Source organism: Culex quinquefasciatus, chromosome 1 (assembly GCF_015732765.1).
Source record: "Culex quinquefasciatus strain JHB chromosome 1, VPISU_Cqui_1.0_pri_paternal, whole genome shotgun sequence".
NCBI lineage: Eukaryota > Metazoa > Arthropoda > Insecta > Diptera > Culicidae > Culex > Culex quinquefasciatus.
Window position 1 is genome coordinate 63,816,533 of NC_051861.1, and position 72,089 is coordinate 63,888,621.

At 36.1% G+C, this 72,089-nt stretch overlaps 2 protein-coding genes and 2 long non-coding RNA genes across 4 annotated transcripts; 1 reads left to right on the forward strand and 3 right to left on the reverse strand.

Moving 5' to 3' along the window:
• The first annotated feature begins 27,397 nt into the window (after positions 1–27,397).
• On the forward strand, positions 27,398–27,706 carry LOC119766891. The gene is made up of 3 exons (XR_005277195.1): positions 27,398–27,449; positions 27,505–27,574; positions 27,634–27,706. It is a non-coding gene; the product is annotated as an uncharacterized LOC119766891 (long non-coding RNA).
• A 2,447-nt stretch (positions 27,707–30,153) lies between these two features.
• On the reverse strand, positions 30,154–30,462 carry LOC119766889. Its single transcript, XR_005277194.1, has 3 exons — positions 30,411–30,462; positions 30,286–30,355; positions 30,154–30,226 (listed from the first exon to the last, which is right to left on the reverse strand). It is a non-coding gene; the product is annotated as an uncharacterized LOC119766889 (long non-coding RNA).
• Positions 30,463–30,875: 413 nt separating this feature from the next.
• Positions 30,876–33,447, reverse strand: LOC119770042. Its single transcript, XM_038264171.1, has 2 exons — positions 31,168–33,447; positions 30,876–31,037 (listed from the first exon to the last, which is right to left on the reverse strand). The coding sequence occupies exons 1-2, from the start codon at positions 33,445–33,447 to the stop codon at positions 30,876–30,878; spliced, it is 2,442 nt and encodes an 813-aa protein (XP_038120099.1).
• A 19,173-nt stretch (positions 33,448–52,620) lies between these two features.
• LOC119766871 lies at positions 52,621–53,143 on the reverse strand. Its single transcript, XM_038253151.1, has 2 exons — positions 52,892–53,143; positions 52,621–52,835 (listed from the first exon to the last, which is right to left on the reverse strand). Exons 1-2 carry the CDS (start codon positions 53,127–53,129, stop codon positions 52,654–52,656), a joined length of 420 nt encoding a protein of 139 aa, XP_038109079.1. The 5' UTR covers positions 53,130–53,143; the 3' UTR covers positions 52,621–52,653.
• Between the last annotated feature and the right edge of the window lie 18,946 nt (positions 53,144–72,089).

Sequence of the window (72,089 nt, forward strand, 5' to 3'; positions counted from 1 at the left end):
TGCGTATTTTGGCCGTGGGAATGTGCGTTCGTTGGTGTCGTTTTATGTGAGAGTTGCGAAATGTTGTTATTTATGTGAAAGTTGATGTTTTTGTGGCTCGTTGGAGAAGAAAAAGTTACGTTAGCGGGCCGCAGTTCGAAGAATCGAAATCCTCCTGCCTGCATGTCGCTGGTCATCACTCCTCCTCCTCCTCCAGCAGGTGCTATCAAGACGCGGATCAACGTCGGAATGATTTTGGCGAATTTGACAGTTCTCGGTGGAGGAAAACAGCAGTTTCGATTTGTTTTGGTTTTTTGTCGTCGCGTTATCAGAATCGCGATTTGTGGAGGAAACGTATTTGGTCCGTGTGTTTTCGCGAGTGTGCGTGTGATTGTTTACGTTTCTGAACCTTCCTCTTGTGATTCCGGAGGAGATGATTAAATTGTGTGGCTCGCAAGCAGTTTCACGGAGGAAGATGAGTCCACCTGAAGTGGCTATAGATGTTGGTTCTACTAGTCAACCGACAAATATTTTTCGATGATTTTAAAACTCAGATAAGTATTGCTTGTTTTCTTTTCTTTGTTTACTTTTGATTTTTAATAATTCCATAAATTTTGTTTGAGAATTGATGCTTTGTGTTTTATTTTCTCTTACAGATCTACCAACGGGCATTTTCTGGACATTCGGCTTCTAGAATTTTGTTTACTTTGACCAATCAGCTGCAAAAATGGATTGTGCTGCAATCATATGCTCTCTGGATGCATTTGAAGAGGATTAACAAGGTAAGTACGAGAATTATTATTTCAAAGTGAACCTATCACTTCAGTTTAGAAATTCTTTCAAACATTTCAATGTTTGTTTAAGTTCAGTTTTTCATTCTGTTATTTATGCTGATTTTGAATACACATTATTGACTTTTGACAGATTGATATAAAATTCTGAAAATAAATTATTTATTGATAAGGATTGCATATATTTTTTAGATTCTTTCCTTTAAAGACCATATTTTTGTTTATTTTTTGTTGTTTGGGAATTTTATAAATTTAAATGTTTGTATAAGACTGAGCCACGTAGCCCAGTTGTAACGCTTCCGCCTTGACAATATTTACAAATTTCTACACTTTCAAATAGGTTTGCTAGAATTTCAGGAAAAATTTCAGCGGCCAATGCAAATAAATAAGTGCATTATTGATTTGTTTAGTTCAATTGTACAGATTTTCGAAGCTTTTTCTTTGACTTGGCTTTACAAAAAGTTTGATTTGATTTGATTTAGTAGTATGCAATTTTGGATGTAATTTTTTGTTGCCCCCTGATTTTTCGGGCAAACTTCGAAGGGAGGAGTGACAAAAACTTTAAATAAAATGTGTACCAGCCTTACTTATTCACACTAAACTTTGAATTAATTCGAATTATAAGCCAAATGATACAGTCATCCCACAAATTCGGAACACTTTTGTGATAATTTGTCAAAAGCATGCCAAATGCATCTTTTCTTTCACCCTACTATTTTTAGGACCTTTATTTAGACATTCCTTTGCTATTTCATTAATATAAGTAGTACTTTTAAAACAAAAAACTGCATTTCGAGACTATTTTATTCAGAGCAGCAAAACGCTGCTTCAAAATTGCCTGTTCCATAATTGTGGGATGTTATTGTGCCTCCCACAATTGTGGAACACCTAATTAACTGATATTTTCACAAAAAGTTAGCAGACCATTCATAAAACATTACTAAGCATGAGTTTTACTGGTTTCAGAATGTGAAGTCATTTTTTTATTAAAAATATGTACCCCTGGAGCGATAAAAAGATTGTTTACATCGTTAGAAAAAGTGTTCCGAATTTGTAGATTTCAAGGGTCAATGTTTTCTTTAAAAACTTGATATTTGCAGATGTTCGATACAGCATTCGAAAGATCGCAAAAACAGCTTTCAAATGAAGGTAAAAGCGAATCATTAAAGTAAAAAGTAAATCTTTCCCAGTTCCTGAGGGAACACCCGTGAAGAGTATCGGGGCCGGCATTTTCAAAGCGGATTCAGTGGCAGTTTTTCACTCAACTAATGTTAACATGTTAAGGTTAATGTTAACATTCCATAGGTCGCCTCCCTAAGGTGTCGTGATAAGGTCCTGTTTGTGACGATACACTACCTTCCCTTTTCTAAGCAATCGAATCCAGAAGGGAAAAGATCACCAGTTGTGTTGGTCCGATTTTTTGAATACTGGCCGATCCGTAAACTGTTCCGAATATGAGGGATGACTGTATACAAATATTTAAAAAATTTAGATTGTCATTATGTTTAGTCTTCCAGCACATTGTTTGCTATAGAGCAATTCTCTACGAAATCGGTCTTTTTCTTCAATTTTAATTTTTGTATTTTTAATCCGGCTGAAACTTTTTGGTGCCTTCGGTATGCCCAAAGCCATTTTGCATCATTAGTTTGTCCATATAATTTTCCATACAAATTCGGCAGCTGTCCATACAAAAATGATGTATGAAAATTCAAAAATCTGTATCTTTTGAAGGAATTTTTGATCGATTTGGTGTCTTCGGCAAAGTTGTAGGTATGGATACGGACTACACTGGAAAAAATAATACACGGTAAAAAATTTGGTGATTTTTTATTTAACTTTATCACTAAAACTTGATTTACAAAAAAACACTATTTTTAATTTTTTTTATTTTTTGATATGTTTTAGAAGACATAAAATGCCAACTTTTCAGAAATTTCCAGGTTGTGCAAAAAATCACTGACCGAGTTATGAATTTTTTAATCAATACTGATTTTTTCAAAAAATCGAAATTTTGGTCGTAAAAATTTTTCAACTTCATTTTTCGATGTAAAATCAAATTTGCAATCAAAAAGTACTTTACTGAAATTTTGATAAAGTGCACCGTTTTCAAGTTATAGCCATATTTAAGTGACTTTTTGAAAATAGTCGCAGTTTTCATTTTTAAATTAGTGCACATGTTTGCCCAGTTTTGAAAAAATATTTTTGAAAAGCTGAGAAAATTCTCTATATTTTGCTTATTCGGACTATGTTGATACGACCTTTAGTTGCTGAGATATTGCAATGCAAAGGTTTAAAAACAGGAAAATTGATGTTTTCTAAGTTTCACCCAAACAACCCACCATTTTCTATCGTCAATATCTCAGCAACTAATGGTCCGATTTTCAATGTTAATATATGAAACAATTGTAAAATTTTCCGATCTTTTCGAAAAAAATATTTTTGGAATTTTCAAATCAAGACAAACATTTTAAAAGGGCGTAATATTGAATGTTTGGCCTTTGTGAAATGTTAGTCTTGATTTGAAAATTCCAAAATATTTTTCGAAGAGATCGGAAAATTTCACAAATGTTTCATATATTAACATTGAAAATCGGACCATTAGTTGCTGAGATATTGACGATAGAAAATGGTGGGTTGTTTGGTGAAACAGAAAACATCAATTTTCCTGTTTTTAAACCTTTGCATTGCAATATCTCAGCAACTAAAGGTCGTATCAACAAAGTCCAAATAAGCAAAATATAGAGAATTTTCTCAGCTTTTCAAAAATATTTAAAAAACATGAAAACTGCGACTATTTTCAAAAAGTCACTAAATAAAACGGTGCACTTTATCAAAATTTCAAAGTACTTTTGAAAATGAAGTTGAAAATTACGACAAAATTTCGATTTTTGAAAAATCAGTATTGATTAAAAATTCATAACTCGGTCAGTGATTTTGCACAACCTGAAATTTCTGAAAAGTTGGCATTTTATGCCTTCTAAAACATATCAAAAAAAAAAAAAAATAGTGTTTTTTAAATCAAGTTTTAGTGATAAAAGTTAAATAAAAAAATCACCAAATTTTTTTACCATGTATTATTTTTTCCAGTGGAGTCCGTATCCATACCTACAACTTTGCCGAAGACACCAAATCGATCAAAAAATTCCTTCAAAAGATACAGATTTTTGAATTTTCATACATCATTTTGTATGGACAGCTGCCGAATTTGTATGGAAAATTATATGGACAAACTAATGATGCAAAATGGCTTCTTTGGGCATACCGAAGGCACCAAAAAAGTTTCAGTCGGATTAAAAAATACAAAAAAAATCGAATGACCGAAATCCTAGAGAACTGCTCTATAGTTTTTAATTTTAGGTTTATTTAATAAAAATAAATTTTACTAGAAAATCACATTATATCATTAAATTAATTTGTTTTATTGAAATACAATTGAAAAACAGTCTATATAAAACTTATATTTTCTTACTGAGTATTATGCTTCCTAAATCAACCAAATTATTACAGAAAAAAAATATCTGGAAACATCACAACTTGTTATAATACTTTTATGTTTTTGAATGATATTTTTCGCCCCATATTTTTCCAGGAAAAAAATGAACTGGTCGGGATAATTTTATGTTTATGGATGATATTTTTCCGCACCATAGCATGATAATTTGAAGTTTCCAACACGAACTTAAGTTGATAATTTTTTGATATGCGTAGAGTAAATTATGTTCGCGTTTATGTTTGATTAACTCTTAACTGGAAGTTAACAGGTACTTGACATGTTTGTGTTTTTGCGAACATGACAAGTTTGCAGGAAGATGTAACTTTCTGCCCGGGCCGGGCGGGCGGAAAGTGAGTTGTTGGATATAACTTCGAACTATCTTGGCCCCGGTTTGTTTTGTTAGGGACATTATTTTAGGAACAAACTGATGTTTTTGTAAAAATCGGACAAAAATTTCCTGTAATTTCGTCGATTTTTCCGAAATTTTGGTTCAAAGCAAAAATAAACATCAAAATAATTTATCATGTTTCCAAACTCCCGAAAATTTTCTAAGTCCCAAAAAAATGCTTTTTCTGTAAAAGTAAAGAATTAAAAAATATACGCAAAAATTTCAAAGCCCAGCATAAATAAAATCAAACTTTAAAATATCAGCTCATGAAAATTATTCTAAGTGTCGGAAATTGAAAATTCTGTCAGTGACTGCAAATTTTGTCAAGTCCAGTATAAATTTGAAATAAAGTCAAAATAATTATTGCATGATGTTCGGGTAAAATTTTGGAAAAAATAAAATTTTCGAAATTTTTGCTAAGTCTAAAAAAACTACCACTAACAGCTCAATATCAACTGTAGATAATGCAGTATGATCATGGAATATACTTTCCATTATACGCAGTCGGTTTCAAAAGTCGTCATAACTCGGGGAGTTTACAACAAGATGCAAATAAACAAGCCAAGATAGTTCCAAGTTATCGCCACCAACTCACTTTCCGCCCGGGGGTGAACTTGACTTGTTCGTGTTTTTACGAACATGGGTAGATTTTTCCAAGATGCAACTTTCTGCCCGGGATATCCCGGGGGCAGAAAGTTGCACGGCGTGGTTGGATCAGAGATTTATATGTAGAAAGTTGTGTTTTACCGGCCTGAATCTGAATCTATAAATATGAAAAAAAATTATCGGTGAAAATTGCGTTTTCCAAAAAAATAGGTTTTTGATTTTTGATACGAATTTTTAATTGATCTGGCCTAACAGGTGGATCGATCTTTGAAAAATATTTTTATAATAAATTTGTAAAGAAATCTTACACCGTTTTGATTGTCGAAAGATATTCCACTTTGAAGACAACCATATTTTGGGTGATTGAGAATTTGGTCCTTAAAACATTTTTATTCGTTGTTATACCCCCTCCCAGTTTGGGACCCTCCCTCATTCCAGTTTTCTAGGCCTAATTTCACGAAAAAATATTTTTCAGGCATAAAGTATTTTTGGAAAAAATATTTCAAATTTCTGTTACAATTGCAGACAGGCAACTCCTTACCTGTCGACTCAATTAAAATTATAAAACGTAATTCAATTCGAAACATTTACGAATTCCGATTCAGAATTCCTATTGAGTTGAATGGGTGCACCTGAACTCTGGAGCAATATTTGAAAATGGTGCATGAGCTTTTTGAGCGCTTGGACTGTTTTGCAATAACCCAGGCAATAGGTAACTATTTTACTATTTTACAAAACCTGAAGTGTTAAATGGTAGCTGGGGAACAATTTTGTAAAAAAGTTGCCAGAAGCCTGCCGATTTGCGAAATGGATCCAGCTGAATAAATGTTGATGCACACTTTTAAAATTTTGCTCCAGAACTGACCTAACGACCTACATTAACTTTAGTATCCAACGGAACGCAAAAAATCTCGTCTTAAAAACTGCCAACCTTTTAATTATCCGTTAGTAGATTTAAAGTCGATCAACATGCGGTTCCGCCGATTACTAGTGCATGCGATTCTTTTGCAAGCTAATTTTAGACAAATTCTTACTAGCAAGTGATACCAAAAAAATCAAAATCAAATTATTCGCTCTACAGCATTGCCTTGGCGTTCTCGATTGCGAGATTCCTACTCGAAACTACACAGAAAAAAATAATGTAAATTTGGAAGCTTTAATTTTGGAAGGTTGAATATTACCTCTTTTATGATGTAATTTTACCTCAATTTAGACTGAAAAAGTGACATTACACCAGAAAAGTGGTAAAATTACACCTTTTTTCTGACATAAAAGATGTACCCCTTCCCAGATGTAATATTACCATGATTTTTTTTTCTGTGTAGGTGTCCGAAGGCTTGATTGTTGAGGCAATTGCAAACCTCTTTTTACACCTGAGCTTCCATCCACCCCGGGATTCGAACTGACGACCTTTGGATTGAGAGTCCAACTGCCTACCAGCGACTCCACCGAGGCAGGACCCAGGGAGACGACTCCTACACCTGGACTGAGCTAACGACCTAACCTCTAGGTTAGACCGGGGCCAACATTTACTTCCCTGTCCGACGGAAGGCGTGATCAGACAAATCTCGTCTCAAAATTTGCCACCAGGACCTTCTGGGATCAAACCCAGGCCGACTGGGTGAGAGGCAACCACGCTTACCCCTACACCACGGTCCCGGCTCAGCAAGTGATACCCTCACTTCAAATAATATTAAACTTACATACCAGATGCTGCCGAAAATAACCGAAACTCGTTACCCAACGAAATGTTCGCATTTGAATTAAATTGTTGAATCGCTGCGACGCTGAAAGAGAACAATAAAAACACAAAGTATCAATTCACTCTAATTAAAAATCAGAAAATCAGAAGAACGCAACGCAGAAATTTTTTGGGAGACTTCAAGTGCTGTCGTGAACACTCAGGAAAATCCGCCACTCCCCTCGTCCCAACCCTTAACGACGCCGACGACGCCGAGTTTGCCGCCAGAGTCTGCACCGCAATCGACTTCAAAGATACCGGAGCATGTTTTGGAGTTGACTGGAGGTCTGGGCGGTTCACCCATGGATCATCAGACAGAATAACGTGCGGCACAATCGTGCCAACAATCCCAGCATCTTTTCGCTCTTCATCCCAGCATCTACCAGTACGAGTCCTCCAGTCTTCGCCAGGACGCGCCGTAGAAAGCCTTATGAGAGCCCCTCGCCTGCCCGACGCCACCACGTCTTCGCCACGCCAACGCTTGAGAACCCCTGCAAGTCGCAGCCATCAAAGCCGTCCTGGTGCTGGTGTCGGTGTCGTGGGAGGGGTCTCTCAACCGGCGCCCTTCGGCAAGTACCCTTCTCGATCGCAACATTTCCTGCCTGATGTCCGTCCAACTTCTAGCTCGTGTGCCAGTACGTCGGCGACTCAGACTGCAATCGTCTCACCGCCGTCATTTCGAGCCATCCAGTTTTCGCCAGGACGCGCCGTAGAAAGCCCTATGGGAGCCCTCGCCTGCCCGACGCCACCACGTCTTCACCACGCCAACGCTTGAGAACCCCTGCAAGTCGCAGCCATCAGAGCCGTCCTGGTGCTGGTGTCGGTGTCGGGGGAGGGGTCTCTCAACCGGCGCCCTTCGGCAAGTACCCTTCTCAATCGCAACATTTCCTGCCTGATGTCCGTCCAACTTCTAGCTCGTGCGCCAGTACGTCGGCGACTCAAACTGCAATCGTCTCACCGCCGTCGTTTCGAGCCATCCAGTTTTCGCCAGGACGCGTCATAGCAAGCCCTATGGGAGCCCTCGCCTGCCCGACGCCACCACGTCTTCACCACGCCAACGCTTGAGAACCCCTGCAAGTCGCAGCCATCAGAGCCGTCCTGGTGCTGGTGTCGGTGTCGGGGGAGGGGTCTCTCAACCGGCGCCCTTCGGCAAGTACCCTTCTCGATCGCAACATTTCCTGCCTGATGTCCGTCCAACTTCTAGCTCGTGCGCCAGTACGTCGGCGACTCAAACTGCAATCGTCTCACCGCCGTCATTTCCATCCAGCTCGTGTGCCAGTACGTCGGCGACTCAGACTGCAATCGTCTCACCGCCGTCATTTCGAGCCATCCAGTTTTCGCCAGAACGCGCCGTAGAAAGCCCTATGGGAGCCCCTCGCCTGCCCGACGCCACCACGTCTTCGCCACGCCAACGCTTGAGAACCCCTGCAAGTCGCAGCCATCAGAGCCGTCCTGGTGCTGGTGTCGGTGTCGGGGGAGGGGTCTCTCAACCGGAGTCCTTCGGCAAGTACCCTCCTCGATCGCAACATTTCCTGCCTGATGTCCGTCCAACTTCTAGCTCGTGTGCCAGTCCGTCGGCGACTCAAATCGCAAACGCCTCGACGCTGTCAGCCACCGTCCCTAGTCAACTCGCTAATGATGTTCAACCCCAACGCCCCGGCTCCGTGGACCGTCGTGACTCCTCACTGCTAACCAACTACTACCAGAACGTTAGAGGACTAAGAACGAAAACCAATCAACTACACCTGTCGCTGAGCTCGTGTGATTACGACGTGATCGCATTTTCTGAAACGTGGCTCAATGCGAAGATTGTGGACTCAGAGCTTTCTTCGGATTATACCTTTTATCGTGCCGATCGTAGTCGTGAAACAAGCGTCTTGGAGAGAGGTGGCGGCGTCTTGATCGGTGTCAAAAAACGTTTTCACCCGGAACCCATTCATTTGCGGGGCGGCGAGAAGCTTGAGCAGATCGCAGTGCATATCCCCTTGCCTGGAAAGACGTTATTCGTCTGCTGTGTTTACATTCCTCCCAACTCAGATGCAACTATCTACACTCAGCACTCATCGTGTGTTCAACAACTGTGCGATCTGGCGCAAGGTCCTGATGAAGTCATCGTCGTTGGCGACTACAACGTTCCGAATCTCACTTGGCATTTCGACGAAGACATCAACGGGTACCTGCCCAGCGGCCAATCTACTGAACAGGAAGTTGCTCTGATTGAGGACGTTCTTGGTACTGGCCTCCAGCAAATGTTTGATCTTCCGAACGCAAATGGACGATTACTCGATCTGGCCCTCGTAAGCGACTCGTCTCGATTCCAACTCATTGAACCACCTCGAGCCATTCTCGAGGTTGACGCACATCACAGGCCGTTTATCCTAGTTCTCGAAACGCAATCAACGGGGACCGCTGCCAAACAATCCGGAACGTACTACGACTTTGCTAACTGCGACACTATGGCGTTAAACAACTCTAATGCAAGCTTGGACTGGGCTAATCTGCTACTCGTTGGATCTGTTGATGACATCGTTGAGCGATTCTACGACAAGCTAAATGAAATTATCCGGGAGGTTGTACCTCTAAAGCATCGACGTCCGCACCCAAACAGCCACCAGCCTTGGTGGAATCGAGATACCCGTAATCTTCGCAACAGGCTGCGAAAAGCAAGGAAACGTTTCCTTAAACATCCAACGGAAATGCTGGGCAGGGAGCTGGCGGATCGAGAGTAGCACTACAAGATGAGCTTAGAAGCTGCCTTCCGAGGATACATCAGTGGCATCGAATCGAACCTGAAGCGTGAGCCAAAATCCTTCTGGGCATTCGTGAAGAAGCGGAAGCAAGACAAAGGGATTCCGCAGGACATGGTGTATCGTGACTCAAGCGCCTCAACGCCAGACGATTCTGTACAACTGTTTGCAGATTTTTCAAAACCGTTTACAGCGCCAATCAACCTACAACCAACAACGAGTCCCTGGACAAGATCCTGCCGCACGAGTTACACATGCCCTTGGTGTGTCTCACGGAGGAAGAGGTGCGCAAGGTCTTGGCCTCTACCGACGCCTCCAAAGGACCTGGCCCGGACTGTATCCCTCCGTCCATTGTAAAGCAGTGCGCAGCTACACTAGCAAACCCGCTCGCCATTATCTTCAACCGCTCCCTCGAATCGGGTGTGTTCCTGCTAAATGGAAGGTAGCTTCGATCACGCCAATTCACAAGTCCGGGAACGTGCACAACGTGGAAAATTATCGTTCGATCTCCATTTTGAGCTGCCTACCCAAAGTGTTCGAGAAAATTGTGCATGAGTTTTTATCCCGTGCCGTGCAACCAATAATATCTGCCTGTCAGCATGGTTTCATGGCCAAGAGATCTACGACAACGAACCTGATGACCTTTGTCACCGACGTCTTAAGGAGTATGGAGAGTCGCTGCCAGGTGGATGCTGTCTATGTGGATTTTGCGAAGGCGTTCGATAGAGTGCCGCACCAGCTTGCCGTTGAAAAACTGCGAAGGCTTGGACTCCCTGAATGGATCACGACTTGGCTGCACTCGTACCTAACTTCTCGTTCAGCCTACGTTAAACTCGGTGGCTCGAAGTCTGGGTTGTTCATGATCCCGTCTGGTGTCCCGCAGGGTAGTCATCTGGGCCCACTAATTTTTCTTCTGTTTATCGACGATCTCTGCCACTGGATCAAGAACGACAAGGTCTTGTACGCTGATTACTTGAAGTTCTATCGCACAATTACTTAACCGCTCGATTGCCTGGCTCTCCAAAGTGACATTGATTCGCTCATGAGGTGGTGCAATCAAAACGGGATGGAGGCCAACATTCGACCGTAAGCTGCGCCCAATCACGCACGCATACATGATGGGAATATCCTTGCTAGACCGGGTGTGTTATGTTAAGGATCTTGGCGTTACTCTTGACAGAAAGATGACTTTCAACGAGCATATCACTTCCGTCACGGCTAAGGCGTTTGCTACAATTGGTTTCATCCGAAGAAATACGACTGCCTTCAAAGACATCCACGCTCTAAAGGCTCTGTACAGTGCCCTAGTCAGAAGCCAGTTGGAGTATGCTGCCCAGGTGTGGGCACCATATCACAATGTTCACATCGCCAGGTTGGAGAGGGTGCAACGCGCGTTTGTGCGACCAGCATTACGCACGCTGCCGTGGAGGAATCCGCCGGAGCAGACATCAATCGAGGATCGCCGTCGTCTGTTGGGGCTGGACACGCTGTTGAAGAGGAGACAGAGGATGCAGCAGCTGTTCATCTTCGATCTTTTGACGAAAAGGCTGGACTGTCAAAAATTGTCTCAACTTCTGATCGTTTATGTTCCACCACGTAATCTTCGTCGAAATCCGTCTATGTTTCGTCTATCTGTGCACCATACTGTGTATGGACACAACCAACCATTTGATGTATGCTGTCGTTTGTTTAATGTAGTTTCTGACCGTTTTGTTTTAAATATGACGAAAGATAGTTTTAAGAAATTAATTAGCTGTTAGGAAACAGTCTGTTCAAGACGAAGATAAATAAATAATAAAATATACTTATCTAAAGGATAGATGCTGTTGTCAATCATTGATTGCCTTTTTCTTTGTAGTCTTCTTGTTGAACTCCACCCGGACGATGATTTTGGGCGCACTTCCTGCTGGCGATTTTTTCTGATCGCCCTCAATTCATTTCGCTCTCAGATTCTTCTTCTCCTCACAATTCTTCTGCTAGTAGATTTACGGTTCGTTTCTACTTCGTGCTAAGCCCAGATTCTGATGATATTTCATCATTATCTCAAGCCAATCGCTTCGTCAATAGCTCCTTCCGGACCGACAACTAGTCGGCCAGCTCCAGGTGGATACGAATTTGAATGTTGTATTCCTTTGAACAGGTATTTTCTGGCGATGAGTTGCGCGCCTAACTGGATCCGGCGCCTTCAGTGACGATCTGAGGACCACTTCAATCACAGTTACACCGGCTTCCACTAAATCAAACGAGTTACCTGTCAGAACCGTCTTCTTGGCGTAAATGTCTTGCCTGCTGCATCTCTCTTGGACAATCTAAACACAGACCGCACGGCGCTCGGTTTCGTGTGCGCTACATTCATCACATCAACTATAAAACCAGATTGTTTATTCCGTCAGAATCTTCCGATGCGCGGTCCCGTTGGTTCCTTCGTCGTTGAAAACCATAACAGTTTGGCCTCCACGGCCAGCTTCCACAATCTGAGAGGCCACATCGCTCGCAGTTGCCACCGGCTTCTCCTTAATTCAATGTTTTGCCGTCAAAATTTGACAACAAAAACCTGGCAAGGGTGGAGTTGTCCCAGACACAGGAACAAATGCACAGAGGGCAGCTTCTTGTTCCTCCCACTAAACAAGTGAACACAAACAAACACCCGCGTTCGAAACTTCACAACAAAAGACAACAATAGGTCTATTCCCGTACTGCAGAATTTTGCAATTCTGCACAAATACGGCAGCAGAGCGATACCGTACTTTTCTGCAACAAAAGTAACTTTTCTCTCAGGCAGCTCGCCATTATCTTCAACCGCTCCCTCGAATCGGGTGTGTTCCCTGCTAAATGGAAGGTAGCTTCGATCACGCCAATTCACAAGTCCGGGAACGTGCACAACGTGGAAAATTATCGTTCGATCTCCATTTTGAGCTGCCTACCCAAAGTGTTCGAGAAAATTGTGCATGAGTTTTTATCCCGTGCCGTGCAACCAATAATATCTGCCTGTCAGCATGGTTTCATGGCCAAGAGATCTACGACAATGACCTTTGTCACCGACGTCTTAAGGAGTATGGAGAGTCGCTGCCAGGTGGATGCTGTCTATGTGGATTTTGCGAAGGCGTTCGATAGAGTGCCGCACCAGCTTGCCGTTGAAAAACTGCGAAGGCTTGGACTCCTGAATGGATCACGACTTGGCTGCACTCGTACCTAACTTCTCGTTCAGCCTACGTTAAACTCGGTGGCTCGAAGTCTGGGTTGTTCATGATCCCGTCTGGTGTCCCGCAGGGTAGTCATCTGGGCCCACTAATTTTTCTTCTGTTTATCGACGATCTCTGCCACTGGATCAAGAACGACAAGGTCTTGTACGCTGATTACTTGAAGTTCTATCGCACAATTACTTAACCGCTCGATTGCCTGGCTCTCCAAAGTGACATTGATTCGCTCATGAGGTGGTGCAATCAAAACGGGATGGAGGCCAACATTCGACCGTAAGCTGCGCCCAATCACGCACGCATACATGATGGGAATATCCTTGCTAGACCGGGTGTGTTATGTTAAGGATCTTGGCGTTACTCTTGACAGAAAGATGACTTTCAACGAGCATATCACTTCCGTCACGGCTAAGGCGTTTGCTACAATTGGTTTCATCCTCCTCCACGGCCAGCTTCCACAATCTGAGAGGCCACATCGCTCGCAGTTGCCACCGGGTCACTATGGGGTTTCAGGCGGCCATAAATCGAAAAACCGACATACTCTAGTAATTTTGAGTTTTTTTTTTTTTTTTTTTTTTCGCTAATCAACTTCTTTATTCAATGTTTATCACTTTCCAATGTTTCTCACCATGAGACATGTGTTGCTCTAATTTATACGGTTACCCTCCTTCTGGGTCAAAACTCAAAATTACTGCGAAAATAAGCCGGTTGCTTTAATCCACTCAAATGTTGTCATTGTTCAAGTAGGCAACCGCGTTTATACGTCGCATTTGGGTCGAGGTGTTCAGTATTCACCCAATGACCCTAATGAACAACGACACAAATGCTTCTAAAAATATACTTGATCCACAAGGATCTCGGAGAGCCACTGGAAAGAGAGAAATTGACATAATAGAAGAGCGAAAGAATTGGTGTTATGGTTGCGTCGGAGACATGGAACAAATGTCATACGATTACCCAGTAGAAACAGATCACGTTCTAAGAGGTCGCCTCTCAGCACGGTGGTTTGGTTCCGTTGGCAGATCGGTGATGCGTTCTCACGGTATGAGATAGAACGGGGTTCAATTCCCCGGCGGAATACAGTGCACAATTTTTTCGCAAATCAACTTCTTTATTCAATGTTTCTCACTTTCCAATGTTTCTCACCATGAGACATGTGTTGCTCTAATGACATACTCTAATTATTTTTTTGGTATTTTTTTTCGTAAATAAACATTCTAACTAAGAAAAATCCGGAGTTTGAAAGTTGTAGGTTCAAAATTCACTGAATTGCAGACCTTCAAAGGCGAAAATGGTAAGAAAAAACATGTTTTTTGACGGAAAAAATATTATTTTTCATAGTTGTACTGTGTAGCTGTTTATGTTTTTTTTCCTGCATCATTATATATATTCAGAAAGGTAATTGATTCAACTTTTCAATAACATTTTACAAAACACACATTTACAGGCTCAAAAAAATAATAAAAATCAAAAAAGATGGATTTTTATTCAAAATTATGTTTTATCAACTTTGTTAATGGAGTACTTTTTTTGTGTGCATTTGTGCGATCTGAAAATTTTGTAGCTTAAAATTTGAACCATGTCCTAACTTGTCTCCAAATTTCAAAGTGCACTTATGTGCACTTTTTGAGTTATGCCATTTTGAACATTTTGACTCATGCAAGAAAATTAATGATTTCGCTTATACGCTTGGTTAAAATCACATTATTTACCTGCGGAGGCAGAAATGACGTACCTGCTATGTATGTTTTGAAATTGATTTGATATTCATGACTTTGTTGGTACTAAGGTACGTTTAATAAAATTAGAAATTCCTATTCTAAGTATTTTACAGAAACGATTCGTCGAATATTCATATCAGTTCGTTGTTGTGTTCTTTTGAAAGTATGGATAATAATACCGTAGTGCCCCTGTACGATATAACGAAGCACTATTCTGAAAACGTGAGAACTGCTTTCGAGTATATTTGTAAGAATTACAACATTGCAGAACCATCACATGATCAACTCAGGGACAAACCACAGAGGAAAAACTACGCATGTTGTTCTATAGCTTCAAAACGAGGTATACAAAAGCCCATAGAAGAAGTTAATATTTTAAGTAAAACGACAATCGGTTACATAGTGATTTTGATTTAGAATAATATTTCGTGGAAAACGTGAATTTTGCAAGTGGATCAACAAAAACAAGTCTATTCACGCCAGGTTACACATGACGCCATTTTGGATTTTTCCGGTGCCAATATTTAGAGAATAATTAGTGCTATTTAGTGCTCCAAGGGCAGATTTAGTGCTCTTCAAATTTCCATACAAACTCCCATACAAAATATTGACACTCACGCCAGGTTACACATGCCGCCATTTTAAATTTTTTGGAGTCAAAATTTAGAGAAAAATTAGTGCTATTTAGTGCTCCAAGGGCAGATTTAGTGCTCTTCAAATTTCCATACAAACTCCCATACAAAATATTGACACTCACGCCAGGTTACACATGCCGCCATTTTGGATTTTCCGGCGCCAATATTTAGAGAATAATTAGTGCTATTTAGTGCTCCAAGGGCAGATTTAGTGCTGTTCAAATTTCCATACAAACTCCCATACAAAATATTGACACTCACGCCAGGTTACACATGCCGCCATTTTGGATTTTTTTGGGGTCAAAATTTAGAGAAAAATTAGTGCTATTTAGTGCTCCAAGGGCAGATTTAGTGCTCTTAAAATTTCCATACAAACTCCCATACAAAATATTGACACTCACGCCAGGTTACACATGCCGCCATTTTGGATTTTTCCGGCGCCAATATTTAGAGAATAATTAGTGCTATTTAGTGCTTCAAGGCCAGATTTAGTGCTATTCAAATTTCCATACAAACTCCCATACAAAATATTGACACTCACGCCTAGTTACACATGCAGCCATTTTGGATTTTTTGGGCCATTTTAATTTTTTTTGGGTAAAAATTTAGAGAAAAATAAGTGCTATTAAGTGCTCCAAGGGCAGATTAAGTGCTCTTCAAATTTCCATACAAACTCCCATACCAAATATTGACACTCACGCCAGGTTACACATGCCGCCATTTTGGATTTTTTGAGGTCAGAATTTAAAGAAAAAATAGTGCTATTTAGTACTCCAAGGGCAGATTTAGTGCTGTTCAAATTTCCATACAAACTCCCATACAAAATATTGACACTCACGCCAGGTTACACATGCCGCCATTTTGGATTTTTTTAGGTCAGAATTTAGAGAAAAAATAGTGCTATTTAGTGCTCCAAGGGCAGATTTAGTGCTCTACAAATTTCCATAAAAACTACCATACAAAATTTTGACTGGGTTACACATGGCATCATTTTGAATTTATTGGGATCAAAATTTAGAGAAAAAAGAGATCTATTGAGTGCTCCAAAGCAGAATAAGTGCTCTTGAATTTTCCTTACAAACTTCATGATAAATTTCTAAATAAAGTTTTATTTGGAAACTTTTAATTAGTTTCAATAAACAAAAACAATAATATTCAATAGCAGGTGATGAGCTGCAGGCATGCAATTCCAAATATACTTTGATTATGAACAAAATTAATATTTTTTAACTAGTAGGCATTAGTGTTCTGGCTGGTGATAAGCAATAGACATGAAATTGAAAATATACTTTGATAATAAACAATATTAATGATTTTTCAACTTGTATGAATTAGTGCTCTGACTGGTGATGAGCAATAGACAGAAAATTGAAAATATACTTTAATTATGACCTAAATTAATGATTTTTCAACTTGTATGAATTAGTGCTCTAGCTGGTGATGAGCAATAGACATGAATTTGAAAATATACTTTGATAATAACCAATATTAACGATTTTTCAACCTGTATGAAATAGTGCTCTGGCTGGTGATGAGCAATAGACAGAAAATAGAAAATATACTTTAATTATGACCTAAATTAATGATTTTTCAACTTGTATGAATTAGCGCTCTGGCTGGTGATGAGCAATAGACATGAATTTTAAAATATACTTTGATGAAAAATTAATGATTTTTCAACTTGTATGAATTAGTGCTCTGGCTGGTGATGAGCAATAGACAGAAAATTGAAAATATACTTTAATTATGGCCTAAATTAATGATTTTTCAACTTGTATGAATTAGCGCTCTGGCTGGTGATGAGCAATAGACATGAATTCGAAAATATACTTTGATAATAGCCAGTATTAATGATTTTTCAACTTGTATTAATAAGTGCTCTGACTGGTGATGAGCAATAGACAGAAAATTGAAAATATACTTTAATTATGACCTAAATTAATGATTTTTCAACTTGTATGAATTAGTGCTCTAGCTGGTGATGAGCAATAGACATGAAATTGAAAATATACTTTGATAATAACCAATATTAACGATTTTTCAACCTGTATGAATTAGTGCTCTGGCTGGTGATGAGCAATAGACAGAAAATTGAAAATATACTTTAATTATGACCTAAATTAATGATTTTTCAACTTGTATAAATTAGCGCTCTGGCTGGTGATGAGCAATAGACATGAATTTGAAAATATACTTTGATAATAACCAGTATTAATGATTTTTCAACTTGTATGAATTAGTGCTCTGACTGGTGATGAGCAATAGACAGAAAATTGAAAATATACTTTAATTATGACCTAAATTAATGATTTTTCAACTTGTATGAATTAGTGCTCTAGCTGGTGATGAGCAATAGACATGAATTTGAAAATATACTTTGATAATAACCAATATTAACGATTTTTCAACCTGTATGAAATAGTGCTCTGGCTGGTGATGAGCAATAGACAGAAAATAGAAAATATACTTTAATTATGACCTAAATTAATGATTTTTCAACTTGTATGAATTAGCGCTCTGGCTGGTGATGAGCAATAGACATGAATTTTAAAATATACTTTGATAATAACCAGTATTAATGATTTTTCAACTTGTATGAATTAGTGCTCTGACTGGTGATGAGCAATAGACAGAAAATTGAAAATATACTTTAATTATGACCTAAATTAATGATTTTTCAACTTGTATGAATTAGTGCTCTAGCTGGTGATGAGCAATAGACATGAATTTGAAAATATACTTTTATAATAACCAATATGATGGATTTTTCAACTTGTATTAATTAGTGCTCTGGCTGGTGATGAGCAATAGACAGAAAATTGAAAATATACTTTAATTATGATTTTTCAACTTGTATCAATTATTGCTCTGGCTGGTGATGAGCAATAGACTTGAATTTGAAAATATACTGACACATTCTCCGGCAATGTACACCTTAGGATGAAATTTTGAAAAGCGTATATGAAGCTTCAAAATCATGGTTTTCATTAATTGATCTTTTCAATATCATTATGTACAGGTTGGTTAAGTTATGCATCAATTCGTGATAAAATCATCGTTTTAAAACATTTTTCTGAAAACTCCTAGTTTTCAGCGAAATAAAATCCAAAAATTATCCTTTTATAGCATTTTGTAGGTTTTTAGATGTACTAAACGAAAATGTCATGGATCTGCAGTTTATCATAAGTTAAGTATTTTTTCAAACTAGTGTAAGTTTACCATTTTATTGCGTTGCAACGTCACGAAAAAGGAACAGTTGTTTATGACAAAAGAAAACTAAACATTCAATCATTTTGATAATTCGGATGCTCTTTGTACTTAGAAAGAGCTTTCAAGTGCAACCTAGAGCGACTAAATTAGTTGTCTAGATCCAAAGTTACAACAGGTTTAAGTTTGCGTTGCAACGTCACGAAAATTTAAATCATATTGGTCAAATGGCACAAAAGGTGTATGCGTAGTTAATTTAGGTCATAATTAAAGTATATTTTCAATTTTCTGTCTATTGCTCATAACCAGCCAGAGCACTAATTCATACAAGTTGAAAAATCATTAATTTAGGTCATAATTAAAGTATATTTTCAATTTTCTGTCTATTGCTCATAATCAGCCAGAGCACTAATTCATACAGGTTGAAAAATCGTTAATATTGGTTATTATCAAAGTATATTTTCAAATTCAAGTCTATTGCTCATCACCAGCCAGAGCACTAATTCATACAGGTTGAAAAATCGTTAATATTGGTTATTATCAAAGTATATTTTCAAATTCATGTCTATTGCTCATCACCAGCTAGAGCACTAATTCATACAAGTTGAAAAATCATTAATTTAGGTCATAATTAAAGTATATTTTCAATTTTCTGTCTATTGCTCATCACCAGTCAGAGCACTAATTCATACAAGTTGAAAAATCATTAATACTGGTTATTATCAAAGTATATTTTAAAATTCATGTCTATTGCTCATCACCAGCCAGAGCGCTAATTCATACAAGTTGAAAAATCATTAATTTAGGTCATAATTAAAGTATATTTTCAATTTTCTGTCTATTGCTCATAATCAGCCAGAGCACTAATTCATACAGGTTGAAAAATCGTTAATATTGGTTATTATCAAAGTATATTTTCAAATTCATGTCTATTGCTCATCACCAGCTAGAGCACTAAATCATACAAGTTGAAAAATCATTAATTTAGGTCATAATTAAAGTATATTTTCAATTTTCTGTCTATTGCTCATCATCAGCCAGAGCACTAATTAATACAAGTTGAAAAATCATTAATATTGTTTATTATCAAAGTATATTTTCAATTTCATGTCTATTGCTTATCACCAGCCAGAGCACTAATGCATACTAGTTAAAAAAATATTAATTTTGTTCATAATAAAAGTATATTTGGAATTGCATGCCTGCAGCTCATCACCTGCTATTGAATATTATTGTTTTTGCCTTTCTTACAAAAGAAAGGTTTAAGGTTTGCTTTTGGAAAAACGCTTTTTTCAGAAATCTAAAAAAAATCGTGCACGGCGAGGATTCGTCCCAGGAAAAAATCCTATTACTAAATTGAAGGTTTAGATGCGCTCTTTCGATTGAATTTTGGCCCGAAACCCGGAACTCAAAGTCTGATTTTTGAGAGCTCTTTTTCTGAAATACATGGCCGATGTCTGTATCCGCTCTTAAAAATTTGTGTCTTCCATCACTGGAAAACCGCTCGTAAAACCCACAATTTTTAAAAGCCAGATCTGTAGCCGTGGGGTCGAAGACGAACATTTTATTTTTCGATTCACAATTTTCGACCAGTAAATGTGGTCAAAGCCATTTTTAGAGGTATTTTTGGACTATTTTACAGATAACACTATCAAATTTAAAGAATTCAGTTTCAAACAAAAAGACATTCGAAAACATGCGCCATAAACTGTTTGGGCCCAAAATTTGAAGCTTTTCCAAAATGTATTTCCAGAGATATAGCGATTTTAGTGTTTTTCGTATTATTTTTACCCTATTTTTCCTATTAAATTTTTGGATTTATACAAAATCATATACTGAACATCAAATTCAAAGTCCCAGCCCATTCTCGATCGAAAGCATTTGGTATGAATTGTATTCGAGTAAAATTAAAATGGCCCAAAAAAATCCAAAATGGCTGCATGTGTAACTAGGCGTGAATGTCAATATTTTGTATTGGAGTTTGTATGGAAATTGAAATAGCACTAAATCTGGCCTTGAAGCACTAAATAGCACTAATTTTTCTCTAAATTTTGACCCCAAAAATCCAAAATGGTGGCATGTGTAACCTGGCGTGAGTGTCAATATTTTGTATGGGAGTTTGTATGGAAATTTGAAGAGCACTAAATCTGCCCTTAGAGCACTAAATAGCACTAATTTTTCTCTAAATTTTGACCCCAAAAATCCAAAATGGCGGCATGTGTAACCTGGCGTGAGTGTCAATATTTTGTATGGGAGTTTGTATGGAAATTTGAAGAGCACTAAATCTGCCCTTGGAGCACTAAATAGCACTAATTATTCTCTAAATATTGACCCCAAAAAATCCAAAATGGCGGCATGTGTAACCTGGCGTGAGTGTCAATATTTTGTATGGGAGTTTGTATGGAAATTTGAAGAGCACTAAATCTGCCCTTGGAGCACTAAATAGCACTAATTATTCTCTAAATATTGGCGCCGGAAAAATCCAAAATGGCGTCATGTGTAACCTGGCGTGAATAGACTGATATAATGTATTTTTTCATGATGTAAATTTGAAAATCATTTAAATTTAAAGTTTAATTTGCTTCACAAGTGACAGCTGAAAAAACAAACAAGTTTGTTGGTTGTTAATGTTTGTTGCGTTTGGTGCGGACGTGTTTTCATGTCCAATGACAAGTTAAATGCTATATTTTAGTGAAAACTAACTTGATAATTTCACCAGTGGCTGCAAGAACTTAGCAACAGTTGAATAACAATGGTTAACGGATGTAATTACCGTACTCCGTGAAAATTCTGGAAGGCTTTTTCAAATTATAATTGAGTGCTTTATCACAGACAAACGGTAAGCATAAATAAAATTTAAAGCAAAACATTTGAGTTGGGACTATGTGGATTTGTGAACAAAGATTTAATCCTTCTCATTTTAAATGTAAACATTTACGGTAGTAAAAGAGATGTGCTGTTTGTTTTCAAATTAACGATGGTCCAAAAACAGGTTTTGCTAAATTTGTTGTAAATTTTCCTTTTGAAATCAAAGGATCTCGATTGTTTACCTAATTAGTTCTAGCATCCTGCTGTTTGCCAACTACTTCTTCAGCAGATTTAACTTCAAAGACGATTCTCAAACCCAGATGCTGGCGACGGTGGCTTGGTCATCCAATGCCGGAAGAGCAGAGCTCGGAATCAACGTACGCGTTCGCCTCCAGTAGGCTAGATGTCCTCCTGGCACGCTTGGCATAGATCACGCAAAACAGGCCGATCAGGTAAACTTACTAGGGGGTACCGATCGATATTGCTGTTCTGGGCGTATTCATGCACCACCACTGGAACGCTAATTTTCTAGCAGGAACTCCTCTCAGGTCTGGGGTTTGATTCCCAGCTGCTTGTGCGGAACCAGTTCTGTGATGGGCTTTTACGGGTCGTTAATTTTTGCTTGCTTAACCAGAAAAAGATTGCATTCACGACATACCCCGCTCAGAATTTTGGCTCGAGCCTCGACTCGATTCAGGCTCGATCGCGAGCCAGATCGACTCGCGGCTCGAGCCAAAATTTTCGGTGGGACCCGGGTGTTTCCGTGAGCGTTTAAGCATATTATCAAAGTTTCACACTTTCAATAAATCACAAAAATGGCACTTTTTCGGAAATTCTGATGAAAATCTCATGAAAACACTCTGTTTAGCTTTTTCTGGAAGCGGACTGTCAAAGTTGTCGGAGTTGGACACGATTATCTTGGCCTACTGATTTTTAACAACTCCGACCTTCATATTTGAAAACACAGCCTTACCCAAAAGTGAGTAAAAGAATTCAAGTCTCAGGATGCCTACAGAGTGGAAGCGGGATGCGAAGTTTTAGTGGAGCACTTCCATTCGAGCAGATTTTGTTTTTTTCTACAATGTATTCCTTAAGAAAACTATCATTTCTACCTCTCGAATCCGGTGATTCGTTGCGTCGCATCACTCGTTCTTTCCACTTTGTAGGCACCCAAAGTTCCTTAGCCTGGGAAACCTTTAGGGAGTGAGCGACCCATCGTTGAATAGGTTATCAAAAGTTTTTTCCAACGAACCCAATAATGGAGCATTTCCATTCGAGCAGTTTTTGCTTTTTTCTATAATGTATTTCTTATGGAGCGAACTGTCAAAAAATGCTCGACTGCGGGTGCTCCATTGAAAGATCTGACAATCCCGTTTTTTTTGGGTGCTAAAACCCTATGTAAATTTTTATGTACAACGGTAAAAAACAAGATTAAAAACCATTTCTGATCACTTTTTTCATTTTAACGCAAAAAAATGACAAGAAAACATTTTTCGATAGATCAACTATGGTCCCTTGGAACGAACTGTCAAGTAGGACCTTTTCTGTCAAGAAGGGCCGTGAAGTAAATTTTTCAAAATTGAAATAAAAATCCATTTTAAATCCTTTGCGGTCGCTTAAAGGGTCATTGTTCTCAGAAAAATAAGCTCTATAGCTGTAATCAATAATATCAATTTTAATATCGTAATCAATTTTGCTACCGTCAGTGGGAGTGACATTGAGTCTGGGGGTGAGATTGGGGCAAAGTATTTTTTTACGGATTTTACCATTTCTCAGGTACTTCTCTATGAAACTAAACTATGTAAAAAGGGTTGCACAAGGGACACTTTAAGATGACTTTGCTAAAAAAATCTCGTTCCTAGAACAAATCCTGTAATTTTAGCAGCTGTCTAAAGTTCAGGTACGTTTTTGGCCAAAAATGAACTCTCGGAAAATCAACTTTTTAAAATTTTTGTTGGAATTGATCAAAGAGTACCCAAATGTTTGAAAATCTCTATTTCAAACATTTTAGCATGTCAATACGATTCCCTCGAACAAGAAACACTAATGGATGACTTGTTTTTACCATATCTTTGTATTTGAGCATCATTTTAGTTTCATTTGTCATTTTATTTTCATTTTTCATTTCAATTTTCAAACGATTGCCATTGTAGGTAGATTCCATCGAATTACACCACATTTTGGGAAAATGTTAGTAAACTATCTAAGAACAATTCTACGATAAAAGATTTTCGATGTTATTTAAATTATTTTTGTTATTAAGAAATTATGAGAAGTGTATCGTTTTTGACCCGTAGTCACCCCTCTGACGGTATATTCAGAAGAGCGCATGGTGATTTAACTCTTCGATGTAGAGAAGATAATCATGATTATTAAATGTTACCATGAATTGTTAAGAGGGACGGTGATTAAAATGATCCAGTCAGTTCGACTCCCAGTTTACCACAAGGAGTAGAAAATAAATAATTTTTCTGACTCAAGTTTTGTAATTTGAGTCAGCAAGAACTGACACAAAACTTGTGTTGACCCACTACAACCAAATAATTTTGAGAAAGCATGGACCAGTTTACCTTTATTGCGTTTATTTCCATCGAAAAGCCAACCCACTGAGAATTTTGGCTCGAGCCTCGACTCGATTCGAGCTCGATCTCGAGCCAGACCGACTCGAGGCTCTAGCCAAAATGTAGCACCCGATTTGAATTGTAAAAATGACAGTTCTCCCATATGTGCTCCATTCTCAGGGGAAGGTTATTTCAAAAAGCTGCGTTTTCAGCATTTTTTCTAGGTTAACATGGTTGAGATTTGAGTTTATAAATGATTTTAACTTGATATGAGTCGACTGTACACAGCGTGTACCGATACCCTAATCCGAACTCCGACAGTTATCAAACCGGTCTATTAAAAGCATGCCAAGTCATTGAGACTGTGCCTGAATGTCAAAATTTGGAAACAAATCAAAACAAAAACAAGGTTTCGATGAAGTTGAAAGTATTTTTTGCGATTTTGGGACAAAGTTCAACGTTAGGTGCAGGAGAAGTCAGCTGAAATCGTAAGTTTTTATTCATTGAGTGTTTTGTCTAGCTTGGAGTTGGAGAGCCTGAGATGCTGCTGAGAAACAAGAAGAAATTGAATAAGGTGATTTGCCTTGAAAGGATCAAGTTTTCGGGATTGACAATAAATCGATTGAACTGTTACCAAAAAGGACAAACAACGATCAACAGACTCAACTTATAGCACCGTCTAGCGAAGTACTGCGAAAGGTACGAAATTGTTAGGCGAAGATATCACCGGAAAGGTCACCAAAAATCTGCAAAAACAACCGTAATTTGATCATTTTTGTTACCAAAATTTCAAGGCCTATCCCGTGCAGTTGTCTCTCACCCCCTCTGCCCGATTCTCCGCATCCTTCCCTCCTTCCGATAGTTAATTGATAAGCGGTAGCTTACATTAGAAAACCATATTTAACTTTCTAGGAATCCTAGTATGGAGTGCTCGCTACCCCGAGAAGTCTTGGCAAGCTCAACTGAGAGGCAGCTGTAACAATAATCAAACCCACGGCAGTCAGGATTGAACAATACCAGCAAGACCGCTGAACATCCTTGGCAAAGGAATTGCCAGGAACGGAAGCGGAACGTGTCGCCGCAGATTGGCACGGTATACTCCTGTGTGCTGTGGTTTTTGATGACCGGATATGAACCGTAAGTTAGAACTTCATAAACAAATTTTTCATACTGAATTACTGTTTCTGACTTATTTGTACTGACTTTCTACTTTATTTAGCAAAAATATATAATTATAGAAACTTGCTTGCTCACTTCTTTGTAAGCTATTATAACTTTTATGCTTCGTTGGATTTTAAGTTCGATGTAGTTTTTATGTTTGTATTTCAAAATGAGTTCTGACATACTGGCATACTCGGCCGTCGCGCACTTCCGACTCGTGGACGGAAAGCGCGTACGCTGTGCATTCGTGTCGAGCAAAACGAAAGTTGCACCATTAGAGCCGCTCTCCATCCCGCGGCTCGAGGCTAACGCAGGTGTACTGGGTGTTCGTTTGCGCAAGTCCATAGTGACCGGCCATTCCCTACCCATCACACGGACTCGTTTTTGGACCGACTCGAAGACGGTTCTCCAATGGATTAGGTCTATGGACCTTCGGCGCTACCGTCCGTATGTGGCCTTTCGAGTAAACGAAATACTGTCCATGTCAGCGGTCGAAGAGTGGGGTACTGCCCATCCCGTTTGAATGTGGCAGATCTCGCCACAAAGTGGGGTAAGCAAGGCCCACCGTTGGATATTGCCAGTCCGTTTTACCAAAGCCAAGAATTCGTATACGATGACCCTTCTGAATGGCCAGAACCCTGCGACGAGATGGTGGAGCTTGCGCCAGAAGAACTAAGGTCGGCATTTGTATTCGCGCACTTCGTTTTGAAGCCATTGGTCAAATGGGAGCGATTCTCAAAGTGGGAGCGGCTTCTTCGTGCCATTGGGTACGTGCATCGCTTTATTGATCGCAAACTGGACCGAGCGAAGAAGCCGTGGACAACCGATTTAACGCGAGAAGAGCTGCAGCAAGCAGAAAGGAGCCTGTGTCGAATAGCACAATCTGATGAATACCCGGACGAAGTTGCTACTTTGAACCAGAATCAACGTGTTCCAGCCGAACAACGGCGACCCTTGGAGAAATCAAGCAACATCGTGAAGCTCTGCCCGATGCTGGACGAAGCATGAGTTCTACGAGTAAAGGGCGCATTCAAGCCGCCGACTTCGTTCCCTACGACGCCAGGCACCCGGTCATCCTTCCCGAGATCATCCAGTGACAGCGTTGCTTTTGGATTACTACCATCGGCGGTTCCAACACGCAAACAATGAGACCGTTGTCAACGAAGTGAGGCAAAAATTCAGCATCTCGAAACTGCGGGTTCAAGTGCGTCTAACACAGAACAACTGTGAATGGTGCAAGGTGTAAAATTCAGCTCCAATCGCTCCGCAAATGGCCCCACTGCCCCGGGCTAGGCTGTCTCCGTTTTTGCGTCCTTTCACATTCACCGGAGTGGATTACTTTGGACCATATTTGATCAAAGTTGGAAGAAGCGTTGCCAAGAGATGGATAGCACTTTTTACGTGTTTGACAATAAGGGCCGTTCATCTGGAGGTCGTTGCGGGTTTGTCAACTGACTCGTTCAAGAAAGCTATGCGGAGATTCATCGCGCGTAGGGGAGCTCCTCAAGAAATCTACTCGGACCGCGGCACGAACTTTATCGGAGCAAGTGGTGAGTTAGCAAAGGAAATCGTTCTTAACATCAACCAGGAGCTGAGCAGCACGTTCACGGATGCTCACACGCAGTGGCGCTTCAATCCCCCGGCAGCACCGCACATGGGAGGCTCGTGGGAACGGATGGTGCGTTCTGTGAAAGTCGCTCTTGGAGCCATACCAACGCAACGAAAGCTAGACAAAGAATCGTTGGTAACCATGCTGACAGAGGCGGAGTACATGGTTAATTCCCGCCCTCTCACGTTCATCCCTCTAGAGAATGCTGATCAAGAATCCCTTACCCCAATCATTTCCTGCTGATGAGCTCGAGCGGCGTGCAACAGCCGGTGAAGGATCCCGTAAGCGAAGGTGCTGCTTTGAAGAACAGCTGGAACCTGATTCAGCACGCATTGGACGAGTTTTGGCGTCGATGGATTAAGGAGTACATGCCGACACTTTCGAGACGGGAGAAATGGTTTGGTGAAACGCGACCGATTAAAGAAGGAGATCTTGTTTTTGTAGTTGACGAGGGAACGAGAAATCGCTGGCAGCGAGGACGAGTAGTGCGGACGCATCCGGGCAAGGACGGGCAGGTTAGACGCGTAGATGTGCGCACAGTCAACGGAGTTCTACCGAATCGTGCAGTCGTTCGATTGGCCCTACTAGACGTAGCTGTTGATGGTGACGCCGAAGAAACACTTCAGGCGACACGTGGGGGAGAATGTTAAGAGCAATCGACACGGGAGCCAACTGTTGAGTACATTAGTTCGATTTGTCACATTTGATAGATGGTCAAGGAACGTCAAGTTCAAATTCGCTCCGTCAGCCTTTTCTGACATCAGTCTATTAGCAATCTCTTCAACGGTAGACGTGTACAATTAAGGTGGACTTATTATTTATAATTTACTTGAATTTATTATAATCGATTGAAATTTCAGCACATCTATTGGGTTGCTTACAAATAAGAGTTCGTTCTGTAGTGGTTAGAATTATAAACGGACACTAAATGTAACTATTCTCTATCTTTCTTAGCCGAGGACGGCCTCTAATAAAAATCTATATTTTAGCTTCGAGCTGAACTGAACTGCAACTAGCGTGTTCTGCTTCCAGGATTAATCCGAGTTCTAATCACCACGTACAGATACAGTACATTATGTAAACAAAAATCTGAAAAGCACTCATCACAAGTGTGTTTCGAAAGTAAAATTGTACTACGTGTCACAAGTGTGCACAGAATTCCCATACAAACTAAAATACACATAAATCAATAGTTTAACCGACTTAATAAGTATATTTTCAAAAACAAAAGATTGCATTGCTTTTAAAAAGTGTGTATTAACAAAAATTTGTGAAAAACAAGACAAATTTTCCACATTTTCCAACAACATGTATGACGTGTCACAAGTGTGCACGATCATTTTGATGATAAATTGGTCTAGGTCACAAGTGTATTGCGATATCCGGGAAACGGAAGCGAGTTCCCAAAATTGGGTTAAAGCATCTTGTAGTGTTTGTTAACTCATTTTCGACCAAAACGGTTCTGTGTCACAAGATAGCACACAGCAGACGAATTCTTAAATAAATTAAAATCCTGTCATTTTTTTCATACATTTTTGTTGGTTCTTCTTCGGTTCTCAAATTTTGAGATTTGTTCAATGATAATTTGCAATGATATCAAAATAGTTTGCCTAAGGATAAACACTTTCAGATTTTATTAGAGAAATAGTAAACATTAACATTTTTATTTACCATATTCAATGATTATTTCAAAATTAGTTGCAACTTTATATAATATTTTTTGTCAGTTTCATTTTTTTTAAATGTGACACATTGATTTTGTTGTATTTGTCAGTGTTTTTCCCGATTTTCAAAAACAGTGGATATTATCTTCAATATTTTTATGTACCTCGCATTTTCTTTCCTAGAAAAATATTATTTAAATCTTCAAAGACATTAACTATAGGGTTAAAAGGTGATTGGGTGTGTACTTTTTTCAGAAAAAACTGGATTATATATGGTCAAATTTGAATCGAAAGGGAACACAGAAAAAAAAATCGGGTAAATTTACATCATTTATGATGTACCAAAAGTGCACGTCATTAATGATGCAAATTTACATCAAATTCATTGTAAATTTAAATGCCATCCGACGTAAATCTGCCGAACAAATGTCTCTACTGAAAAATGTAAATTTCCGATGAAATCGATGTAATTTTACCCAAGCCAAAATTTTTTTTACTCCGTTGAATTTTAAGTTTGATGTAGTTTTTTATGTTTGTATTTCAAAATGAGTTCTGAAAGCTGTTTAAAAAGATTATTTATTTAAAAAAACAATAAGCATAGCTTCTGAAACAGCGGAACAGTACAATGAAACACAAACGCATTAAAATTACATCAGATTTAAAATTCAACGGAGTAAAAAAAATTTTGGCTTGGGTAAAATTACATCGATTTCATCGGAAATTTACATTATTCAGTTCAGATTTACGTCGGATGGCATTTAAATTTACAATGAATTTGATGTAAATTTGCATCATTAATGACGTGCACTTTTGGTACATCATAAATGATGTAAATTTACCCGATTTTTTTTCTGTGTACCCTTTCGATTCAAATTTGACCATATATAATCCAGTTTTTTTTCTGAAAAAAGTACACACAATCACCTTTTAACCCTATAGTTAATATCTTTGAAGTTTTAAATAATATTTTTCTAGGAAAGAAAATGCGAGGTACATAAAATATTGAAGATAATATCCACTGTTTTTGAAAATCGGGAAAACACTGACAAATACAACAAAATCAATGTGTCACATTTAAAAAAAAATGAAACTGACAAAAAATATCATATAAAGTTGCAACTAATTTTGAAATAATCATTGAATATGGTAAATAAAAATGTTAATGTTTACTATTTCTCTACTAAAATCTGAAAGTGTTTATCCTTAGGCAAACTATTTTGATATCATTGCAAATTATCATTGAACAAATTTCAAAATTTGAGAACCGAAGAAGAACCAACAAAAATGTATGAAAAAAATGACAGGATTTTAATTTATTTAAGAATTCGTCTGCTGTGTGCTATCTTGTGACACAGAACCGTTTTGGTCGAAAATGAGTTAACAAACACTACAAGATGCTTTAACCCAATTTTGGGAACTCGCTTCCGTTTCCCGGATATCGCAATACACTTGTGACCTAGACCAATTTATCATCAAAATGATCGTGCACACTTGTGACACGTCATACATGTTGTTGGAAAATGTGGAAAATTTGTCTTGTTTTTCACAAATTTATGTTAATACACACTTTTAAAAAGCAATGCAATCTTTTGTTTTTGAAAATATACTTATTAGGTCGGTTAAACTATTGATTTATGTGTATTTGTAATTTGTTGCTTTATTGGATACGATAACTTGTAGTGTGTACTTTTTGTCAAGTCAAGGAAGGAACTGTAGGAAGGAATTTTTGTATTTTAGTTTGTATGGGAATTCTGTGCACACTTGTGACACGTAGTACAATTTTACTTTCGAAACACACTTGTGATGAGTGCTTTTCAGATTTTTGTTTACATAATGTACTGTATCTGTACGTGGTGATTAGAACTCGGATTAATCCTGGAAGCAGAACACGCTAGTTGCAGTTCAGTTCAGCTCGAAGCTAAAATATAGATTTTTATTAGAGGCCGTCCTCGGCTAAGAAAGATAGAGAATAGTTACATTTAGTGTCCGTTTATAATTCTAACCACTACAGAACGAACTCTTATTTGTAAGCAACCCAATAGATGTGCTGAAATTTCAATCGATTATAATAAATTCAAGTAAATTATAAATAATAAGTCCACCTTAATTGTACACGTCTACCGTTGAAGAGATTGCTAATAGACTGATGTCAGAAAAGGCTGACGGAGCGAATTTGAACTTGACGTTCCTTGACCATCTATCAAATGTGACAAATCGAACTAATGTACTCAACAGTTGGCTCCCGTGTCGACGAGGGATACCTACTGCACCGATTGCTCTTAACATTCTCCCCCACGTGTCGCCTGAAGTGTTTCTTCGGCGTCACCATCAACAGCTACGTCTAGTAGGGCCAATCGAACGACTGCACGATTCGGTAGAACTCCGTTGACTGTGCGCACATCTACGCGTCTAACCTGCCCGTCCTTGCCCGGATGCGTCCGCACTACTCGTCCTCGCTGCCAGCGATTTCTCGTTCCTCGTCAACTACAAAAACAAGATCTCCTTCTTTAATCGGTCGCGTTTCACCAAACCATTTCTCCCGTCTCGAAAGTGTCGGCATGTACTCCTTAATCCATCGACGCCAAAACTCGTCCAATGCGTGCTGAATCAGGTTCCAGCTGTTCTTCAAAGCAGCACCTTCGCTTACGGGATCCTTCACCGGCTGTTGCACGCCGCTCGAGCTCATCAGCAGGAAATGATTGGGGTAAGGGATTCTTGATCAGCATTCTCTAGAGGGATGAACGTGAGAGGGCGGGAATTAACCATGTACTCCGCCTCTGTCAGCATGGTTACCAACGATTCTTTGTCTAGCTTTCGTTGCGTTGGTATGGCTCCAAGAGCGACTTTCACAGAACGCACCATACGTTCCCACGAGCCTCCCATGTGCGGTGCTGCCGGGGGATTGAAGCGCCACTGCGTGTGAGCATCCGTGAACGTGCTGCTCAGCTCCTGGTTGATGTTAAGAACGATTTCCTTTGCTAACTCACCACTTGCTCCGATAAAGTTCGTGCCGCGGTCCGAGTAGATTTCTTGAGGAGCTCCCCTACGCGCGATGAATCTCCGCATAGCTTTCTTGAACGAGTCAGTTGACAAACCCGCAACGACCTCCAGATGAACGGCCCTTATTGTCAAACACGTAAAAGTGCTATCCATCTCTTGGCAACGCTTCTTCCAACTTTGATCAAATATGGTCCAGTAATCCACTCCGGTGAATGTGAAAGGACGCAAAAACGGAGACAGCCTAGCCCGGGGCAGTGGGGCCATTTGCGGAGCGATTGGAGCTGAATTGTACACCTTGCACCATTCACAGTTGTTCTGTGTTAGACGCACTTGAACCCGCAGTTTCGAGATGCTGAATTTTTGCCTCACTTCGTTGACAACGGTCTCATTGTTTGCGTGTTGGAACCGCCGATGGTAGTAATCCAAAAGCAACGCTGTCACTGGATGATCTCGGGGAAGGATGACCGGGTGCCTGGCGTCGTAGGGAACGAAGTCGGCGGCTTGAATGCGCCCTTTTACTCGTAGAACTCCTGCTTCGTCCAGCATCGGGCAGAGCTTCACGATGTTGCTTGATTTCTCCAAGGGTCGCCGTTGTTCGGCTGGAACACGTTGATTCTGGTTCAAAGTAGCAACTTCGTCCGGGTATTCATCAGATTGTGCTATTCGACACAGGCTCCTTTCTGCTTGCTGCAGCTCTTCTCGCGTTAAATCGGTTGTCCACGGCTTCTTCGCTCGGTTCAGTTTGCGATCAATAAAGCGATGCACGTACCCCATGGCACGAAGAAGCCGCTCCCACTTTGAGAATCGCTCCCATTTGACCAATGGCTTCAAAACGAAGTGCGCGAATACAAATGCCGACCTTAGTTCTTCTGGCGCAAGCTCCACCATCTCGTCGCAGGGTTCTGGCCATTCAGAAGGGTCATCGTATACGAATTCTTGGCTTTGGTAAAACGGACTGGCGATATCCAACGGTGGGCCTTGCTTACCCCACTTTTTGGCGAGATCTGCCACATTCAAACGGGATGGGCAGTACCCCCACTCTTCGACCGCTGACATGGACAGTATTTCGTTTACTCGAAAGGCCACATACGGACGGTAGCGCCGAAGGTCCATGGACCTAATCCATTGGAGAACCGTCTTCGAGTCGGTCCAAAAACGAGTCCGTGTGATGGGTAGGGAATGGCCGGTCACTATGGACTTGCGCAAACGAACACCCAGTACACCTGCGTTAGCCTCGAGCCGCGGGATGGAGAGCGGCTCTAATGGTGCAACTTTCGTTTTGCTCGACACGAATGCACAGCGTACGCGCTTTCGGAAGTGCGCGACGGCCGAGTATGCCGATTCACTTGCATCGACGAAGACGTGAAGTTCCAGTGACCGCAGGCTGTCAGGGTGGTAACCAGGGAAGTAGCAACGGGGTATTTTCAGATCTTCTATCTTCGGAAGGAGCGCAATCCACTGTCTCCAACGCTGGAACAGTTCGTCTGGAATTTTTTGCTTCCAGTCCACGCGTGATCGCCAGACGTCCTGGAGGATAATCTTGCCGTGTACGATGAATGCTGCTAAGAATCCGGTCGGGTCGTAAATGCTCATTACGATGCTCAGTGCCTGTTGCTTCGTAGGGATCTCCTCTCCAGTCAGCAACTTTGCGTGGTCTCTCCGGAAGTTCAAGCGAAACGTAAACACGTCCTCATCCGGCACCCAAACCATACCCAGTAACCGCTCGAAACCGCAATCTTTGTCCATCACGAACCGCTTAACTGTAGTTGGGTTGACTGTACCGATTTTCTGCAACACCGAGTCGTCGTTGGAGACCCAGTTCCGGATGTGAAACCCAGCTTTAGCGTGAACATCAGCAACCTCAAGCGCAATTGCCGCTGCTTCTTCGGCGGTGTCGACACTATCCAGGTAATCCTCGACGTAATGCTTGGTCCGGATTGCGTCAGCTGCCCTGGGGAACTCGGCTTCGTGCTCGGTGGCGTTGAGATTCTTAACATACTGGGAGTGAGCGGGGGAGCAACTAGCGCCGAAAATGGCGACGTCGGTCACCATAGTTTCGAGCGGTTTCTCTGGGGAGTCCCGCCAGTAGAAAAGTTGAGCGCTTCGATCTGCTTCACGGATGAGGACTTGATGGAACATGGCCTCGATGTCACCTCCGATTGCCACTTGCCGCTCTCGAAATTTAAACAGCACTGACATAAGAGGAGAAAGTAAGTCTGGACCTTTCAGGAGCATCGAGTTTAGGGAAACACCTTCAACCTTTGCGGCTGCGTCCCAGATAAGACGAACTTTTCCCGGTTTGTTTGGGTTGATGACCGACCCCAAGTGGTAGGTACCAGGTTCGGCGCGGGTCAAACCTTCTCAACTCTTCGGCAGTCGCTTTGTGGGCAAATCCTTTCTGCTGGAAATCGGCGATCTGCTTTCGAACGTTGTCGTACAGCGTTTGATCCCGAAGCAACCGTTTTTCGAGGCATCTCATCCGTTTTTCGGCCATTGCTCTACTGTCCGGAAACTCGATGTAATCCTGCTTCCACAGAAGTCCGGTTTCAAATCGGCCGGTTAAAGTCCGCTTGGTGGTCTCCGCCAAGATTTTATTCGCTCGTTGTTCGTCTGGACTTTCGGCACTTCCGGTGGCTCCTATCCCGATGCTTTCAACAGCGAAAAAGCTCCGAACATATTCGTGAAGATCAACACCTGGCGAGCTTCCATCGATGTGCATTTGTCGGTGTAGAAAGGGCGCTTCTCTCCCGGGCATCGATCTGTAGACGGCCAAGCCAAGGCGGGTTTTCGTGACGATTGGTTCACCTTCTCTGCCTTCTCGTAACTTCAGCGGGGCCATCAGGTGGAGGTTGTTTAGACCAATCAGTACGCCAGGAACCGCGGATTTCATGTTCTGCATGGGAGATTTCGCAGGTAGGCGTACTTGGCCACCATCATCCCAAAATCCATCGACTGTTCCGGCAAGCCGAGCTCGTCGACGGTGTAAACCGCCTTTGCCATGAGTCGCTTCATGTGGCTAGCCCCGGAGATTTCTAAATCGACCAGTTGCGTGTTCGAGATGTTTTTCTTTATGCCGCTGGTCCAGTGGAGGCAAAGAGAAGCGTCCTCTCCCACAATACCCAGTTGGTTAATAATGGATTTCTCTACCAGCGTCACAGAGGATCCGTCGTCTAGGAAGGCAAAGGTGTCAACTCGTCCGCTCGTCCCGTATAGCGTGACTGGCAACATGCGGAAAAGGGTCGTTGTGGCCGGCTGACGATGAATCGTGACCGTAGCCTGTGTCGTAGCATTGGTAGACTCAGCCGCTTTGTGCTCCACTGACGGCGGGTCGTAGTGCAGTAGTCGGTGGTGTCTTTTTTGACAACCATTTACACCGCAAGCTTCTACTTTGCACGGCCAACGGGAATGAAGAGTCAAACAGCGTCGGCACAATTTCTTTTCTTTCACCACCTTCCAGCGATCGTCCAAGCTCAACCTTTGGAAATGACCGCAGTCTCGCGTCAGGTGACCGTCGACTCCGCATGCCGGGCATGCTCTAAACGAGCGTTCCTTCGAAGGCTCTCTGCTCTCACCGTCACTGGACTCGCCTTCTTGTTCGGCGTGCGCGTTAACGAACGCCTTTTCTTTCGATTTTGGACGGTCGTCTCGTACAGTTCTAGGGGGTGTAGACAAGAGTGTAACTCCGCTCGTAGCCGTCGCAATTTGTGACATGTAAATACCAAAGGCATTCAAGTCAACTTCCGGCAGCTGATGCTGATACAAGACCCAGTTAAACTTTACGTTGTCGGGGAGCTTTTCAACCAGCTCGCACAGAAGGGTCGGATTGGAAAGGTGTTTTTCCATGCCGATAGCTCGCAGGTGTCCGCACAGGTTCTGTACAACCAATTCAAACGTTACCAGAGAATCGAGTTTGTTTGCTTTCGGGGCCGGTGTAGCTCGAACTTTAGCGATCAGGTTGTGCACTATCTGTTCCGGTCGACCGTAAAGGAGTCGCAACGACGACAACAGCTCAGGTACCGTTGACGGATCCAATAACAAACTGCTTACCATCTCTCTCGCATAACCCTTGATTGCCCGGTCCAGACGGAGCAGATTCTCGGAATCAGTAAAGCCACAAGTTTGAGTTGAGTGGTTGTATTTACTGATGAACAGTGGCCACTCTGCCGGATCCCCGAAGAAGTCTGGCAAGTCTTTGGACACTACTTGACGCGCAGCCAGCTGTTGAGCTGTGATCACAGGCGCGGGCGGCGGAGACGCAGTTCGTGACAGATTGGGTGGCACCGGATTCGATCGCCGCGTAGAGAAGCTAGGTGGTTCCGCAGTTGACACAGATAATCTTGAGCGTCCGCCGCAGGGGCTTCTGATGTTGAAATCTATCGGGTTCGGAAAGTCACCACTCCTTCCCGAAATAGACGGCAAGCTGTTGTGGGCACCGGGCGGTGGAAATTGTTTCGTGGCGTTGTCGTCACGCGATTTCTGCAGCTTCAACAGTTCACGGTCGTACCAATTTCCCGGAGGATTCTGATCGCTCTCGTTCCCGTGCTGCTGAAGTTTTAACGCCTCAATCTGCTCGTTCAGCTCCTGCTGGACCTCCTCAAAACACTTCTGTTGGTATTCGTTTTCAGCTGCTGCACGGTTTTTCTGCTTGATAAGCTCCTGTTTCTCGTAGATTGGTGCGCTGGAAGTGGGGACGCGAAGTCGTGATTATGCAGGTTATTTTTTTTGTGTGCTGGTAATCGAATAATAGCATCATTGGTGCGCTGGAAGTGGGGACGCGAAGTCGTGATTATGCAGGTTATTTTTTTTTGTGTGCTGGTAATCGAATAATAGCATCATTGGTCCGCTGGAAGTGGGGACGCGAAGTCGTGATTATGCAGGTTAATTTTTTTTTGTGTGCTGGTAATCGAATAATAGCATCATTGGTGCGCTGCAAGTGATTATGCAGGTTAATTTTTTTGGTGTGCTTTTGTGTCTTTATTCGTTTGGGGTGAGTGATTGTGGTAATCGAATTATAGCATCATTGGTGCGCTGGAAGTGGGGACGCGAAGTCATGATTATGCAGGTTATTTTTTTTGTGTGCTGGTAATCGAATAATAGCATCATTGGTGCGCTGGAAGTGGGGACGCGAAGTCGTGATTATGCAGGTTATTTTTTTTTGTGTGCTGGTAATCGAATAATAGCATCATTGGTGCGCTGGAAGTGGGGACGCGAAGTCGTGATTATGCAGGTTAATTTTTTTTGTGTGCTGGTAATCGAATAATAGCATCATTGGTGCGCTGGAAGTGGGGACGCGAAGTCGTGATTATGCAGGTTAATTTTTTGTGTGTGCTGGTAATCGAATAATAGCATCATTGGTGCGCTGGAAGTGGGGACGCGAAGTCGTGATTATGCAGGTTAATTTTTTTTTGTGTGCTGGTAATCGAATAATAGCATCATTGGTGCGCTGGAAGTGGGGACGCGAAGTCGTGATTATGCAGGTTAATTTTTTTTGTGTGCTGGTAATCGAAAAATAGCATCATTGGTGCGCTGGAAGTGGGGACGCGAAGTCGTAATTATGCAGGTTAATTTTTTTTTGTGTGCTGGTAATCGGATAATAGCATCATTGGTGCGCTGGAAGTGGGGACGCGAAGTCGTGATTATGCAGGTTATTTTTTTGTGTGTGCTGGTAATCGAATAATAGCATCATTGGTGCGCTGGAAGTGGGGACGCGAAGTCGTGATTATGCAGGTTATTTTTTTGTGTGTGCTGGTAATCGAATAATAGCATCATTGGTGCGCTGGAAGTGGGGACGCGAAGTCGTGATTATGCAGGTTAATTTTTTTGTGTGCTGGTAATCGAATAATAGCATCATTGGTGCGCTGGAAGTGGGGACGAGAAGTCGTGATTATGCAGGTTAATTTTTTTTTGTGTGCTGGTAATCGAATAATAGCATCATTGGTGCGCTGGAAGTGGGGACGCGAAGTCGTGATTATGCAGGTTAATTTTTTTTGTGTGCTGGTAATCGAATAATGGCATCATTGGTGCGCTGGAAGTGGGGACGCGAAGTCGTGATTATGCAGGTTAATTTTTTTTGTGTGCTGGTAATCGAATAATAGCATCATTGGTGCGCTGGAAGTGGGGACGCGAAGTCGTGATTATGCAGGTTAATTTTTTTGTGTGCTGGTAATCGAATAATAGCATCATTGGTGCGCTGGAAGTGGGGACGCGAAGTCGTAATTATGCAGGTTAATTTTTTTTTGTGTGCTGGTAATCGAATAATAGCATCATTGGTGCGCTGGAAGTGGGGACGCGAAGTCGTGATTATGCAGGTTAATTTTTTTGGTGTGCTTTTGTGTCTTTATTCGTTTGGGGTGAGTGATTGTGGTAATCGAATAATAGCATGCCTTACTGAATTATTTGTGTCTTGAGCGTAATATTCGTTGAGTGATTGGTGTTTTTTGTGATCTTAATTAATTGTTTTGTGATTTTCAAAGCCCTTCCTATATCATCGTTGATCGGAAGGCACGGCGTCGGGTGAATTGTGTATAATTTTTTTCGATTAGGGTTTTATTTTTTATGGTGAAAAAGCCATTTCTATATAATGATCGAAAGACGCACTGACATTTTGGAATAATTAATAGTGGAGTGAAATAATTGTGAGTGAGTGATTTTGTGTGTTAACCAGAAAGACCTTCCCATAGCGTCGTTGCTCGGAAGGCTCGCTGACGGGTCTGTTATGAAAGTCCTCCCCATAGCATCGTAGCTCGGGAGGCATCGAAAAGCCAATACCTTATCCTACTAACCCAAAAAAATATTAATCACGTGATGCTTGAAGGAGATGCCGTTTCGTTTCACTTCGCCAGGTTTCGTAAGCCGACGCAGGTAAAAAGAGTTTACCAATAGCACCTTTCGGGAATGGTTTATCCAGGAGCGTTTTCTTGGTACCCAGAACAGATTGATTGTCCACTGGCGGTATCCCGGGTAGTTTCGGAAAATTAGAAACGCCGAAAGCAGCCTCCGATGACTGTTTGCGATCTTTCGGGACGGCGCCGAGTTCCTTGGTCAGGGGCGTTGAAGTTCGCCCTGCGTTAAGCTGGTTCACCGGATTTCCATACAGTTTGTTAATAGACTCGGTAGGGTCGGTCATCGGTTTGTCGATGCCATGGCCGGAATTCTCGGCCATTCCTTGGTCCATTATCCAATCTTGGACTCTGTCCGTGGTCGTCCGGCTACAACGACCGCTGCTACGGGACTTGGCGTCTCCCTTCTGGCTCAACAGTTCATGTCTTTTGGCCATCAAATGTTTCTTGCGTTCTAAAAACCGTGACATCTGATCCTCTAGTTGTAACTCTTCTTCTACTCTTCGCAGTTCCGCGGAAATCTGCGAGCTGCGCACGCTCACACTCGATGCAGAACGCACTGATGGGGTATTTCTTGCCGGGCGTAACTGGGCGCAGGTCTTGCAAACGAACGGCTTCAGGTACACCGTATCTATTGTGACTCCTGCGCACAAAAAGTGGTAGTAGATTTGGCACTGGCCGCATTGCACCATATACATCTCGGCGTTGTTCGGACGGACGCAACTCCCGCAATCAATATCATCTCCGCCCTCGATGTCAACTGTTGAGGCTTCAAAGGCTGCGAGCCGAGCTGCGGGCTCGCCTGCAGCGTCAACACTTTGGAGGTTAATTCCTGCTTGCTGCTGTAATTGCTGAGCGGCTCTCGTTTGCGAACGAGTTTGACGGGTGTTGGGACGCTGATTCATGATTTATTCCGATCAAATGTATGATTTGCGGTAAATCTTCGAGTTTTCTGTACGTGGTGATTAGAACTCGGATTAATCCTGGAAGCAGAACACGCTAGTTGCAGTTCAGTTCAGCTCGAAGCTAAAATATAGATTTTTATTAGAGGCCGTCCTCGGCAAAGAAAGATAGAGAATAGTTACATTTAGTGTCCGTTTATAATTCTAACCACTACAGAACAAATTCTTATTTGTAAGCAACCCAATAGATGTGCTGAAATTTCAATCGATTATAATAAATTCAAGTAAATTATAAATAATAAGTCCACCTTAATTGTACACGTCTACCGTTGAAGAGATTGCTAATAGACTGATGTCAGAAAAGGCTGACGGAGCGAATTTGAACTTGACGTTCCTTGACCATCTATTGTGAAAGCAGACAAAAATCGAAATACGAGCGCAACCTGTCAAAGCCTGTTGCGCCACAGGCTGATGTACACGCTTACGATAAACCGCTCCATTTTTGTATGGCGCAACAGATTGTTTTGCGCAACAGAAGAGATGCGCACTTCGGTTTGGTGGAAGCTGCATAATATCAAATGTGACAAATCGAACTAATGTACTCAACAGTTGGCTCCCGTGTCGACGAGGGATACCTACTGCACCGATTGCTCTTAACAGTATCTTTTAACTGGTGTAACCAAATTAGGAGCGTTTGTTTAGCGATATTATACCAACCGATTGCTTCAAAAGTTTGACTCTATCATTCATAGTTTTGAAAATATTTATCATCAAACTTTGAAAATCGATTTTCTCGAATGGTATTAACACTTAAACTCCCATGAAGAAAATTATCCCGCGGACTACCAAGCTCGCGAAAAAAGTCGGAAGTCAAACTTTGACAAGCTGTATCTCGGCTCCCCTTGGACGGATTTTCAAAATTCAAAATGTAAAAGATGCGGACAGATGTCTAGATAATTTTTTTTGAAAAGTCAAAAAATATGCATTTACCCTAAGTTATGTAAGAATCAATGAAACAACTTTTTTTTTTAAAAAGTCGGAAGTCGATTTTGATCAGCTATATCTTCGCTCCTTGAGGGCGGATTTTCAAAATTCAGAAGAATTCAGAAGATATGGACAGATGTCCAAATGGTGTTCCTTATATGAAAAGTCAAAAATAGAGCCATTTACTCTAAGTTATGGGCGAACCAATAAAGAAACTTTTTTTCAACTCATTTCTTGACAGAAGATTGAAATATTATGTGATAATATTTATTAGATTCATATCACAGTGAAAGTGTAAACTTATTCATGATACTCACGACCAATTCTGGACCGATGCGGCGAATTTGAGACCGGTTCCAGGTTTCTCGGTGAAACCCGGTATACGGGAACATATGGTGTTTTTCGGGGAATATATTTTTCCTGCCGGTATGAGTATCCTAGTACAGAATTTTCGAAATCAAACTCATCCATGATGCTCAAGACCACTCTTGGAACGATCTGGCCACTTTGGGACCGGTTCCAGGTTCCCTGGTGTAACCCGGAGTATGGGAAGATAAGAGATTATTCGTGGATTTTTTTTTTCCTGCCAGCATGAATATCCTAGTACAAAATTTTCGAAATCTAACTCATTCATGATGCTGAAGACCATTTTGGAACGATCTGGCCACTTTGGAACCGGTTCCAGGTTCCCTGGTATAATCCGTAGTTCGGGAAGATAAGAGATTATTCGTGGAATATTTTTTTTTCCTGCCAGTATGACTATCCTAGTACATAATTTTCGAAATCAAACTCATTCATGATAATGAAGACCAATTCTGGACCGATGTGGCCACTTCGGAACCGGTTCCAGGGTCCCCGGAGAAATCCGGAGTACGGGAAGAATTGGTGTTGTTCGGGGAATATATTTTCCCTGCCAGTATGAGTATCTTAGTACATAATTTTCGAAATCAAACTCATTCATGTTACTGAAGACCAATTCTGGACTGATGTGGCCACTTTGGAACCGGTTCCAGGGTCCCCGGAGAAATCCGGAGTACGGGAAGAATTGGTGTTGTTCGGGGAATATATTTTCCCTGCCAGTATGAGTATCTTAGTACATAATTTTCGAAATCAAACTCATTCATGATACTGAAGACCAATTCTGGACCGATGTGGCCACTTTGGAACCGGTTCCAGGGTCCCCGGAGAAATCCGGAGTACGGGAAGAATTGGTGTTGTTCGGGGAATATATTTTCCCTGCCAGTATGAGTATCTTAGTACATAATTTTCGAAATCAAACTCATTCATGATACTGAAGACCAATTCTGGGCCGATGTGGCCACTTTGGAACCGGTTCCAGGGTTCCCGGAGAAATCTGGAGTACGGGAAGAATTGGTGTTGTTCGGGGAATATATTTTCCCTGCCAGTATGAGTATCTTAGTACAGAATTTTCGAAATCAAACTCATTCATGATACTGAAGACCAATTCTGGACCGATGTGGCCACTTTGCAACCGGTTCCAGGGTCCCCGGAGAAATCTGGAGTACGGGAAGAATTGGTGTTGTTCGGGGAATATATTTTCCCTGCCAGTATGAGTATCTTAGTACAGAATTTTCGAAATCAAACTTATTCATGATACTGAAGACCAATTCTGGCCCGATGTGGCCACTTTGGAACCGGTTTCAGGGTTCCCGGAGAAATCCGGAGTACGGGAAGAATTGGTGTTGTTCGGGGAATATATTTTCCCTGCCAGTATGAGTATCATAGTACATAATTTTCGAAATCAAACTCATTCATGATACTGAAGACCAATTCTGGACCGATGTGGCCACTTTGGAACCGGTTCCAGGGTTCCCGGAGAAATCTGGAGTACGGGAAGAATTGGTGTTGTTCGGGGAATATATTTTCCCTGCCAGTATGAGTATCTTAGTACATAATTTTCGAAATCAAACTCATTCATGATACTGAAGACCAATTCTGGACCGATGTGGCCACTTTGGAACCGGTTCCAGGGTCCCCGGAGAAATCCGGAGTACGGGAAGAATTGGTGTTGTTCGGGGAATATATTTTCCCTGCCAGTATGAGTATCTTAGTACATAATTTTCGAAATCAAACTCATTCATGATACTGAAGACCAATTCTGGACCGATGTGGCCACTTTGGAACCGGTTCCAGGGTTCCCGGAGAAATCTGGAGTACGGGAAGAATTGGTGTTGTTCGGGGAATATATTTTCCCTGCCAGTATGAGTATCTTAGTACAGAATTTTCGAAATCAAACTCATTCATGATACTGAAGACCAATTCTGGACCGATGTGGCCACTTTGCAACCGGTTCCAGGGTCCCCGGAGAAATCTGGAGTACGGGAAGAATTGGTGTTGTTCGGGGAATATATTTTCCCTGCCAGTATGAGTATCTTAGTACAGAATTTTCGAAATCAAACTCATTCATGATACTGAAGACCAATTCTGGACCGATGTGGCCACTTTGGAACCGGTTTCAGGGTTCCCGGAGAAATCCGGAGTACGGGAAGAATTGGTGTTGTTCGGGGAATATATTTTCCCTGCCAGTATGAGTATCATAGTACATAATTTTCGAAATCAAACTCATTCATGATACTGAAGACCAATTCTGGAAAGATCTGGCCACTTTGGAACCAGTTCCAGGGTTCCCGGAGAAATCCGGAGTACGGGAACATATGGTGTTGTTCGAGGAATATTTTTTTCCTGCCAGTATGAGTATCCTAGAACAGAATTTTCGAAATCAAACTTATTCATGATGCTCAAGACCACTCTTGGAACGATCTGGCCACTTTGGGACCGGTTCCAGGTTCCCTGGTATAACCCGGAGTACGGGAAGATAAGAGATTATTCGTGGAATTTTTTTTTCCTGCCAGTATGACTATCCTAGTACATAATTTTTGAAATCAAACTCATTCATGATAATGAAGACCAATTCTGGACCGATGTGGCCACTTTGGAACCGGTTCCAGGGTCCCCGGAGAAATCCGGAGTACGGGAAGAATTGGTGTTGTTTGGGGAATATATTTTCACTGCCAGTATGTGTATCTTAGTACATTATTTTCGAAATCAAACTCATTCATGATACTGAAGACCAATTCTGGAATGATCTGGCCACTTTGGAAACGGTTCCAGGGTCCCCGGAGAAATCCGGAGTACGGGAAGAATTGGTGTTGTTCGGGAATATATTTTCCCTGCCAGTGTGAGTATCTTAGTACATAATTTTCGAAATCAAACTCATTCATGATACTGAAGACCAATTCTGGACCGATGTGGCCACTTTGGAACCGGTTCCAGGGTCCCCGGAGAAATCCGGAGTACGGGAAGAATTGGTGTTGTTCGGGAATATATTTTTCCTGCCAGTATGAGTATCTTAGTACATAATTTTCGAAATCAAACTCATTCATGATACTGAAGACCAATTCTGGACCGATGTGGCCACTTTGGAACCGGTTCCAGGGTTCCCGGAGAAATCTGGAGTACGGGAAGAATTGGTGTTGTTCGGGAATATATTTTCCTGCCAGTATGAGTATCTTAGTACAGAATTTTCGAAATCAAACTCATTCATGATACTGAAGACCAATTCTGGACCGATGTGGCCACTTTGCAACCGGTTCCAGGGTCCCCGGAGAAATCCGGAGTACGGGAAGAATTGGTGTTGTTCGGGAATATATTTTCCTGCCAGTATGAGTATCTTAGTATAGAATTTTCGAAATCAAACTCATTCATGATACTCAAGACCAATTCTGGACCGATCTGGCCACTTTGGAACCGGTTCCAGGTTCCCGGAGAAATCCGGTACGGGAACATATGGTGTTGTTCGAGGAATATTTTTTCCTGCCAGTATGAGTATCCTAGAACAGAATTTTCGAAATCAAACTTATTCATGATGCTCAAGACCACTCTTGGAACGATCTGGCCACTTTGGGACCGGTTCCAGGTTCCCTGGTAAAACCCGGAGTACGGGAAGATAAGAGATTATTCGTGGAATATTTTTTTTCCTGCCAGTATGACTATCCTAGTACATAATTTTTGAAATCAAACTCATTCATGATACTGAAGACCAATTCTGGACCGATGTGGCCACTTTGGAACCGGTTCCAGGGTCCCCGGAGAAATCCGGAGTACGGGAAGAATTGGTGTTGTTCGGGGAATATATTTTCACAGCCAGTATGTGTATCTTAGTACATAATTTTCGAAATCAAACTCATTCATGATACTGAAGTCCAATTCTGGACCGATGTGGCCACTTTGGAACCGGTTCCAGGGTCCCCGGAGAAATCCGGAGTACGGGAAGAATTGGTGTTGTTCGGGAATATATTTCCCTGCCAGTATGAGTATCTTAGTACATAATTTTCGAAATCAAACTCATTCATGATACTGAAGACCAATTCTGGACCGATGTGGCCACTTTGGAACCGGTTCCAGGGTTCCCGGAGAAATCCGGAGTACGGGAAGAATTGGTGTTGTTCGGGGAATATATTTTCCCTGTCAGTATGAGTATCTTAGTACAGAATTTTCGAAATCAAACTCATTCATGATACTGAAGACCAATTCTGGACCGATGTGGCCACTTTGGAACCGGTTCCAGGGTCCCCGGAGAAATCTGGAGTACGGGAAGAATTGGTGTTGTTCGGGGAATATATTTTCCCTGCCAGTATGAGTATCTTAGTACAGAATTTTCGAAATCAATCTTATTCATGATACTCAAGAACAATTCTGGAACGATCTGGCCACTTTGGAACCGGTTCCAGGTTCCCCGGAGAAATCCGGAGTACGGGAACATATGGTGTTGTTCGAGGAATATTTTTTTCCTGCCAGTATGAGTATCCTAGAACAGAATTTTCGAAATCAAACTTATTCATGATGCTCAATACCACTCTTGGAACGATCTGGCCACTTTGGGACCGGTTCCAGGTTCCCTGGTATAACCCGGAGTACGGGAAGATAAGAGATTATTCGTGGAATTTTTTTTTCCTGCCAGTATGACTATCCTAGTACATAATTTTCGAAATCAAACTCATTCATGATACTGAAGACCAATTCTGGACCGATGTGGCCACTTTGGAACCGGTTCCAGGGTCCCCGGAGAAATCCGGAGTACGGGAAGAATTGGTGTTGTTCGGGGAATATATTTTCCCTGCCAGTATGAGTATCTTAGTACATAATTTTCGGAACCGGTTCCAGGGTCGGAGATCGGCATGCTGCTGGATGTTCTGTCAACGAGCAACGAGTTCTTTACTAACTTAGAGATGAAGGAAGTCGAGTGACGGTAGCTGGTACTGTGTCAAGATAATTTCCCTTCAGGCACGAAGATTTGAAGGTCCTGAAGCCCAAGCTGGAGCTACGAAAATTGCCGAGCTGAGGAGCGAGCACTTCGTCCATCGCTTCCTTCGAGAAACCATGGCGCCAAGAGTTTCGATGCACTTGCTTAGTGAATGGAGAAGTTGGATTTTACGTCCAGAGATTCGCTCGCAGTTGTACGGACTCTGTCGTGGAAGTAGAACTTAAACATGGGCATCATTACACGGACCACCTTTTCGTCGTGGTTGGCAAAACCATTCTTTAGCTCACGGGCGTAGCAAATCAACATTTTGCAAGCCAACGCCTTCACGGATAAAAAAGAGTTCCCAAAATCGTGAACAAGCGTTCATGAAAATGGGAACCTCGAACAAAGTGTTCAAATGCCATGGTACGATTTTGAAAAACAAACCATGAAATTTGAACACTTTGTTCGTGGTTCCCATTTTCATGAACGCTTGTTCACGATTTTGGGAACTCTTTTCTCCGTGTTGTCCTCGAGTCCGGCTGTGCGGCTTCCAAAGTTCTGCTGTTCACATTGCCCTGCACCTCGTCGTTATCCAGGCCGGTCATCATTTGTAGCACCAGCGGAACAAATGAGGACACTTGCTTTTCCGCCAGCTTGCGCACCATCGCCAGGGCATTCTCCAAATGGCGCCAACCGTCCTCCACGTCCGGCTTCTATTCTGTTGCACAACAAGGAAGATGCAGCATCTTCCCTGTTGTGCAACCGAATAGAAAAAGCGCATCTCCGGATCGAACGGCGGGTCCGTAGCGCCGATTCCTGCAGCTGGCAGGTTGGGGCACTCGCACACCGGAACAGAAACTACAGAAAATCAGGCCACTGGTTGTTGGCGTTGACGTCGAACATGTTGCGTTGTTTTTGTTTAGTAAATGTAAGCTGTCAAATTTAACCAAGGTCAAAATTACACGGTAGGAACGCCAGCTCAACTTTGCGTCAATAAATTAACTAGTATGTAGATTTCTGCGTGAATATATTGACGAACAGTAAATACTTTGACTCTGTACACCCCATAGATCATGAATGAAATTTCATTCTATATTAGGATACTCATACTGTCAGGAAAAAAATAATTCCCCGAACAACACCATATGTTCCCGTACTCCGGGATTCACTGTGGAACCTGGAACCGGTCTCAAAGTGGCCGCATCGGTCCAGAATTGATCTTGAGTATCATGAATAAGTTTGATTTCTAGGATACTCATACTGGCAGGAAAAAAATATTCCTCGAACAACACCATATGTTCCCGTACTCCGGATTTCTCCGGGGACCCTGGAACCGGTTCCAAAGTGGCCACATCGGTCCAGAATTGGTCTTCAGTATCATGAATGAGTTTGATTTCGAAAATTATGTACTAGGATAGTCATACTGGCAGGAAAAAAAAAATTCCACGAATAATCTCTTATCTTCCCGTACTCCGGGTTATACCAGGGAACCTGGAACCGTTCCCAAAGTGTCCAGATCGTTCCAAGAGTGGTCTTGAGCATCATGGATGAGTTTGATTTCGAAAATTCTATACTAGGATACTTATACCGGCAGGAAAAATATATTCCCCGAAAAACACTTTATGTTCCCGTACACCGGGTTTCACCGAGGAACCTGGAACCGGTCTCAAAGTGGCTGCATCGGTCCAGAATTGGTCTTGAGTATCATGAATAAGTTTACACTTTCACTGTGATATGAATCTAATAAATATTATCACATAATATTTCAATCTTCTGTCAAGACAAATCGTATGAAACGAGTTGAAAAAAAAGTTTCTTTATTGGTTCGCCCATAACTTAGAGTAAATGGCTCTATTTTTGACTTTTCATACAAGGAATATCATTTGGACATCTGTCCCTATCTTTGGCTTTCTGAATTTTGAAAATCCGCCCTCAAGGAGCGAAGATATAGCTGATCAAAATCGACTTCCGACTTTTTTGAAAAAAAGTTGTTTCATTGATTCTTACATAACTTAGGGTAAATGCATCTTTTTTTGACTTTTCAAAAAAGGAAAATTATCTAGACATCTGTCTGCATCTTTTGCATTTTTTGAAAATCCGTCCAGGGGGAGCCGAGATACAGCTTGTCAAAGTTGGACTTCCGACTTTTTCGCGAGCATGGGAGTTTAAGTGTTAAATGGTCGTTGTCACAAGATTTGTCTCTTAATGTGCATGTCGTCCCACGCCAATATGACGGAAAGCGATTACCATTGCAAATCAATGCACCTAAAAAAATGTTCTTGGAAAGGTAGCTTAAGGGGTCCTTTTGAAATATCATTGACCTAGAAAATATGTTAACAAAGAAGAATAGAATTTAGTACATATTTGAAAAAAACCAAGGTGATTTTGATAGTCACTGTGCTTCTATAATTTTTAGCCTAAAAGTGAACAAATTAAATTTATTGATTAAATTAATCATTAAGATTTGGTTTCTTGATTTGGTTTTTTGATTAAATAAAATTAATAAATAATTAAATAACAGTTAAATAATTAAATTTATCAGCTTTTTTATAAATTATATGTAAATTTGAGGTTAAGTAAATAAATCCATATACACTTACAAAATTTTTCTTCAAATCTGGAAATATTTTTTGATTCCTGTTTCAATACCGTATAAAAATTATAACCTAGAATGTTTTTCCCCTTTTTTTATTCGAACTTTCTTTCCTTGAGAAAAGCATGACACTTAGAGAGTATAGAAATAATCCCATTTATCATTGTTTTCAAAATAATAGTTAACTAACTTTTGAAATATTAAAAAAATATGTGGAGTCGGAGTTGGAGTCGGAGCCAACAATTTATTGAAGGCTGGAGTCGGAGTCGGAGTCGGAGTCGGCTAGAGTTGGTAGGCCGGAGTTGGAGTCGGAGTCGGAGTCGGTTGGAGCTGAAAGCCGGAGTCACCTTATCTCAAAAAGCCGGAGTCGGAGTCGGAGTCGGAGTCGTTTAAAACATGACCCGACTCCGCAGCCCTGGATTGAAACTTCGTTAAAAATGACATACTTTTCAAACAATCGATTAATATATCTCCCCGAATCAAATCATTAACTCAATTTTAAGTTTTAGCCTATCGCAATCATCACTTCAATAGATTGGAAATCTTAACAATTTCTTACCCAGCTTGTTCAACAACCGATAATATACCAATACACGAATTCCAATCATTGTCGTGACATTCGCCCGATTTTCTATTTAATTTGAATATTGGACAAAAAAATTAGCTCAAATTTAGGTCGTAAAGGTTATGAGCCTATCGATTTTAATTTTTTTTTCCAACAATATTGAAAATCAGTTTTTTTATTTCCAACTTCTCCAACAATCGATAAAATTTATCTGTTAACGCCCAGTTAACCAAATTTGTAGACTTCCCGGTCGCAAAGCACTTGACCACTAGGAACTAGACCAGAACTCAACCCACAAGACACTTCTGACCAGATGGTCGACCGGGACAGTGACCCCTCCTCAGGGGCCAGTTAAGTAGAACGAATAAATCATACTAGAAACAGTCATTTCTGTACCTTTCCACCCAATAAAGTCATCTCCAAATAATCGCGTTTTCACTTACCGGATCACAAGTTTTTCCCCGACACACAGGACCACATCCGCTATGATGTGCGTTAACATTATCTTTTATTAAATCTTCTCTGAAATCCAATCATAAACTCAATTTAATTCGTGCAGGTTATTAGCCTATCTATTCTTAAACCAACAGTATTGAAAATTTGAAGAAAAAAGCTTTTCCAACAATCGAAAATATTTATATCTACTATACCTTCCTTGATTGGATTCATGAGCTCAAATTTAAGTTATGCAGGTTATGAGTCTATCATTTTGAAGATGTGAAAATTCTTTTACCAACTTTAATAAATCGATATCATTTATGTTATACTATCTTCCCGGAAATCCAATCATGAGCTCTAATTTAACAGCAATTCCCCACGAAAAATGGAAAAAACAAAAGTGCTCGGATCGGGCTCAAAATTTTTCTGGGGTTCCTGGCCGAAATAATTAGACCCGTATTTTTTGTTTGGCCATTAGGGTGACCTACGCCGTGTTAGTTGTAAATTTCGTCGATTTTCGCAAAAACCATTTTTTTCGAAAAATCATAACTCCTCGCCATTTCAACCGATTTCAATTGTCTTATACGCAAATGAAAGGTGATAAGTAGGCCTTTCAAAGAAAAATAGTAATAAGTTTCAAAAATCTAGCCTAACATATGAAAAGGGCGTTTGAAACTTTAAAATGCCGCTGTCTGGACCAAAGAGCCTATGTCTGGAAATATTTTTATCGGACTCCCCGGACATTTTTACATAACATACTAAAAAGTAGGAGGAGTTCATTAACAGGGTTCCGAGATATGATTTTTTGAAAATATAATCCATGTTTTCTGACGAGCCGCGCGCAAAAACCGGAGAATGACGAAATTGGCAAAAAATCGTCATTCTCCGGATTTTGCGCGCGGCTCGTCAGAAAACATGGATTATATTTTCAAAAAATCATATCTCGGAACCCTGTTAATGAACTTCTCCTACTTTTTAGTATGTTATATAAAAATGTCCGGGGAATCCGATAAAAATATTTCCAGACATAGGCTCTTTGGTCCAGACACCGCCAAAACGGCATTTTAAAGTTTCAAACGCCCTTTTTATATGTTAGGCTAGATTTCATTTTGCAGACCACCCTAACACGGCGTAGGTCACCCTAATGGCCAAACAAAAAAATACGGGTCTAATTATTTCGGCCAGGGAACCCCCAGAAAAAATTTGAGCCCGATCCGAGCACTTTTGTTTTTTTCCATGCTGTTTTCGTGGGGAATTGCTGTTAAGTCATGTAGGTGAATTAAAATTCTACCCTCTCAAGGAATTTACGCTAAAAGACTCACACATCGACGCTTTATACTCACAAAAACTCAAGCCAAAAGCTCAAACATCCACGCGCTACCCTAAAGGGTACTCAAGCTCAGCGATTTATCCTTCACGCTCTAACCTCACATGGGACTCGAGGTAAAAAAAATATATCATCTTCCATGCTCTACCCTCACAGAGGATTCAAGCCCACAAACTCAAAAATTACGCTTTACCCTCACAGTGGACTCAAGCTAAAAAATCATCTTCCATGCTCTACCCTCGCAGGGAACTCAAGCTCAAATATTTATCATCGACGCTCTACCCTCGCAGGGGACTCAAGCTCACAAACTCAAAAAAATACGCTCTACCCTCACGGGGGACTCCAGCTCAAAACTGTAGCAATCACGCTTTACCGTCTCAGAGGACTCAAGCTCACAAAGTCCAATAATCACGCTCTACCGTCACAGGGGACTCATGCTCAAAAACTTCAAAAATCACGCTCTACCCTCACAGGGGACTCAAGCTCAAAAAGGCCAGCAATTACGTTCTACCCTCACACTGTACTCAAGCTAAAAAGAATCATCTTCCAGGCTCTACCCTCGCAGGGGACTCAAGCTCAAAGATTCATCTACCAGGCTCTAACTCAAGCTCAAGCTGAAACATTCAATATCCACGCTCTACCTTCGTCGGAAACTCAAGCTAAAAAAAACATCCTCCAGGCGTTACCCTCACCAGGGACTCAAGCTCAAAGTTTCTATAATCACGCTCTACCCTCTCAGGTGACTCAAGCTAAAAACTCCAGCAATTACGCTCTACCCTCACAGGGGACTCAAGCTAAAAAATCATCTTCCAGGCTCTACCCTCGCAGGGGACTCAAGCTTACAAACTCCAATAATCACGCTCTACCCTCACAGGGGACTCAAGCTCAAAACTCCAGCAATTACGCTCTACCCTCACAGGGGACTCAAGCTAAAAAAAAATCATCCTCCAGGCTCTACCCTCGCAGGGGACTCAAGTTGAAACATTCAAAATCCACGCTCTACCCTCACAGGGGGCTCAAGCTAAAAAAAATCTTTTCCATCATGCTCTACCCTCGCAGGGGCTCAAGTTAAAATATTTATCATCCACGCTCTACCCTCACAGGAGACTCAAGCTCAAAACTCCAACAATCACGATCTACCCTCACTGGGGACTCAAGCTCAAAAAGGCCAACAATCACGCTCTACCCTCACAGGGGACTCAAGCTCGAAAACTCCAACAATCACGCTCTACCCTCACAGGGGACTCAAGCTCAAAACTCAAAATATCATGCTCTACCCTCACAGGGGACACAATCTAATCTAATCTAATCAAATCAGACCCTAGCGCAGCCAATCTTTCGAAGGGATCCTGGAGAGTGCCTTAGGTTAGATGACGCCTAGCACTCTTCTTGTCATTTATTAACATTTGTAGTGCGTCATTGCATTAGAATGCATTGAAACATCACAAGCGTTAAACCGGTCAGGCCTACTGCGTAAAGCCGTATCGCAGAGATGACTCGTAATTGGGTTGAGTTTAAGCACAGAGTGTTCGAACAACAACACAATTCTGAATCGACAGGGGACGAAGAAGCGTGGGGACACACCACCATACGCTCCGAGATTTGGTTGTATTCTTTGGGAGCACCATGCTAAGAAGGTTTGGTACTCCGGGATCCTCTGGGATGGGACATTGTATTTCCACGAATGCCCTGAACACTATTTTGCCGTGGTTATAGCGCCACAACTCGCTGTCTGTAACAGTATTCCTAATTCCAGTCCAAGTTCACCAAGTCGTCATGGCCTAGTGGCTAGCATTTTTGCTTACCAATCCAAAGGACGGGGGATCGAACCCCGCCTTGAGCGACTTTTGATTTTTCGTTCATATTCATCATTTCAAATTTCTATGTTCTTAACTTTCTCGTTGGGAGCAGATGGGAATCGAACCCAGAACCATTCGCTTAGAAAGCTAACACCGTAACCAGGCAGCCACGGCCGCTCCGTGATCTACCCTCACAGGGGACTCAAGCTCAAAAACTCCAACAATCACGCTCTACCCTCTCAGGGGACTCAAGATCAAAAACTCCAACAATTACGCTCTACCCTCACAGGGGACTCTAGCTCAAAACTCCAACAATCACGCTCTACCCTCACAGGGGACTCAAGCTCAAAACTCCAGCAATTACGCTCTACCCTCACAGGGGACTCAAGCTAAAAAAAAACATTTTCCATGCTCTACCCTCACAGGGGGCTCAAGTTCAAATATTTATCATCCACGCTCTACCCTCACAGGAGACTCAAGCTCAAAACTCAAAATATCCCCAAGTAACCATGGGACTGCACGCAGAAAAAAGATTTATCAATTCGATAAGATAATTGCATAATTTTTTTTTTTTTTCATAACATTTTTTTCTTTTTTTGGTTTAGTAATACATAACAAAACTTTAAAATTTGTCACGAAATCGACTGCACTATGTTGCTCACACTTCGATGTTCATGGTTCTTTCCCCTCCGGTGCTTCCAGTTGTCAATTTCGCCAAGCCGTTCCCGCGCACTTCTCGTCTTGTTCCTGCTGGTTTGAGTTGACCTTTTCCAGAAGATTGGCCGGAAGATTTCCGGGAAGTCAGTGGAGTATTCTAAGGATGAGAATGTTATCAGTTTTAAAGAGTTTTACCAGTAGAAAATATCTTACCAACAATGTTCCGCTTTCGGTACCGGTTCCACAGGATGTAATTGTTGTTTTCTGCCGGAACCTCTTTGCATGATGAAGAATGTTCCACAACAACCGACATCTCCACCTCGATCTCCACTAAAATTTTCACAACGTCGAGTTTCTTCGAATTGTTGGCTACTTTGCGGAAAATCTTTTTATACATAACATTTTCCTCGTTTTCTGGAGATGTAGCAAAACAAAAGCAATACATCAACATCAAAGCTGTCAATTGAGGCAATAATTTGTTTTATCAAAACAATAACTTTTTTTTTATTGTTTCGACAATATTTTTTATTTAAACGATAAAACAAATTTATCAAAATGATAAATCGTGTTTATTGATTCCGATAAATTGTATTATTGATTTGATAATGCCAAATTTTGCTGCGTGTGTATAAGGTAGCTTTAAATCCCCTCTATATCAACATATAAAGTATGCATACAGAGTCTCAAAACTTTATATTCACTTTATACGCATGGAGGTAAAATTGAGTGGCGACGGGTAGAGTTGATATAAAGTTATACCGCTGTAAAACGTCAAAATACTACCTTACCGACGGAAATTAAAAAAAAAAAAACAAAAAGCTTTGCGCGCAGTTCTCTCTCTCTCTCTCTCTCTCTCTCTCTCTCTCTCTCTCTCTTTCTCTCTTGAGAGTGTGCTTTTCACGCTGGGTTGACGGGGTTTGAAAGCTTGTTTGTGTTTTTTTGCTGTGTTTGTTCTTCATTCGAGATTCTAAGCTGCGTGTTGATTCGCTGTTCTGAGATGTTTCACCTAGATGCCCTGCGCCAACCGTCTCGTCCGTCCTGATATATGTTTTCATGTATAATTTTTGTCGATAGAGAATACACTAGCCAGGCTAAAACAAAGTATTTATTTATCACTACACTTCAAACAACAACACAGGTATCACAACTCATGGTTTTCAATACTGGCCATTTCGAAAAGGTGGCCACAATCTGGAGAAGCCGCTACCTCGCAATTGTTCCGATTGGGGGACAAACATCGAACCATACAGATATCATGGTTTTTGATACCGAATTGACCGAATATATAAATCCAATTATGTTTTGATTTTAGCCGGGTCCGGTGGTGTAGTGGTTAGCGTGGTAGCCTCCCACCCCAGCAGGCCTGGGTTCAATCCCAAATGGACCCGGTGGCATTTTTCGAGATGAGATTTGCCTGATCACGCCTTCTATCGGATGGGGGAGTAAAACGTCGGTCCATTTGCGTAAAAGAGGTTTTGAGTGACTAACCACACATAACCTTCGGACGCCTAGAAATGAGCAGTCGTTAAAATTTTAAGTTATTCAGTCTGTGCGACCTCAGTCGAAGACGGTGCAAATAAACAACCAATGGATTGCCTTGCCAATGTTTTGATTTTATCTGACGCATAATTCAACAAAATGGCTTAATTTTAAAAGTTTTTCATTTAAGTTCTTTGTCATACTGGACATGTGTAACATAACCACTTGCACCTTTTTCCAAATATTGTATTTTTCAACGCACCGCTGGCATAAACGAAAAAATGTTGAAATCGACAAAACATCACCTTTTTTCACTAAAACTGCGATAACTTTTAAAGGAGAATGGGCGAATTTGGTCCAGGATGTACACGAACGGGACCAACTTTTTCGAAAGATCTCGCCGAGACATGAAAAAAGTCTTCTGGGGCAACTCTCTAAACCCCGGGGTTCAAAAGTTACATGCTGTTGAAGTTTGAGCATTTTGAGTAAAAATATACAAAAAATCGGATTTTTTCTATTTCTAAAATCATTTATAAAATCTCTGTTTCATTATGGATTTCGATTTTCTTGACTTCATTCGACGCGTATCAGCAAAAACTGAATTCTAATATATTTTAGCATGATTGAAACATGATTTCACTTGTTTTTATCCGTTTGAACCGTTTGTGCAAGAGGCATCCCATAGAAACAAGTCGAAACTTCAAGGTTTTGAAAACGGATCCGACCCAAACTGCTTCAGTGAGTATGAAAGGCTTCAGTGCAATGTTGTAACAACTTATTGGGATGGTCTGAGTCATCCGAGACCGGTGAGTCTACCGCCGTAACAAGCTAGATGTCGGCGGTTTTTTGACCACTGATCATACCCGCATTGCCTAAGTGAGTGTGGTAGACTACTTTGCTAATATATTAGGATGTCCTGGGTCATCCAAGGACTCCCTGGAGTTATGATCTGTGGAGCTACAGCCTTAACAAGCAAGAGGTCGACGGTTTTTTGACCCCGGAACATACCCGCATAGCTTCAGTCAGTATGGTAGACTGCTTTGTTAATGTGTTGGGATGTCTTTGGTCATCCTACGACTCCCTGGAGTTATGATCTGTAGGTCTTCGGCTGTTACAAGGACTCCCTGGAATGGTCCAGAACATCCCAACTTAACAGCAATACATTCTGCCATATTCACTGAATCTTTGCGGTTATGATGCGCGGTTAAAAATCGTCGACCTTTTACTTGTTACAGTGACCCAAATATCTTAACTCCAGCGAGTCCTAGGATGACCAAAGACATCTTAACACATTAAGAAAGCAGTCTACCATACTGACTGAAGCTATGCGGGTATGTTCCGTTGTCAAAACCGGTCGATATTTTGCTTGTTACGGTAGTAGACCCTCAGATATTAACTCCAGGGAGTCCTAGGAGAACCCAGGACACTCCAACACATCAGCATAGTAGTCTACCATACTCACTGAAGCCATGCGGGTATGATCAGTGGTCAAAAACTGCCGACATCTTGCTTGTTACGGCGGTAGACTCGCCGGTCTTAACTCCAAGGAGTTCTCGGATGACTCAGACCATCCCAATAAGTTGTTACAACATTGCACTGAAGCCTTCCATACTCACTGAAACAGTCTGGGTCGGATCCGGTTTCAATACCTTGAAGTTTCGACTTTTTTTCTATGGGATGCCTCTTGTACAAACGGTTCAAACGGATAAAAACAAGTAAAATCATGTTTCAATCATGCTAAGATATATCAGAATTCATAGTTTTTGCTGATATGCGTCGAATGAACTCAAGATGAGCAAAATCCATAATAAAATGGAGATTTTATAAATGATTTTAGAATTAGCAAAAATACGATTTTTTGTACATTTTTACCCAAAATGCTCAAACTTCAACAACATGTAACTTTTGAACCCCGGGGTTTAGAGAGTTGGTCCGGAAGACTTTTTTTCATGTCTCGGCGAGATCTTTCGAAAAAAGTTGGTCCCGTTCGTGTACATCCTTGGACCAGCTCCCATACAAATTTGCCCATTCTCCTTTCGGCGACGACCCATATAAAAAAGAATTATGTTTTTGTTCAACCGGTGCTTTGTTGTCTTTGTTAACACAGATAATTTCTACATTTTATTTCAGGACTGGATTATTGCACCTGAAGGTTACGGAGCATATTTCTGCAGTGGTGAGTGCAATTTTCCACTAAATGCCCACATGAATGCAACAAATCATGCAATTGTGCAAACTCTTGTTCACCTCATGCATCCCGGGAAGGTAAGACAAGAAACAACAAATAAGAAATGTTTATGGGTAGACATTATAATTTGTGATATGTATTTTAGGTACCCAAGCCCTGCTGTGCTCCAACAAAATTAATCCCCATTTCTGTTTTATACCACATAGACGAATCAAACGTGAACCTAAAAAAGTATAAGAACATGGTTGTTAAAAGCTGTGGTTGTCATTGAATTTAATAAACGAGATTCAATAAAAATATGTTTACTTTAAAGCTCTTTTATTTATCTAAAGTCATTCACCCTAAGTTGCAGGGTTGTTAAAATATCAAAATATCAGCTCTTAGCAATTACAATTATCCCGTCTGAATATTCATGCCTCAAATACAACTGAACGGCCCGAGCGGTTTAGGTTTTCAGGATTTTTGTGATATTTACTTGTAGAGTCAAAACAGATCAGTAAACTTCACTTATTTGTGTATTACACTTATTAAAGATTACATTTTTATCGGTGACACTCTCAACTTTTACGCGCACGATCACATCACTCAACTTTTTGTTGCTAATTTCATTAAGACCTTCGTCGAGCCAATTCTCTACGTTGAAGCCAGACTTGTCCTCCAGACCTCTTCGCCGAGCCATGCCAGACCCGAACTCCTAAATCCCGGGTGGACTCTTCACGGCGGCTAAGTCCCGGCGGCTCTTCACAGCGGCTAAGTCCCGGCGGACTCTTCACAGCGGCTAAGTCCCGGCGGACTGCGGCCTCCACCGCTAAGTCCGGCTGGACTGGGGCCACTGCTACTGGTGGCTGCTGGCGGGTCCGGCTGGTCTGGGGCTTCTTCAGGATCTGGAACTGGACTGGGCTTGAACTGGCTGGAACTAACTGGAACTAACTGCCCTCCTCAAGAATTTTGGGGTTTTTATAGTCAGTCCCCGAAAACTCTACTTAATTTTGTTCTACTAAAAGTGGTCCGTTTCGATGAGAAGCATCGATGAACCTCATGAATAAAATTATGCAGACCTCTGCAATTCTTCATGACTTTCCGTATGGTGTACACGGAAAGAAATCCTGTCAGCGGATCCGTTTACATTGTAAACAATTTGCTCTAGATTTCGTTTACAAATGTTATCGATCCGTCGTCCGTTCACATTTGCAACAAAATCGATTACATTGTAAACGCAAATGCCAACATAACGCCCTCCTTAATTTGGTAACGTTCTGCATACTTGCAGGCGTTTCTGGCGGTTCAGCCACAGAACCCTGAAAGTATGCAGCACGTAGTGCTGCTTTTGAGGGTGGAGCTACTTCTTCTTCTTTGTTACATATTTCGGATACCCGCAATAGGGTTGGTAAAGAAATAGGGTAGTTAAAATTGTTATTATAATTGATTTATCATCGGGACTGGCAACACCAGCCAGCAACAGTCAACTGTTCGGAGCTCCTAAAACTTTTAGATTTTTTCGCCGTAATTAACAGTGTTTACCCGCGAGTTTGCTGCTCCAGCATGCCAAGGGCCGGCCGTGGCCGTGGCAGTTCGAGTGCGGCCTCGAAAAACCCGCGAAGTTCATCTACCGGCAGAGTGCAGAAAGGTAAACATACCAACGCCGCATCGACCGCCATCGCGCACGGGAGCGTGCCCGGTGACGTCACCGATCCTTCTTTTTTACACGTGTCATACCGTCCACGTGAGTCCCCAGTACGGACGAGACAATCGACCCGGGCATCCGGAAGTACTTCCGACCAGCAGCAGCAGCAGCAGTCCACCAGCACTACGACAACAACCACTTCCAACGTTCCCACCAGCAACGAATTTGAGATGCTGAGTGGAGAAGAAAACAACACCGCCAGTGACAGCAGCAGAGCTGGCGACGACGATGACGATGATGAACTTGCGCGCAAGCAAGGAAAGCAGAAAAAGTGTAACTCTCCGAAGGAACGACGTCCACCTCCAATTTTTGTTTTGGATACGTTGGCGGACGATGTTGACGAGTTGCTTGAGGGACTCCAATATTGTCTTAAAATTAGTAAAACTTCGGTGCAAGTGATTTCGCATAAAAAAACAGAATTTCGACTTGGTAGTGAAGAAGTTGAAGTTGCGAAACTTCAAATTCTTCACATTTGACCCAGCAGAGAAGGTCCCAGTGAAGATCGTCCTTCAGGGATATCCGGACCGCCCGATCTCCGACCTGGAAGAACACCTGTCGGGCGTCAAGGTTAAGCCTCGAGAGGATAAGGTGCTCTCGAAATCGACAACGGTGACAGGTACATACACATTGTACCTCCTGTACTTCGATCGTGGGTCGGTCAAAATCCAGGACCTACGGCAGATCAAAGCACTGGACGGCTTCTTCGTGACGTGGCGATTCTACACGAAGAATCCGACCGACGCAGCGCAATGCCACCGCTGTCAAAAATTCGGACACGGTTCAAGAAACTGTAATCTTCCGCCCCGGTGCGTTAAGTGCGGTGAGACCCACTTCACCGAAAGGTGCAATCTTCCGCGGAAAGACCAGCTGGGGGAAAACGCCCAGCAGCACAAAGCGCGCGTCAAGTGTGCGAACTGTGGTAGAAACCACACGGCGAATTTCCGTGGCTGTGCCGCGCGGAAAAAGTACCTCGAGGAGCAGGACAAGAAGAAGAAAGCGCCAGCGTCCCGCCAACCTCCAAAGACTTCGAGCACGAACGCTGCAGCAGCTGGCGGCGGAGCGGTTCCACCGACCAACCCAGCGTTCCCTCCCGGTTGGGGAGGTTCGTACGCTAGAGTAGCCGCTTCTGGGTGCGGTACTTCACCGGGACAAGCAGACGTTACCGGAGATGATCTCTTCACGCTTCCCGAGTTTTTCGCTCTTGCTGGAGAGATGCTCACGAGCTTTCGTGCCTGCCGGAACAAGGCAGAACAATTCCAAGCTCTGAGTGAGCTTATGATGAAGTATATCTACAACGGATAAGCTGCCTTGTGCAGCGAAGTTTTTCGACGTCAAAAGACAAAACAAACTGTGATCTAGTTTTAAGCTTTTCTATCTCTATCCTTTTCCTTAGCAAATTTAGAAGGTTTTTTTTAAAATAATTTTTCCTTCTGTTGGCAAATCCATTGTTAGAATATCCAATTACATCAAAATGAACTATAGTACAAATCATAGTTGAAAGGTACTCCAAAACTCTATTAGGGGAAATATGCCCATTTTAATCACACTAAGCTGTTCGACCAATTCTCATCACTTTTGCCGTTTTTCACTATTAAATCATCATTTTCAGGTGTATCAACAATGATGAGTTGCTTGCTCACTTTTATTTGAGCTATTTATTACTTTGGAACAGTCAAACACTTGTTATTTAAGCTGTAATTCATGAGCAAAGTGCTGATAGGCCGATAATAGAAATAGGCTGAGAAAGGGTATAGTTCCCCTAGGTTATAATAATTACGAAATTTTGAATTGATTATTTACTAATAAAAACTAATTGAATTGAAAATAATTGATTTATTAAAAAAAATCAAAAATTCAAAAATTTCGCAAATTTCATAAATTTTAAAACTTTAAAAAATTTCAAAAATTTCAAAAATTTCAAAAATTTCAAAAATTTCAAAAATTTCAAAAATTTTAAAAATTTTAAAAATTTCAAAAATTTCAAAAATTTCAAAATTTCAAAATTTCAAAATTTCAAAATTTCAAAATTTCAAAATTTCAAAATTTCAAAATTTCAAAATTTCAAAATTTCAAAATTTCAAAATTTCAAAATTTCAAAATTTCAAAATTTCAAAATTTCAAAATTTCAAAATTTCAAAATTTCAAAATTTCAAAATTTCAAAATTTCAAAATTTCAAAATTTCAAAAATTTCAAAATTTCAAAATTTCAAAATTTCAAAATTTCAAAATTTCAAAATTTCAAAATTTCAAAATTTCAAAATTTCAAAATTTCAAAATTTCAAAATTTCAAAATTTCAAAATTTCAAAATTTCAAAATTTCAAAATTTCAAAATTTCAAAATTTCAAAATTTCAAAATTTCAAAATTTCAAAATTTCAAAATTTCAAAATTTCAAAATTTCAAAATTTCAAAATTTCAAAATTTCAAAATTTCAAAATTTCAAAATTTCAAAATTTCAAAATTTCAAAATTTCAAAATTTCAAAATTTCAAAATTTCAAAATTTCAAAATTTCAAAATTTCAAAATTTCAAAATTTCAAAATTTCAAAATTTCAAAATTTCAAAATTTCAAAATTTCAAAATTTCAAAATTTCAAAATTTCAAAATTTCAAAATTTCAAAATTTCAAAATTTCAAAATTTCAAAATTTCAAAATTTCAAAATTTCAAAATTTCAAAATTTCAAAATTTCAAAATTTCAAAATTTCAAAATTTCAAAATTTCAAAATTTCAAAATTTCAAAATTTCAAAATTTCAAAATTTCAAAATTTCAAAATTTCAAAATTTCAAAATTTCAAAATTTCAAAATTTCAAAATTTCAAAATTTCAAAATTTCAAAATTTCAAAATTTCAAAATTTCAAAATTTCAAAATTTCAAAATTTCAAAATTTCAAAATTTCAAAAAAATTTCAAAATTTCAAAATTTCAAAATTTCAAAATTTCAAAATTTCAAAATTTCAAAATTTCAAAATTTCAAAATTTCAAAATTTCAAAATTTCAAAATTTCAAAATTTCAAAATTTCAAAATTTCAAAATTTCAAAATTTCAAAATTTCAAAATTTCAAAATTTCAAAATTTCAAAATTTCAAAATTTCAAAATTTCAAAATTTCAAAATTTCAAAATTTCAAAATTTCAAAATTTCAAAATTTCAAAATTTCAAAATTTCAAAATTTCAAAATTTCAAAATTTCAAAATTTCAAAATTTCAAAATTTCAAAATTTCAAAATTTCAAAATTTCAAAATTTCAAAATTTCAAAATTTCAAAATTTCAAAATTTCAAAATTTCAAAATTTCAAAATTTCAAAATTTCAAAATTTCAAAATTTCAAAATTTCAAAATTTCAAAATTTCAAAATTTCAAAATTTCAAAATTTCAAAATTTCAAAATTTCAAAATTTCAAAATTTCAAAATTTCAAAATTTCAAAATTTTAAAATTTCAAAATTTCAAAATTTCTAAAATTTCAAAATTTCAAAATTTCTAAAATTTCTAAAATTTCTAAAATTTCTAAAATTTCTAAAATTTCTAAAATTTCTAAAATTTCTAAAATTTCTAAAATTTCTAAAATTTCTAAAATTTCTAAAATTTCTAAAATTTCTAAAATTTCTAAAATTTAAAATTTCTAAAATTTCTAAAATTTCTAAAATTTCTAAAATTTCTAAAATTTCTAAAATTTCTAAAATTTCTAAAATTTCAAAATTTCAAAATTTCAAAATTTCTAAAATTTCTAAAATTTCTAAAATTTCTAAAATTTCTAAAATTTCTAAAATTTCTAAAATTTCTAAAATTTCTAAAATTTCTAAAATTTCTAAAATTTCTAAAATTTCTAAAATTTCTAAAATTTCTAAAATTTCTAAAATTTCTAAAATTTCTAAAATTTCTAAAATTTCTAAAATTTCTAAAATTTCTAAAATTTCTAAAATTTCTAAAATTCTAAAATTTCTAAAATTTCTAAAATTTCTAAAATTTCTAAAATTTCTAAAATTTCTAAAATTTCTAAAATTTCTAAAATTTCTAAAATTTCTAAAATTTCTAAAATTTCTAAAATTTCTAAAATTTCTAAAATTTCTAAAATTTCTAAAATTTCTAAAATTTCTAAAATTTCTAAAATTTCTAAAATTTCTAAAATTTCTAAAATTTCTAAAATTTCTAAAATTTCTAAAATTTCTAAAATTTCTAAAATTTCTAAAATTTCTAAAATTTCTAAAATTTCTAAAATTTCTAAAATTTCTAAAATTTCTAAAATTTCTAAAATTTCTAAAATTTCTAAAATTTCTAAAATTTCTAAAATTTCTAAAATTTCTAAAATTTCTAAAATTTCTAAAATTTCTAAAATTTCTAAAATTTCTAAAATTTCTAAAATTTCTAAAATTTCTAAAATTTCTAAAATTTCTAAAATTTCTAAAATTTCAAAATTTCAAAATTTCAAAATTTCAAAATTTCAAAATTTTCAAATTTCAAAATTTCAAAATTTCAAAATTTCAAAATTTCAAAAATTTCAAATATTTAAAAAATTTTAAAATTTTTAACAATTTTAAAAATTTTACTGCTATGGCGCTGATCGTTGTCCTGTGAATTGTAATGCCGAATTGAAGTAGTTACTGCCACTGCTGCCGGAAACCTTCACAGAAGCTCAGGTTGAAAAGGATCGCTCGGTTCATCTTATTGGTGCAGCATCCCAGCCTAGACGATTTGGTCGAAATAAGCGTGAATCAGTTCTAAAAAATCAAATAAATAATTTTTAAAAATCAAACATATTTAAGTATTTAAGTTTTTAAGTATTTAAGTAATTAAGTATTTAAATGTTTAAGTATTTAAGAATTTAAGCATTTAAGTATTTAAGTATTTAAGTATTTAAGTTTTTAAGTATTTAAGTATTTAAGTATTTAAGTATTTAAGTATTTAAGTATTTAAGTATTTAAGTATTTAAGTATTTAATTATTTAAGTATTCAAGTGTTTAAGTATTTAAGTATTTAAGTATTTAAGAATTTAAGTATTTAAGTATTTAAGTATTTAAGTATTTAAGTATTTAAGTATTTAAGTATTTAAGTATTTTAGTATTTTAGTATTAAAGTATTAAAGTATTTAAGTATTTAAGCATTTAAGTATTTAAGTATTTAAGTATTTAAGTATTTAAGTATTTAAGTATTTAAGTATTTAAGTATTTAAGTATTTAAGTATTTAGGTATTTAAGTATTTAAGTATTTAAGTATTTAAGTATTTAAGTATTTAAGTATTTAAGTATTTAAGTTTTTAAGTATTTAAGTATTTAAGTATTTAAATGTTTAAGTATTTAAGAATTTAAGCATTTAAGTATTTAAGTATTTAAGTATTTAAGTATTTAAGTATTTAAGTATTTAAGTATTTAATTATTTAAGTATTTAAGTGTTTAAGTATTTAAGTATTTAAGTATTTAAGAATTTAAGTATTTAAGTATTTAAGTATTTAAGTATTTAAGTATTTAAGTATTTAAGTATTTAAGTATTTAAGTATTTAAGTATTTAAGTATTTAAGTATTTAAGTATTTAAGTATTTAAGTATTTAAGTATTTAAGTATTTAAGTATTTAAGTATTTAAGTATTTAAGTATTTAAGTATTTAAGTATTTAAGTATTTAAGTATTTAAGTATTTAAGTATTTAAGTATTTAAGTATTTAAGTATTTAAGTATTTAAGTATTTAAGTATTTAAGTATTTAAGTATTTAAGTATTTAAGTATTTAAGTATTTAAGTATTTAAGTATTTAAGTATTTAAGTATTTAAGTATTTAAGTATTTAAGTATTTAAGCATTTAAGTATTTAAGTATTTAAGTATTTAAGTATTTAAGTATTTAAGTATTTAAGTATTTAGGTATTTAAGTATTTAAGTATTTAAGTATTTAAGTATTTAAGTATTTAAGTATTTAAGTTTTTAAGTATTTAAGTATTTAAGTATTTAAATGTTTAAGTATTTAAGAATTTAAGCATTTAAGTATTTAAGTATTTAAGTATTTAAGTATTTAAGTATTTAAGTATTTAAGTATTTAAGTATTTAAGTATTTAAGTATTTAAGTATTTAAGAATTTAAGTATTTAAGTATTTAAGTATTTAAGTATTTAAGTATTTAAATATTTAAGTGTTTAAGTATTTAAGTATCTAAGTATTTAAGTATTTAAGTATTTAAGTATTTAAGTATTTAAGTATTTAAGTATTTAAGTATTTAAGTATTTAAGTATTTAAGTATTTAAGTATTTAAGTATTTAAGTATTTAAGTATTTAAGTATTTAAGTATTTAAGTATTTAAGTATTTAAGTATTTAAGTATTTAAGTATTTAAGTATTTAAGTATTTAAGTATTTAAGCATTTAAGTATTTAAGTATTTAAGTATTTAAGTATTTAAGTATTTAAGTATTTAAGTATTTAAGTATTTAAGTATTTAAGTATTTAAGTATTTAAGTATTTAAGTATTTAAGTATTTAAGTATTTAAGTATTAAAGTATTTAAGTATTTTAGTATTTTAGTATTAAAGTATTAAAGTATTTAAGTATTTAAGTATTTCAGAATTTCAGAATTTTAGAATTTTAGAATTTTAGAATTTTAGAATTTTAGAATTTTAGAATTTTAGAATTTTAGAATTTTAGAATTTTAGAATTTTAGAATTTTAGAATTTTAGAATTTTAGAATTTTAGAATTTTAGAATTTTAGAATTTTAGAATTTTAAATTTTAAATTTTAGAATTTTAGAATTTTAAATTTTAGAATTTTAAATTTTAAATTTAAGAAATTTTAAATTTTAAATTTTAAATTTTAGAATTTTAGAATTTTAAATTTAGAATTTTAAATTTTAGAATTTTAGAATTTTAGAATTTTAAATTTTAAATTTTAGAATTTTAAATTTTAAATTTTAAATTTTAGAATTTTAAATTTTAGAATTTTAGAATTTTAAATTTTAAATTTTAAATTTTAAATTTTAGAATTTTAGAATTTTAAATTTTAGAATTTTAAATTTTAAATTTTAAATTTTAAATTTTAAATTTTAAATTTTAGATTTTAAATTTTAGAATTTTAGAATTTAAATTTTAGAATTTTAAATTTTAGAATTTTAAATTTTAAATTTTAGAATTTTAGAATTTTAAATTTTAAATTTTAAATTTTAAATTTTAAATTTTAGATTTTAGAATTTTAAGAATTTTAGAATTTTAAATTTTAGAATTTTTAATTTTAGAATTTTAGAATTTTAGAATTTTAAATTTTAGAATTTTAGAATTTTAGAATTTTAGAATTTTAGAATTTTAGAATTTTAGAATTTTAGAATTTTAGAATTTTAGATTTTAGAATTTTAAATTTTAGAATTTTAGAATTTTAGAATTTTAGAATTTTAGAATTTTAAATTTTAGATTTTAGAATTTTAGAATTTTAGAATTTTAGAATTTTAGATTTTAGATTTTAGAATTTTAAATTTTAGAATTTTAGAATTTTAAATTTTAGAATTTTAGAATTTTAAATTTTAGAATTTTAGAATTTTAGAATTTTAGATTTTAGAATTTTAGAATTTTAGAATTTTAAATTTTAGAATTTTAGAATTTTTAGATTTTAGAATTTTAGAATTTTAAATTTTAAATTTTAAATTTTAGATTTTAGAATTTTAGAATTTTAGAATTTTAGAATTTTAGAATTTTAGAATTTTAGAATTTTAAATTTTAAATTTTAGAATTTTAGAATTTTAAAGAATTTTAGAATTTTAGAATTTTAGAATTTTAGAATTTTAGAATTTTAGAATTTTAGAATTTTAAATTTTAGAATTTTAGAATTTTAGAATTTTAGAATTTTAGAATTTTAGAATTTTAAATTTTAGAATTTTAGAATTTTAAATTTTAGAATTTAGAATGAATTTTAGAATTTTAAATTTTAGAATTTTAGAATTTTAAATTTTAGAATTTTAGAATTTTAAATTTTAAATTTTAAATTTTAGAATTTTAAATTTTAGATTTTAGAATTTTAAATTTTAGAATTTTAAATTTTAAATTTTAGAAATTTTAAATTTTAGAATTTTAGAATTTTAAATTTTAAATTTTAGAATTTAAATTTTAGAATTTTAGAATTTTAGAATTTTTGAATTTTTAATTTTTAGAATTTTAAATTTTAGAATTTTAGAATTTTAGAATTTTAAATTTTAAATTTTTAATTTTAAATTTTAGAATTTTAGAATTTTAAATTTTAAATTTTAAATTTTAGAATTTTAAATTTTAGAATTTTAAATTTTAAATTTTAGAATTTTAGAATTTTAAATTTTAAATTTTAGAATTTTAGAATTTTTAATTTTTAAATTTTAGAATTTTAGAATTTTAAATTTTAGATTTTAGAATTTTTAGATTTTAGATTTTAAATTTTAAATTTTAGAATTTTAAATTTTAGAATTTTTAGATTTTAGAATTTTAGAATTTTAGAATTTTAAAATTTAGAATTTTAAATTTTAAATTTTAGAATTTTTTGAATTTTAGATTTTAGATTTTAGAATTTTAAATTTTGAATTTTAAATTTTAAATTTTAGATTTTTAGAATTTTTTTAGAATTTTAAATTTTAAATTTTTTTTAAATTTTAGAATTTTAAATTTTTAAGAATTTTAAATTTTAGAATTTTAGAATTTTAAATTTTAGAATTTTAGAATTTTAGATTTTTGAATTTTAAATTTTAGAATTTTAAAATTTTAGAATTTTAAATTTTAATTTTAAATTTTAAATTTTAGAATTTTAGAATTTTAATTTTTAGATTTTAAATTTTAGAATTTTAAATTTTTAATTTTAGATTTTAAATTTTAGATTTTTAGATTTTAAATTTTTAGAATTTTTAGAATTTTAAATTTTAGAATTTTAGAATTTTAAATTTTAGATTTTTGATTTTAGAATTTTAAATTTTAGATTTTTAGAATTTTAGATTTTAGAATTTTAGATTTTTAGATTTTAGAATTTTAAATTTTAATTTTAAATTTTAAATTTTAGAATTTTAAATTTTAAATTTTAAATTTTAGAATTTTAAATTTTAAATTTTAAATTTTAGAATTTTAAATTTTAAATTTTAGAATTTTAAATTTTAAATTTTAAATTTTAAATTTTAAATTTTAAATTTTAAATTTTAAATTTTAAATTTTAAATTTTAGAATTTTAAATTTTAAATTTTAGAATTTTAAATTTTAAATTTTAGAATTTTAGAATTTTAGAATTTTAAATTTTAGAATTTTAAATTTTAAATTTTAAATTTTAAATTTTAGAATTTTAAATTTTAAATTTTAGAATTTTAAATTTTAAATTTTAAATTTTAAATTTTAAAATTTTAAATTTTAAATTTTAGAATTTTAGAATTTTAGAATTTTAAATTTTAAATTTTAGAATTTTAAGAATTTTAAATTTAATTTTAAATTTTAAATTTTAAATTTTAGAATTTTAAATTTTAGAATTTTAGAATTTTAGAATTTTAAATTTTAGAATTTTAGAATTTTAGAATTTTAAATTTTAGAATTTTAGAATTTTAGAATTTTAAATTTTAGAATTTTAAATTTTAGAATTTTAAATTTTAAATTTTAGAATTTTAAATTTTAGAATTTTAAATTTTAGAATTTTAGAATTTTAAATTTTAGAATTTTAAATTTTAGAATTTTAAATTTTAGAATTTTAGAATTTTAAATTTTAAATTTTAAATTTTAAATTTTAGAATTTTAAATTTTAAATTTTAAATTTTAAATTTTAAATTTTAAATTTTAAATTTTAAATTTTAGAATTTTAAATTTTAAATTTTAGAATTTTAAATTTTAGAATTTTAGAATTTTAAATTTTAAATTTTAGAATTTTAAATTTTAGAATTTTAGAATTTTAGAATTTTAGAATTTTAAATTTTAAATTTTAAAATTTTAAATTTTAAATTTTAAATTTTAGAATTTTAGAATTTTTTAGAATTTTAGATTTTTAAATTTTAGAATTTTAAATTTTAAATTTTAGAATTTTAAATTTTAGAATTTTAGAATTTTAGAATTTTAGAATTTTAAATTTTTAGAATTTTAAATTTTAGAATTTTAAATTAGAATTTTAGATTTTAGATTTTAGAATTTTTAGATTTTTAGATTTTAGAATTTTAAATTTTAGAATTTTAGAATTTTGAATTTTAAATTTTAAATTTTAGATTTTAAATTTTAGATTTTAAATTTTAGAATTTTAAATTTTAATTTTAAATTTTAAATTTTAGATTTTAGAATTTTAAATTTTTAGATTTTAGATTTTTAGAATTTTAAATTTTAAATTTTAAATTTTAGAATTTTAGAATTTTAAATTTTAGAATTTTTTGAATTTTTAAATTTTAGATTTTAAATTTTAGATTTTTAAATTTTAGATTTTAGAATTTTAAATTTTAGAATTTTAAATTTTAAATTTTAAATTTTAAATTTTAAATTTTAGAATTTTAAATTTTAGAATTTTAGAATTTTAAATTTTTTAGATTTTTAAATTTTAGAATTTTAGAATTTTTAAATTTTAAATTTTTAAATTTTAAATTTTAAATTAGAATTTTAAATTTTAAATTTTGAATTTTAAATTTTAGATTTTAAATTTTAGAATTTTAAGATTTTTAATTTTAAATTTTAAATTTTAAATTTTTAATTTTAAATTTTAGATTTTAATTTTTAATTTTAAATTTTAAATTTTAGAATTTTAAATTTTAGAATTTTAAATTTTAGAATTTTAAATTTTAGATTTTAAAATTTTAAATTTTAAATTTTAAATTTTAAATTTTAGAATTTTAGAATTTTAGAATTTTAAATTTTAGAATTTTAGAATTTTAGAATTTTAGAATTTTAGAATTTTAAATTTTAAATTTTAAATTTTAGAATTTTAAATTTTAAATTTTAAATTTTAGAATTTTAGAATTTTAGAATTTTAAATTTTAGAATTTTAAATTTTAAATTTTAAATTTTAAATTTTAAATTTTAGAATTTTAAATTTTAGAATTTTAGAATTTTAGATTTTTAGAATTTTAGAATTTTAGAATTTTAGAATTTTAGAATTTTAGAATTTTAAATTTTAAATTTTAAATTTTAAATTTTAAATTTTAAATTTTAGAATTTTAAATTTTAAATTTTAAATTTTAAATTTTAAATTTTAGAATTTTAAATTTTAGAATTTTAAATTTTAAATTTTAAATTTTAGAATTTTAGAATTTTAAATTTTAGAATTTTAGAATTTTAAATTTTAAATTTTAAATTTTAAATTTTAAATTTTAAATTTTAAATTTTAAATTTTAGAATTTTAGAATTTTAAATTTTAAATTTTAAATTTTAAATTTTAAATTTTAGAATTTTAAATTTTAAATTTTAGAATTTTAGAATTTTAGAATTTTAAATTTTAAATTTTAAATTTTAGAATTTTAAATTTTAGAATTTTAAATTTTAGAATTTTAGAATTTTAAATTTTAGAATTTTAAATTTTAGAATTTTAAATTTTAGAATTTTAAATTTTAAATTTTAGAATTTTAGAATTTTAAATTTTAAATTTTAAATTTTAGAATTTTAAATTTTAAATTTTAGAATTTTAGAATTTTAAATTTTAAATTTTAGAATTTTAAATTTTAAATTTTAGAATTTTAGAATTTTAAATTTTAAATTTTAAATTTTAGAATTTTAGAATTTTAGAATTTTAAATTTTAGAATTTTAGAATTTTAAATTTTAGAATTTTAAATTTTAGAATTTTAAATTTTAAATTTTAAATTTTAAATTTTAAATTTTAAATTTTAAATTTTAAATTTTAAATTTTAGAATTTTAAATTTTAAATTTTAAATTTTAGAATTTTAAATTTTAAATTTTAGAATTTTAAATTTTAGAATTTTAAATTTTAAATTTTAAATTTTAAATTTTAAATTTTAAATTTTAGAATTTTAAATTTTAGAATTTTAAATTTTAGAATTTTAAATTTTAAATTTTAAATTTTAGAATTTTAAATTTTAGAATTTTAAATTTTAAATTTTAGAATTTTAGAATTTTAAATTTTAGAATTTTAAATTTTAAATTTTAGAATTTTAAATTTTAAATTTTAGAATTTTAAATTTTAAATTTTAGAATTTTAGAATTTTAGAATTTTAAATTTTAGAATTTTAGAATTTTAAATTTTAAATTTTAAATTTTAGAATTTTAAATTTTAGAATTTTAAATTTTAGATTTTAGAATTTTAGAATTTTAAATTTTAGAATTTTAAATTTTAGAATTTTAGAATTTTAAATTTTAAATTTTAAATTTTAAATTTTAAATTTTAAATTTTAGAATTTTAGAATTTTAGAATTTTAAATTTTAAATTTTAGAATTTTAAATTTTAGAATTTTAAATTTTAGAATTTTAAATTTTAGAATTTTAAATTTTAAATTTTAAATTTTAAATTTTAGAATTTTAGAATTTTAAATTTTAGAATTTTAAATTTTAAATTTTAAATTTTAAATTTTAAATTTTAGAATTTTAGAATTTTAGAATTTTAAATTTTAGAATTTTAAATTTTAAATTTTAAATTTTAAATTTTAGAATTTTAAATTTTAAATTTTAGAATTTTAAATTTTAAATTTTAGAATTTTAAATTTTAGAATTTTAGAATTTTAGAATTTTAAATTTTAGAATTTTAAATTTTAGAATTTTAAATTTTAAATTTTAGAATTTTAGAATTTTAGAATTTTAAATTTTAGAATTTTAGAATTTTAAATTTTAAATTTTAGAATTTTAAATTTTAAATTTTAGAATTTTAAATTTTAGAATTTTAAATTTTAAATTTTAAATTTTAAATTTTAAATTTTAAATTTTAAATTTTAAATTTTAAATTTTAAATTTTAGAATTTTAGAATTTTAAATTTTAGAATTTTAGAATTTTAAATTTTAAATTTTAGAATTTTAAATTTTAGAATTTTAAATTTTAAATTTTAAATTTTAGAATTTTAAATTTTAAATTTTAAATTTTAAATTTTAAATTTTAGATTTTAAATTTTAAATTTTAAATTTTAAATTTTAAATTTTAAATTTTAAATTTTAGAATTTTAAATTTTAGAATTTTAAATTTTAAATTTTAGAATTTTAAATTTTAAATTTTAGAATTTTAGAATTTTAGAATTTTAGAATTTTAAATTTTAAATTTTAAATTTTAGAATTTTAGAATTTTAAATTTTAAATTTTAAATTTTAAATTTTAGAATTTTAAATTTTAGAATTTTAGAATTTTAGAATTTTAGAATTTTAAATTTTAGAATTTTAAATTTTAAATTTTAAATTTTAAATTTTAAATTTTAAATTTTAGAATTTTAAATTTTAGATTTTAGAATTTTAAATTTTAGAATTTTAAATTTTAAATTTTAGAATTTTAAATTTTAGAATTTTAAATTTTAGAATTTTAAATTTTAAATTTTAAGAATTTTAGAATTTTAGAATTTTAGAATTTTAAATTTTAGAATTTTAAATAGAATTTTAGAATTTTAGAATTTTAGAATTTTAAATTTTAAATTTTAAATTTTAAATTTTAGAATTTTAAATTTTAGAATTTTAAATTTTAGAATTTTAGAATTTTAAATTTTAGAATTTTAGAATTTTAAATTTTAAATTTTAAATTTTAGAATTTTAGAATTTTAGAATTTTAAATTTTAAATTTTAAATTTTAAATTTTAAATTTTAGAATTTTAAATTTTAAATTTTAAATTTTAGAATTTTGAATTTTAAATTTTAAATTTTAAATTTTAAATTTTAGAATTTTAGAATTTTAGAATTTTAGAATTTTAGAATTTTAGAATTTTAGAATTTTAGAATTTTAGAATTTTAGAATTTTAGAATTTTAGAATTTTAGAATTTTAGAATTTTAGAATTTTAGAATTTTAAAACACCCGGAAAATGATCACACCGCACCCCACGCTACGCACCCAGGAAAAAAAGTGCAAACTCGCCCAAACTTGTGCGAAACATGCGTGGATTAAAATTCCCATGTTTGACCCACTTCCGCAAGTCCCCGAGCTTTGGTATGTTCAGAGATTTTGTTCGTCTCGACCAGACGCAACATTTCTTATTTGACAATTTTGACAAAGT

Bases quoted from the DNA above. Each gene is read 5' to 3' on its own strand.
- LOC119770042 (XM_038264171.1), bottom strand. From the start codon at position 33,447: ATGTTCCATCAAGTCCTCATCCGTGAAGCAGATCGAAGCGCTCAACTT. The intron at 31,038-31,167 runs GTGCGTTCTGTG...TCATCCCTCTAG, and splicing joins GAGGCTCGTGGGAACGTATG to AGAATGCTGATCAAGAATCC.
- LOC119766871 (XM_038253151.1), bottom strand. From the start codon at position 53,129: ATGTTGATGTATTGCTTTTGTTTTGCTACATCTCCAGAAAACGAGGAA. The intron at 52,836-52,891 runs GTAAGATATTTT...TCTCATCCTTAG, and splicing joins CCGAAAGCGGAACATTGTTG to AATACTCCACTGACTTCCCG.